Source organism: Hydra vulgaris, chromosome 01, assembly GCF_038396675.1.
Source record: "Hydra vulgaris chromosome 01, alternate assembly HydraT2T_AEP".
NCBI classification, from domain to species: domain Eukaryota; kingdom Metazoa; phylum Cnidaria; class Hydrozoa; order Anthoathecata; family Hydridae; genus Hydra; species Hydra vulgaris.
In genome coordinates, this window is record NC_088920.1 from 19149185 (window position 1) to 19221273 (window position 72089).

Below are 72089 nucleotides of genomic sequence, written 5' to 3' on the forward strand. Positions count from 1 at the left end.
AAATATTAAACAAAACCACAAAAAACATTATCATCCACGTTTTATACAGACCACCATCCGGCTCAATAAAACAATTCGAAAATCATGTTAAAAACCAATTAAATATTTAAAAATAAATAATTAAATATAAATTAAGCAAAAATAAAAGCATTTATTTTGCAGGTGATTTTAACCTTGACCTGAACATGAGTCATTTAAATACAAATATAAAGAATTTTTTTAACGTCATATATCAGAAATACTAACCATGGGCGAGACTAGGTTTTTTCAAACCGAGACGAGACCGAGACGAGAAGTTAGTACTTCTCGTGAGACCGAGAACGAGACGAGACGGGAAATTTAACAATTTTTGAAAACAAATTTATTAAAATCCAAGTAAAAAAAAAAATGTAAACATGGTTTTGACAAATAGACACAATTGACATTTGTCAAATGTAAACAACTTTTTCAAATATTAATTCAGAATTTTTTTGCCGAACTTTTTCAACAAGACAATGTTTTCTCTGATTAAGATGATTTGTTCTACTTTTTCTGGGTGTAAGTTGTGTCTGGATGATCGGACGACATTTCCACCTGAGCTAAAAACTCTCTCTGATTTAGTTGAACTTGCTGGAATAGCTTAAATTTGTCTAGCTAATGAAGAGAGTTCTGGCAATGTATTTGAATGCAATTTCCACCAATCAAGAATCGGAAAATCTTTTTTGGCATCAGGGAGATATTCATACTGGCACATTTCGCTCAAAATAGGATTCAGTTCAGATGTTGGCTCTTGTGTTTCAAGTCTGACGTTTAACTTGCGCTTCAGTTTTGAATTAGGGGACAAATCTGCTGAAAGGACTCTGGCAACAGGTTGGCACTCAACATTATCCTTAATCTGTGAGGCTAGCCATTCTTTTGTTGTTTGAAATTTTTTGAAGAGCTTCAAGTGAAGTCCCTTTAAAACAAGATTTAAGTAGTTTGCTGCAGCACTCAATAAGTTTCCAGTGTGACAAAGAGGAAATCTTTTCTCAATGCAGCTTTTCAAATTTTTTGCATACAAGACACCGTAGCCATTTTTTCCATCCGTCTCAAGAAATTGATCAATTTTGTCATAGATTAAATAAAGAGAATCGGCGATAGTGTTAATTGTTGGAATAGACTCAGCCGACCACGTTTCTGTAGCTTCTTTCAGTGGTGCCAAAATTTCTACTGATGGTTTTTAAAGAAAAAATATCTTCATTTGCACATAAGCTGATAATTGCACTCTTTAGATGTAGGACAGAAGCCATGCAACCCAGTTCACTCTTCCATTTTGTGTCAACAGATTGGCGTAACTGTCTAAAATTGATTCCTTGAGCGTCTGATTCTGATTCAAGCAACTCAGCTGCAAATGTTGACTCGTGAGTTAAAGAAGCCAAATCTTTGCATGTTTGCAACTCATCATCCATTCCAGCAGTCATTCCAAATGAGTCTCGAACTGCACATTGCAAAATATGATTGTTGCACAAGTATTGGTCAAGACACTTTGACAATTTGACTGCAAGTTTCATGTTTCTTGCCTGGTCATTCACTCAGTACATTGGCAAATCAGCAGGCAAATTTAGTTCTTCTAAGAAAGAATCCATCTTTCCTTCAATTAAGATACCTGTGTGTCTGCCTGGGAACTGTTGGACATGGGGTGTCCAGTGATGTAGTCTCCAATTTTTGTCAATAGCATGAAAAGTCCAAGAGATGTAGCTGTCCTGAGCTCTAGAAGTCCAAAGGTCAGAAGTAAATGCAGCACTTTTTAGATTTGGCGTAATCTCTGTTATTATGCTCTTCATTCCAGCTTGAACTTCTCTTGACCGAATTGAAAGCTTTCTTGAATGAAAGCTTTCAATTCGTTCTGTGATGAAGGCTCAGTTTAGGGTTTGCAATATCAAACAATTTCTTGAAACCTCTTCCTTCGACTGCTAAAAAGGATGCCAGATCAGTGCAAAAGTAATCCAGCATTGCAGAGTCAAACTGTTTTTGAATGGAATTGTCTTTGTCATATTTGGAGTTTGTTTTAAGCATTTCGACCATGGTTCGTTGTTTCTTCTTAGGAGGAGGAAGAAGAGAGTCGTCAGTTTTTTCAGAATACTCAACGTAATCTTGGCAGTGTTTTTTTTCGAGGTGACGATGAAGTCGTCACCTCGAAAAAAAAGCTTGTATTTCCATCTTTTGTTTTCAAAAACTTTTTGCACGCCTTGCATTCAGCACCGTCACTTGTTTTTTGAAAATATCTCCAGATTTTGTTTTTTCTTGGTGACATTTTTGATCGTTGAAATGAGGCAAGAATATTTCTTTTCAATATGAACAATATGTCTCCAGTTGAATTCCACTGGTAAACTAATGAATTTAAGTCGAAAGTGCACCATTTTATACAAAAAGTTTTTGTATTTGAAATCTAATTAAAAATATTTAAAATCTAATTGAAATTTTTTAATTAGATTTTTTTTTAAATCTAAATAAAAAATCTAATTAAAAATCTAATTAAAATCACGGAGTCAAAATATTAATTAATTAAAAAAACAAATTATTAAGCCTTTTGTAAATTATAATAAGTTTTAATTTGGAAAATAATATAATATTTAAGTCTCGTTCTACTTCTCGTGAGAATTTCCTATTTCTCGTTTCTCACGAGAAGTCCCATTTCTCTCGAGAAATGAGAACGAGACGAGATCTCGCGCATGGTTAAGAAATACCCTTCGACCATATAAACCATGGCGCTCTAAACTGAAGGCCTATTCATCGTGCAACCGTAAGCCGAGTCTGTAATTAAAAGTTAAAATTTTATAAAAAAAAAAAATTAAAACAAAGAAAATATTTGCATATATTTTAACAACAACAGATACAAAATCATTCTTTTCTAAACAAATTTATGATAACTTTAAAACTTTTAATGCAGATTCTTTATTGGATCTTGGTGTAATTTGTGCACAAAAATTGTTTAAAAATATATTAGCAAGTGTGTTGCAATGTTTTTGATTAATTTCAAAATAGTAAAATTCAGAAACAAGCAAAAAGATGTCACTTAAGGACTTACGACAAACTTTATTTATTATCGAATGGTATAAGACAAAGCAAAAAAAAACCCATTGGCAAACATTGTCTGGTGGAATTTTAAGACCACCACGATCTATAGACTTGAGGTACTCACCAAACTTATCATAATAAAGTAATGTTTGATTGAACAAAATGTTTTCATTACATTCATTTCTACATACATAACCAGCAATATAAATCAAAGACATTTTGGTAGTATCAGAAATTGATGACTCTAGTTTTTCTAAATTGTCAAATATTTCACTACCTGCTTCACATAAAACATATGTACAAAAAGCACACTCATGACCTGAACTAAAATCAAAAGAATCTATGTCAATATTTAAAAATAACAACAGTGATGTGTGATTTATATGCAATTTTTCTATAATTTGTTGAACATTTATAAAGTAGGCACCCCCGGAACCTTGTCTAAATTTCCCAAATTGTTTTTCTAAGTGGTCACTTAAACATACCAAGAAGAACATAATCATGACTTGTTGCTAATAAATATTTACATAGCTCGATAATACCATAGCAAGTATGGTGAATTGATTTTGCAGTATCATTAGATAACTGCTTCACTCTTTTGCCATTTATACAACACATTTCAAGAGCCATATCACCAAACTGAAGTAGAGAATTAAGACGGCAATCATCAGGACTACAAATAGGTGCTTCTAGTGGATCATTGTGTCTTACATCAGCTCCACGACCTTTCACATTCAAAATTTTCCACCAGATTATTAATTTATTTATGAATATTTCAGTACCCTTAGAATTTGAAATTATTTGGGAATAGGTCAGCAAGACATGATATGTCTTATCTGAAAAAACTTTAAGGCAAGTAGATACATTTTGCCTTAAAATTGGCTTGGGAGCTATTGTAATTTCATTCAAGTCTGACAATTTGACTAACTTTTCTGATTCAATTTGATATAAGCATCGAAGGTGCTCCCATTTAGCTGTTTTTTGAATACCATTATCACTGTACACTCGCTCCCCAGTTTTTTCTGTAAGCCATAGATTCCTAATGTTTTTCAAAAGCTGAACAAAGTCAAATAGTAAATACATCCTAACTTCCGTTTTTCAAGGTTTTTCTGGAATAGTATGATATAATTTAAAAAATGCTTGGTTTACACGATTACCATCGCAGATTACAACTTTTACATCGCCAGATGATGATTTTATAAGTTTTATGCTGGAGTTTATTTGTTCAAACAAAAAATTTGAATCTAATTTTGAAATTGGAATCATCTTGTACAGAAATTTAGGACCACCTTTAAAACATGCTATCATAATTCCCAACACAGTTTTAGCCACTAATGATGGATCATCTAAAGATTTACCAAACAATGTTCCACAATGGTAAAGCATCATTTTTTTAACATATACTGAAGTATATGTTAAAAAAATGATGCTTTACCATGAATGATTAATTATACTATATAATTATACCATATGATACCATGAATAATTATACAAATTTTTTGTTTTTCTTCAATGTTTTTGAATACTGAGTCTAAGAAACTAGCATCATCAATTTTGCAAACTTTTGATTGTAAATCGTTTTTTAGTTTATTGTATAAAGCAGGAGATGTTGAAAAATATTCAAAACTACGTATAAATGTATCTGATTCATATTTTTTTTTTCCAATAAGTTTTGCAGACATAACTAATATTTGTTGCTGAATAATGTTTTTCTTGTGATCTATTTCTATGACATTTAAAAAATGTTGTATTTCCTCAAACTTTGACCAAGAATCAACAATATTTATACGATTTTTACACAAACTTTTTATAAAACATTTTATTCCACAATGAAATGTTTCAAAATGTAAATTCTCAAAACTTCTAACAAGAAATAAGGAAATACCATCATAAAACGTAATAGATTGAACATTAATTGTTTTTTCAATTATATATGCTATTACTGAAACTGAAAAAACCCTGAGATTATTTAATAAAACATTTTTAAAATCAATATATGTTGCTGTATCAGCCAATAAAAAAGTGCTAAGTTCATCAGTCCTAACATTTCTAACAATGCTTAAAGATTTCCATGTTGTGCGGTGACGTGGTAATGAAGTAGGTATTTGACTTGAGGGTATTCCTGACCATACAGATGGTGGCATTTTCGGTCTTTATTTTCCTTGAACAGTAACTTTTTCAAAAACTGTTGGCCAATGTAATTGGTCAATGATAGTTTCATCTGAAACTAAAAGATTAGAATTCGGAACACTTTTTATCCAAATATTTCTTTGTTCTTTATCTTTAGGAAAACGATAAACTGGTATTTTTGCAAAGTTTTTATTATTTTTGGTACTTAGGTAATTAGTTTTGCAGCCATATACACAACACATTTTTGGCATCTATAAAGTGTAATTATTTAAAAGAATATAAAAATATGCAAACCATAACATAAGATTTTCAAACACTTTTTTGTCAAATATAATAGATCAATACCCATAATAAGAGAATAATCAGACATAATAAATGTAGGGGAAAGGGGGGTAATTATTACCGCTGTGCAATTCGTACCAGCGTCATTGTTCTTTTTCTGATTCGTTGAAATTGGCGAAAACATGATAAAATCAAGCCAGCAGATGAAATATGTATACTGACCAAAAAATGGCGTAATCGAAAGTTAAAAAAAGGAGGTAAGTCTGTTTCTCTTTTTTTACACTATTTGATGTAATAATTACACTGTCCTACTAGTCGTACCTTGCAGGCGTGGATATACGTAACTTATTTATATTTTTTCATGGTGTTAGCCCATCCATTCTTCTTCCTTAATAAATACGTTTTTTTCCGATTCACTTTGCTCATTAAAACACTGAAGTAGAAAACTATGCTTAGTCATAGTCGGGTAAATCGTACCTGTCATGGTGGGGTAAATCGCACCTGTGGTACTAATTACCCCAACCTCTAAAGATAAAAAGGGCAGCTTTGGTACTGCTTCATGTGTGATGAGGACATTGAGGAGGATATGATCCAGTGTTTAATTTGTGGAGCATGGGTACATGTTGCATGCTCATCATCTGAGTCTCATATAAATATATATATATATATTTATTTATATGACACTCAGATGATCAGAATATAAATAAATATATATATATATATATATATATATATATATATATATATATATATATATATATATATATATATTTATATTATATAACTCCTAACACTTAAAGGAGTTTACAAGTAAGTAAAAATACAGTGTTTTAAAATTATTTACAAAATTTTATAATTTAAAAAGCATTAATAATAAAAAGTTATTGGAAATATGAAAGAATAAACAAGATTAATTTGAAAAAGTTAAAAATTCTCTAGCAAGTTTTTTAATGTGAGCTTTTCACCTTCGCAATTTTTAAAACATCAAAAAAGGCCCCCAGTCACGGCTTACGGTTGCGCAATGAATAGGCCAACAGTATAGATCGTCTTGATATAAGCTGATAGACACGCCTTACCGTAAATTAATTTCACAAAGTTTTGAAGCCAACATCTCTTAGCACGTGACGTCACGTTTGGGCATTCAACAATTTATAATATCGGTTTAGGGCGAAAATAGCTTAATGTATTTAACACTTTTAAAGTTTTAATATCTCTTATGTATATTATTTTATTTAAATTTTAATTTTCAAATAGAATATAGGTATATAAAGATCATTATTTTATCTTGTTCTGCATATAATTGCTCTCAAAGATATACAAAATGGTTTTTTTTTGGGTAAGTAACAAAAAAAAAAAAAAAAAAAAAAAAAAAGTAGCTACTAATAAATATCTGAAATTTAGGAGAAAATGGATACAAGTTATGCGGAGGGATGGTTTTACTCCTAGTATACAATCTAAACTTTGTGGTAGACATTTCATAAGTGACTGTTATGAAGGAAGTCCGTGGAGTTCACAAAAGAAACTAAAAACTGATGCAATTTTTTCTATATTTGATTTCCCAACACATTTAAGAAAAAGTTCTTTTTCTAGAAAACCACCAAAAAACAGACAAAGTATTATTTCAAATAATATCACTAATGATTCAATACAGTAAGATTAGTTTAACTAATCCTTTTGCAATGGCATATATTGATTTAAAGTTTTTAAATATACTTTTTGTAACTTAATACCTATATATTTTTAGGAACAATAACGTTGACAGTTACATCATTGATGTTAACAATAATATAACCAATGATCAAATTCAGTATATTAAATTTAACTAATTTACAATAGCATACTTTACAATTAGTTTTACAATGGCATATATTGATTTAAATGTTTGAGTTTACTTTTTGTGACATATAACACCTTTATATTTTAGAAACATTGATGTTCAAAATTGTCAAATTAATCCTAAAACTAATGGTAAACGGTATATTGGTGATTTTGATGAAAATGATATGGTAACATTAGAAAACAGTAAAAGGTTTTTAAAATTAACTATAAGTAAACTTGCTGCTAAACAAAAGACAATTAAAATGCTTCAGCTATCCAAGCGTCGTCTAATAAAAAGGATCAAAGACTTACATTCATTCCTTAGTCATTTTAAATCAAAAAGTATGATTTCTGAAGAATTATTTGATTTATTTGATTTATTAAAATTAGTTAGATGATTAAAGAATTTGTTGCGTTGTTTTATTATTACGATTCTCAGATTCGTAAACTGTCTCGGGATATGACTGAAAAACTCCAGCAATAATAACTTCACTTACATCTTCGCAGTTTTTTATGACTGACGTAATAAGGTTTAATTGTTGTGTGTACTTTGAAAGAGATTCCTCGTTATTTCGACACGAGGTAAGATAGATACCGATAAACACTAGATTTTGACAATTGCGTTTCTTCCAAATGGTCTTCCATATGCCTTTTTTTCTGCCGCATGAAAAATTACTTTTTGTGTCAGCATTGCAATGTTTTTTAGCAAAAAGAGTTCAATATTCAAAAGCCAATGTTCCGATAAAAAGATAATATCAAATGATTTGACCAGTTCGGAAATATAAATTGAGTTTGATTAAAAACTTTGACAACTATATGCACAAAAAGTAATATTTTCAAAGGTTTTACTTTCTGTGCTTCCTTCCATTTTGAATTTAAATTTGGTATCCGAGTTTAGTAAGAATGTTGCCGTGCATAAGAAGGTTGTTCTTGAATTGTAGAAAATAATTTTTGAGATGGTTGTACAAAGTGTAGCGAATTAAATGCACTCTGCTGTGGTGTTTCGATTTTTGAGATATTACGATGAAGCCTGAATGGTTTAACAATAGTATTATTGTCCCAAACATCAGGGTTTAGGATCATGTCTCTTTCGAAAGAGACATGATCATGATTTCGAAAGAGACATGATAAAAATGAAATAGGTATCGAACCAATTAATGGAGCTTAACCGTTAAAATAAATACAATCGATCATTCAAAGTGAATATAAAAAGTACTGATCAGTACTTTTTATATTCACTTTGAATGATCGATTGTATTTATTTTAACGGTTAAGCTCCATTAATTGGTTCGATACCTATTTTATTTTTAATGTGGTTAGCCAGATCTTCTTCCGATATTGTGTTACAGACCCCTCCTACAAAAATATAAAATTCTCGCACCGTCCGTTCACCTGCTATGGAGTTTCTGTTTAATGCAACTTTATTTCCGAAAGTTGGCTTTATTTCAGGTTTTTCTGTTAGGGCTTTACTTGCAGCATTGTTTTTTTTTAACTACCGTAAAGGCACGATCATTTTTTTTCCAGTCCTCTCTTTTTTCAATAACTGGTGGTTGCACATTTGGACCTTTTTAGCATAGGTGACTCTATTTTGGTTTCCGTTTTCGTATCTTTTTAAACTAGACTCCATAATGGTAGTCTCATCATGAAGGAAACGTAAAGGTATATCATTTAAAGTATTTTCAGTATTTGCGGAATGACTTTCTATTGAACCAGAAACAAAAGATTTTTCAGTATTGAGCGGTTTTTGAGATGATTAATTACTGCAGCTGTTAGAAAGCAGCGTGTTTTGATTTTTTTCGATTTTTTTGCACGTTTGCTGTAATTCATCATAATTGACTTGTAATAAGTGTAATTCGTCTCTGATTTTCTTGTTTTCTAATTTGATTGTTTTAACGCACTCGACGAGCTTTTTTAAGGTCAATTACACCAATTACCAGATTTACATCTGAAATTGGTGTAATTGTTGACTACTTTATTTGATAACAATTTATTAAAATTTTGTAAAACTTTTTTTTTCTAATGTGATCATAATGGTCTAAATTTTATTTTTAGATTGTTGTGTATACTAGTTTTTTCATAAATGTTGAATTTTTTTTTTTTTTTTTTTTGCATAAATTATGCGAATTCTTTTTTATTTTAAACAAAAGTTATGAAAAAACCAGCATACATAAAAATCTTAAAAAATATATATACATATGGACCATTATGATCACATTAGAAAAAAAAATTTAATATTGAGATTTTAACTTGCGCTCAAAGCCAAATAATTAAGGAACAATTTGGGGCCTTTTTGGGGGTATTATAAACACAAGGTATGTCAATTTTTTTAATCGTATTTTTTAAACTATATTCGCGATTTGAAAAATTTATTTTTTTGAAAATGTTTTTTTATATATTTTTTTTATATTTTATTTATTATATTTTCAAAATATTTTATACTATTTTTTTATATTTCTTTTATACTTTTTTAAAAGCTCGAGAAAAGATTTACAACATTTAAAATTTTTTGAAATAATATTTTAAATGTTGTAAATCGTTTCTCGAGCCATTAGGCCGTTAAACAATTTACGCCATTTTACATTTGGTCCACAATCACAACTTTGGTCTCCCATCTTAAAGTATAAATGTTTTTTAAATCAAAGAGTGTCAAAATTCAAAATCAGTTACTTTAGGTAGATCGGGTACAATATATTTAAGACACCCAATGTTTACATAAGTTACATATAACTTAAGTGATTAACCTAATGGGTCGTTCACAAATTACCTCACGCGGTTTTTGATATTTTATAACCCCCTCCCTCTCCTCCTCCTTTTCGTAACGCATCGCAACACTTAACAATTTTGTACCCCCTCCCTCCCTTCTAAGAATTTTTTAGAGAGGGGGAGGGAGGTGAACAAAATTTTACAAAATACAAAACGATTTTAAATATAATAATGTCTGTAATTTTCTGAGCTTTTTGAATTAATTAATTAATACTTTTCAGCCTCTAATTTTATTTTTCAACCCCAATAGTTCCGTGTAAAATTGTATAAATTAACATCGCTATTCTAAACATGATACCAATTTTAAAAAGCTAATCTTTCGATATATAATAAATGTAAAATATTATATATATAATATATATTACATAATAAGACATATTTTTATTATTATTATTATTATTTGCCGTATATTAAAATTTACAATGAAATAAATCGTGTTAATAAATAAGAGAGCTGGAGGAAGCAGAAGACATAAACTGTCTTATCGTCAAGCCCTATCTACATTGACAAAGTCGTCAGTTTATATACAAAAATGATAAGTAGCAAAGTACATAATTAGAATTTTACACACGTTAGTTACAATATAAATATTAATATAACATAAATATTAGTGTTAAAATATAACCCAATATATTAAAGATTAACAACAACATAAAAGTATTAAAGTTTTTTAACAACAAAAAAAAAATTAAATAAAAACAAAACTGCAACAAAAGAGAAGTAGTGTCAATAACTATTTTTTTAGATAATTTATATTATTTATGTATTTATTTTAAAAGAGATATTTTAAATTATAGTCATTTTGTAATAAGAGAATCTTAGATTCTTTCCTGAATTGTTCCAAAGAGATGTTTTGAATATTATTTTTTTTGTAATAAATTTTATAAAGTATTTCCATAGAAACGGTCCACGGTATTGGATTTGGTAAGAACTTAGTTTTAAATTAATTTTTGGTACAATAAAGTTGTTAATTGAAAATTTAGTGGGATACTTGTGCGAGATTTCACTAAAGTAAGACTGAAATACAATAGGAGAAAGCCCATGTTTTATCTTAAACACGAATTGTAGAACTTGATGTATATTAAGTTTATAAATACTTAGGGCACTAAGTTTCCTTAAAAGAGGTTTGCAATGAAAAGTTCTGTGTGTACCAAATACAATCCTGCATGCGTGTTTTTGCTTACTATACGGTTTTTTTAATTTACTATAATTAGTACTACCTCATACAATATTAAAGTAAGAGATAAAACTATGAATAAATAAAAAGTATATTTATTTCAAGGAAGCAGTGTTAAGATATGGATTAGTTTTATATAATATAGAAATATTTATTGAGATTTTATTTTCTATGTATTTTATATGTGGTTTCCATGCCAAATTTTCATCTAGTATTACTCCTAAAAAATTAACGATATGTTCCCTTTTAAAAAATGTTTTATTGATTAAAAGATTGGTAATTTTAGAGGAACATCATCATCTTTACTAGGTTTTGTAGAATAAAGTAAATTTAGTTTTTTCTACATTTAACGAAAGCCTATTACTTGTAAACCACTCGTTTATTTTTAATAGTTCTTCATTAAATATATTAAAGAGAACTTTTATGTTTTTGTTGGAATAAAAAAGATTAGATTCGTCTGTAAACAATATAACATTTAAAATATTTGATGCTAAGTACAAGTCATTTATATAGAATAAAAATAATAATGGTCCTAAGATTGAACCTTGGGTTGCACCACATGTAATGTGTTTTTCTTTATCAATTTTTTTAAAAATAATACATTGTGACCTGTTCGCCAAGTAATCTTTAAACCAAAGTAAGTTTTCATTTCTTACTCCATAGAGTTCCAGTTTTTTTATTAGTATCTTATGAAATTATATTTCATATATGCAAAAATATTATGTTATAAATACAATTTTCCGTCACTTTGCAACGTAAGCGTGGCCGAGTGGAGTCTGCTTCGGGCTATTACACTAAGGTTCCCGGGTTCGCCTATCGACAAAGAAATTTTCTTTTTTTAGTTTTAAAAAAAGAAAATTTCTTTGTAAAAACAACTTTTGTTCGCAAAAGTTGTTTTTTTTTGTTACTGAACATTTTTGTACACGAACTAAATAAATTTCTGCATATGTAACAAAAGTGTACTGCATATAGACAGTTACAGCCGTAACAGTCCGTTAACAGGCTGTAACTACTCCGTTAACGGTGTGTATACATCGAGTAAGTAAGATTTAGGCGTAGTTGATTTTATAATCAACATGTAGATACATCAGCTGAGCTTTTTATTTGGGTCAGATACTCTTTTAATTAAAAGAAAGTCTTTTCTAGATTTAAAACTAAAGAAAAAAACAATAATTGCGTCACAAAATTGAGACCCCTCGTACCAAATCGTCACAAAATCGCCTCCCCCTTCACAACCCCGCCCCCTCCCCTAAAGCGTGAAATAATTTGTGGACGACCCCTAAGACACTGATTGAACAACATAGTTTAGCAAAGAGTTTTTAATTATTCTAAATATTATAATTAAGTCCAGTTTTTGAATTATTCTGTTGTTAAGACAAATTTCTTGACAAACACAAATATGTTCATATCAAAATATATACCATGATGGAATTTTTTTGTTTTTATTTATATTTGGGTCGCTTTTTAGTGAGAAGCCACTTTTTAGTTCAGCAGACGTAGTGAACCTCGGACCTCTGAGTTCTGAGTTCTGGCTCAGAACTCAGAACTCAGAGCACCTAAATAACTACAAAAAAAAACAAAAAAAAACAAGTGTAGAACTTTTAGACCAATTAAAAAACAAGGAATTTAACATTGTTTAAAAAAATGCGTTGATCTTTAATACACCAATTGTATGTATGTATGTATTTCGCCATAAAGAATTCTTTTACAAAATTAGATTTTTAAAAAATGTATATACACAGCTGGGGCAAGAATTCAGTCTTATCGCCAAGCCCCTTCAAAACAAGAATTTTAATAACAAAAAGAAGTATTACCGATATTACGTAATATATGTATAAAATACATATATAAATGCAAATATAAAAAATATATTTTACACATACATAATTTTATTTCTTTTCAAACTTTCATTTAATAAGATTTCGAATTTAAAAATGAATAAAAATGAGATAAAACATGAACATCAAAGAAAGGTAAAGATTCAGATTAAAATTAAAAAACAAATATGATCAAAAATAAAGTAAATAACAAATTAATAAAACGAGTGATTACTCCTATTCAAAAGTTTCAGAAGAAGTCTTGTTCGTTGTCAATTATCAAAAATTTATTTTTTATTTTATTTTTAAATTGATCAAGGAAAGGAATTTATTTTAACTCATTATCCAATAACGTGTTCCATAATTTAGGTCCTCTGATTGCAATCAAGAACATAGTAGCAGAATAATATGCTTTTGGTTAAATATATTTTTTATTTGAAAACCTTTTTTGGTATAAATGAATTATTTTTTTAAAAAAATGAGTTAAATAAAATGGGTGCCATTTTATTATCTACTTTGAACATGAATATAAGAACATGATATAAATTAAGTTGAAATACGTTGAGTATTTTGAATTTATTAAAAAGAAATTTAGTGTGCGAGAAGCGATCCACATTTCCAATAATTTTTACAGCGTGTTTTTGTTTAATTAAAAGCTTTTTATTTTTAGATACATTAGTGCTGCACTAAGCAACGTTAACGTAATTTAGATAGCAATGAATAAAAGAAAATTAAATAAATTTCAAACAAGTTTGGTTTAACAACTGTTTTGCTTTATATAAGAGGCCTATATTTTTTGAGATTTTATTATGGATTATACGTATGTGCTTTTTCATCTAAAACTACACCTAGAAACAACAAAGAACACTCTTTTTTGACATAAGAGTTATTAATAAAAGGCTCAGAAAGTTTTAAAGGAACGTTGTCTTTATCATGAAGACGATGGAAGAAAGTTTATTTTGTTTTTTTAATATTTATGGACAATTTATTCGATATAAACCATTCGCTCAGTTTCGTAAGCTCTTTGTTCATTGTTGCAAATAAAATATTAATATCTTTATTAGAATAAAATACATTAGTATCGTCAGCAAATAAAATTGAGTTTTAAGATATTGGAAAATTTACTCAAGTCATTTATATAAATGAGAAACAAAAGCGGTCCTAGAATTGATCCTTGGGGGACTCCGCAGTTAATTGTCATTAAATCTCCCTTATGATTTTTATGCTGGTTAAAAATGTTATTAATTACCCTTTGAAACATTTGTTCTGGTTTACTTTTCAGGATTTAATCATATTACTTTAATAAATCTAATTTGACAATAAACCTTCAAAAATCCTTTTTTTTTAATATTTATTTTTCATTAATAACGCTAACAGAGTTTAGACAAACAATAAAAAAAGTTTAAAAAAACAAAAAAAAGTCTTACTTATCATTTTTATACTTGAGGAAACGAGTTACAAGAAAATATGTTTTTACTCGATAAACATACAAAGTGGGTAATTATCATGTTAAGTGTGTAATGATGGTAATTCTTGCTTATATTTTAGTAATGTAATAAATTATATTAGAGGGGGAACTTGAAAAGGAAAGAAATAAAGATTTTTTTTTTACATAATTTTATATATTATAGATAATTTTCACATAATAAAACTTATTTTTTGACATTTTTTAGCTGAAGTTAAGTTTAAAATAATTAGTTCATCAAATTTTATCAAAATTTATTATTTTATTTAAGCTCTTTTACATTATTAATTATCTAACCTAACTATTCGACAACATTGTTTATTTTTAAAAAATACTGTCCTTTGTTTAGTTTTATATCTAAGCATTATTTACTTTATTTCATTCAATTTGCTGACACCGTCATAAAAAAATACTAACTTTCCGTAAAGCAAAGAAATAATTTAAAATCTTGTTTGCTCAACGTTTTCAAGTTTGAATAAGTTTTATATTATTTTGATTTTTACATTTGATAATAAAGATTTTTTGTTGTTGTTGTAAATGAACATTTTTACTTAACACTACACCTTTTCAAGATGTAATTGAGAACTTGAAAGTTGCAATTAAGAAACGTAAGATGTAATTTAGAACATAAATAATGTAATTAAGAAACGTAAGATGTAATTTAGAACATGAAAGTTGTAAATAAGAAATATTAAGATGTAATTGAGAAAATAAAAGTTGTAATTGAGAAAAGTATAAAGAATACAAAGTTCTTTGTATTTGTAGTCCTAATATACTTTGTAATTTAAGGCTGGAAATAATAATATAATATCAATAAAATATAAAAAGTCATGAAAAATTTGAGGTTTAGGTGGTAACTGGAAAAATCCCATTGGATGTCATTTAAAACTTTCATTTATTTTTGTTAGTGAAAAATTTAATTTAGATTTCAGATGAATAATAAAGAAAACACAAATAATTTATTTACATAAAAATTTAAATGTAAACAATGTCATTAAAAAGGTAGGGTCCTAATCGTAATAACTGAGTCGGTGAATTTTTAAACACTCTTTCCAAACGAGCGTGCCGTGGGGCATTTGAGGTTTTAGGTCTGTTACAACGACCAAATCCGATAAACGATTTCCGGATGTAACCCACTTGTTAAATAAAGCCAACATCGACAAGAATCTGCTTTAAATGGTCCTCTGCGAGTTTCCATCATGACGAGATTTGTTTTGAAGAAGGTATTTTCATTATTACTCCCATGTTTTACTCGTCCTTGCGTTTTCCTACATAAAAAAATTAAAATTTGTTTCATCCAACCAAACCTGATGACTATTTGTGATGTGTTCGTTAATGTTCCTAACATATTCAGCTCTTTTTTGTTTGTTTTCATTACTATTCATTGATATTATTAACTTATTTGATATTATTAACTTATTAAAATGCATGTTCAAGAAGATCTTTTATAATGACCTTTAAGCTTACATTGAATTCGCAATTACAAATAATGTATTTTCATTTACATATTACAATTTCTTAATTACAACTTTTGTTTTTCAAATTACATATTGCGACTTCTTATTTACATGTTGGGTTTCTCAATTATATTTTAAAATTTCTTAATTACACGTTTTGTTTCTTAATTACATAATTCGACTTCTAAATTTCATGTTGTATTTCTCAATTACTTACTTTCCTTAATTACAATTTTCAAGCTCTCAATTACATCTTGAAAAGGTGTAGAACATTTTTAGCATGCTAATGACGTGACATTTTCAACGATCATTTTTATTAGGCAATCAAGCCTCAACAAGCACAAGTTATACGTGGATTTTGTTAAGAGTAGGTTAACTTATTAAATATTGAAGCTAATTTAAGAAAAGGAAAATATAATAAAGAAATTGGAGAAATATAAAAAAGAGGTAGAAATATTTTTAAACTAACCGCAGTTCACTAGTGCTTTTTAAAGTCACTTATTCTTTTTCAATATAGTTTAACAATATAAAAATGTTCGAATGGTAATGTTCGAATACTCAGGTAACACATGAATGACTTATTACTTTCCTCTTTAAAAAGAACAAACAAACTTGTTTTTAATAATTTTTACATAATTTATTTATTTAACATACAATAACATAAACAAACATATAATGATAATAATATAAAAATGCTCTAAAAATTTTTTTTTAATAGTTTAATGAGTCAAAACTACGTATTGTTATGATAATATAAAATTTTGAAAAAATAAAATAAATCAGGGCTGACAAAACGGGGGGCCAAGGGGCACGTAGCCCCTCCCCTACCCCTCACCCCCACACACTTTTTTTCTGAAGGACCTTTTTTTTTTGAGAAAGTTCTAGATATAGACAACTTTTTTTAGAAATTGACGATTTTCCCTCTCCACTTCGAAACCCGTATCGTCGGCCATTAATATTTTAAGATTTACTGTAATTAAACATTCAAAGTTTTGTTTATTCAATTATTCAAACGTATTTTTTTTTTTACCAGAACTGATAGTCTCTTTTGATAATAAAGTACAACTGTCTATTGTTAAATAGAAATATCTACAACTTCCTTTAGCATATTCTCAACAAATACTTTCATTATTTCATTTGAACTATTTAATTTACCATAAAACTGGTGCTATGGTGTTATTAGGTCTTCTTAAGGTTTTTTTGATAAAACAATATAAAATCTTTAGTATAAATGTTTCAATATGAAAACTTTTTTGGAGATTTAGAGTAAGTCTTAGATTTTTTTAAGGAAATCAAAAAAGTAACTAATTACAAACTCTAAATTTTTTTAAATAAAGTCTCTTTTTTTTTTTTTTGTGAAAACTGTTGACAATATGACGTAAATGTTCAAAGAAATTATAATTTTTTCTTAAATAACATGATGAAATTTATAATGTTATATTATCATTGATAATATTGATAATGACTCTACGTTTAAAAATAAATCAACAAACAAAGTTGAAACATGAAATAAAAAAACGAAAAAAGTTTTGCATATTAAATAAATTAATCTAATATACTTAGTTCTATTTAATGTAAATAATCAAGATAAATTTTTATGTTAAAAATATCAAATGCATATAAAATAGAAAATGATCATAGTTATCAAAACACTAATTGAATAAAAATTATTTCTAACGTTATTTTTTGATAAATAATATTTTTTTCTTTGCAGATAAATAAAAAATGGCTAAAAGAAAAATAGCGCTTGGTGGCTCACTTTTTTGGGATATAGTTGACGAGGATGGTCGTGAAATTATAATAGAATGGTCTGAAAAACGAAAAGCTAAGATTATAAACAAACCTTTTTACTATCGCGACTTTTTATTATACACCTTCACTTTAAACACAATTAAAAGTTTTTTTCAAAATTTTAACTTTATGGTGTTTGTTCAAATGTCCATTGCTGCGGTTGCAGTGTTTGTATCAAAATACTTTGATTTAGAAATTGATGTAAATGTTAATTTGTTTGTCTCTCCTATAGTTTTTCCATTGGCATTTTCTATAAACACGGATTTTCTTAGACGTGAAAAAGTATTAGAAGACTTAGCAAACTTCAAAGCCGCAGGAATGTCTTGGTATTTTTGTATGCGTGATTGGAGAGTTGAGTCACAATTGGACACATTTTGGATAAAAGCAGTTCACAAAAAGCTAAAAAGTATGTTGTTTTATATGAGAGAATACCTATTAACAGAAAAATCTAGTCGTCGGCAGGTTATTTTGAAAGCTATGTATGAGGACTTTAGTGATGCTAATCAACTTATCGACTGCGTGCGAACAAGTAAGTTGCCATTAAACTCAGCACTTGTAACAAGAGCTTTGATTCTTTTAAATACGATGTGTTTGGCATTTGAACGTTTAAGAGTGATACGTGAATATCGTTCTCCACGATCTATTCGCGCTTTTAACAAGGTTCTTATTTTTTTTCTTCCAATAATTCTTTCGCCTTATTGTGTATATGTTGGAAAAAAAAAAAGTAACGAATGGTCTCCATATTATATATGCGTGTTAGTAGCTTTTGTCTTTTCTGCCCTTCAGGGTGTTCAAGACAAACTCGATAACCCATTTGACGGAATGAGTGAAGATGATATAAACCTTTCTTCAATTGACGATTGGACATGTCAGTCTTTAGAAGCTACGGCTAATCGATCATTTACCATTGGAAGATTCAAAGTTGAACCACAAAGAACTATTGAAGGAACAAAAGGCTCATATATGTCATCTACAAAGTTACCAACAGCAAACGATCAAAATCAAGGTTATGAAAAGCTATCTAAAAGTGTCTCGTTTAAACGTTCAAGTATAAAGCGTAGAAGTACTTTAAAGAAAATTTCAAATCAAGTCTCTCTACATTTTCAAGAAACAAGCACCGAACCGTTTCACCCTGAATTGCATCCTTATGCAGATGTTTTAGATAAAATACAAGGCGATACCACAATTTTGAGAGGAGGAGTTATCAAACCTTTAAGACAATCGACTGAGTTTTTAAACGAATTTAAATACGAATCTAATGAGTCAATAACAACAAAACTTTGATCCTTAAACGGACATTAAAATATAAAATGTATTTATAAAAAAAAGGTATACGTTAAAATTACGTTTCAAATACATTGCTGAAAATCATATATGAAAGCATTACTTAATAAAAGTTTACAAAAACAGCAGGAAGAAAATCAAAAGTTTATTTGGCTATCAAAATATTTGTTTAATTTTGCTAAAATCGTAATATATTTAATAGTAAACATAAATATATTCATTATTTAAAGTTATACTTTATGCATACATTTTTGAATATTATATATAAACATCTATTTATATATAGACGGCCATATGTACAGTGCCGACGACACGGGTTTTAAAGTGGAGGGGCACAATCGTCAACTTCTAAAAAAAGTCTTATACATCTTGTAATTTCTTAAGTAAAAAAAAAAAAGGTTCTTTAGAAAATAAGTGGCGGGCCTAGTACCCCTGCCCCCTCCCCACTTTTGTGTTGTCGTCTCTACTGTGTGTGTGTGTGTGTGTGTGTGTGTGTGTGTGTGTGTGTGTGTGTGTGTGTGTGTGTATGTGTATGTGTGTGTGTGTGTGTGTGTGTGTGTGTTTGTGTGTGTGGGTGTGTGTGTGTGTGTGTAAATATATATATATATATATATATATATATATATATATATATATATATATATATATATATATATATATATATATGTATATATAAATGTACATAAATATATATATATATGTACATAAATTTTATGACTAACAAATAAATAAAGTAGTATAAAATATAATTGCAACAGTTTTTCTCACATTATCAATTTAAAAAAAAATAATTACTGTTTATAACTAATTATTAGAATACGAGAACACTTTTAAGCCTGGCTTCGTGTTTTAGTTGCAACTACATATAAGTCGCTACTAAATATAAATAAGCCATATATTTTTAAGATTATTTGTTTCTGTCTAATGTCTAGTTTCACATTTTGTAACAAATTTATTTATAGAGATTTTTATACATAAAACATTTCTAGTCAGTTATTTTATCTCCTGTATTATCACACACACAAAAAACTGTTTAGGACAATCAATTTTGATCTGAAAATATTAGCTATATAAATGGATTTCCTTACCTTCTTCTCAATATAACTTTTTAAATCGTTTTAACAATTTTATTACATCAAGTTTTTACCATTGATGACAAAATAATAATAGAAAATAATACAAACAGTATACAACAACGGCCAAACTACTCTGAAAATACCCTAAAAGACATATTTTAGTTAAATCTTGAAGCGTATATTCTCGCTATAAGACATGTAATATGTGTTTAAAGTAAACTCAAGGTTTACTATTTAATTAGGACAAACTTATCTAAATTAAAACATAAAATGTAAAACTATTTTTTTTTTTTTTTGTTTACTAGAAATAATAGCCCTAATTATGGAAACCAAAAAAAACAACCCTTAATGGTGTCTACACCATTGCAAAACACAACCGAAAGATTACTTTGTTGGTCATTTTCCTGCTTGCTGCTAATTTTCAAGGTAAACTATTGTATATTTTTTAAATATTTAAGTTAATAATTATTGTGAATCATTTGATTGCGTTTTATGACGTAATTAAATAATAATCGAATTGAAGAGCTAATGTCCAGCTTGTGCAAATTAGTGCTAATTGTAACATATTCAAATGTTATATTACCTTCTCATTAGGTCATATCACATCATATATTCATATTACGTCTTATTCATGGCCAACGACTCGGGTTTCGAATAGAATTTTCTCATAAAAAAGGTCCTTTAGAAAAAAAGTGGAGGGCACGTATCCTCCTGGCTCCCCGGTGTCGTCGGCCCTTTTATTCCATTTATTATAAGAGGACCCATGTCATAAATACTAACCAAATAACAGAATAACGTTTAACTTGTTTTGCATGTCAAAACATGTCAAACACAGATTTTTGATTTCTTTGATTTGAATCGTATTAATTATTTCGTTTTTATTTTGACGGTAGAAAGACAAATTTATGCTTAAAGTAAATTTATTATAATTCATGTTTTACACTACGAAAACGATAAATAGTATTTATAAAAATGAATATTTATAGATTTAGAAGTCGAATATATTAGGGTGGTAGACCACTAATAAAAAAATATCCTTCAAAAGTTACATTTTAGAAATTATTTTTATATAAGTTGATTAAAATTTTCATTTTAATGACAATTTTATTTTTTTTTTTTTGATTATTAAAAATGGCTTAGGAAATTTGGTCCCGAAAACCCCAAAATAGGGTTATTTTGTTGCGGTGAATATCTCAAAAACTATGTATGATATCAACTTAAAATTTTTCAGACTTGCTTTCAATATAATGAAAAAGATCCTGTACCAAAACAAAAGAAAAACATTAAACTGTTTTTTTTTAAATAAAAAAAAACACTTCGAAAACAAAAAAAGGGCATTTTTGACCATATTTGAACTTTAATATCTTTTTATCGAGTTATCATAATGCAATAAAAGTGGTAGGGGACATCCATAATAACTAAAGGAACAACTCCTGAAAATTTTATGAAAATCAGTTTAGAGAATCAAGAGATAATTACCGCAAAGTCGTGAATTTTAAAGAACTGAGAAAAACACATTTAAAAAAAAACACATGAAAAAAAAAGTTTTTCTTTTGGTTTGCGATTTAGTTTCAATTTTAACTCTTATCAACTTAATTAAATATTTGTTTATAGTAAATAAATAGAAAGTGACAATTGACAGGATGACAATATCTTCATTTTTTTTTTTTGCAGAGCTACATTTGAATTGTAATTCTTCTAAATTAGATAGATTTTTTTCAGCTACAACGTTTGATGATTTATGTTGGTTTCCTCTGAAGAGTCTGCATTTTTTGCTATACCTTATTTTATTTCTTTTATCTTTATTTTCCATTATTTCAGTTATTATTTAACCAAAGTATAGAAGACAGAAAATTAGCCGAAGAATGTTGTGGTTGTTGTAAAGTAATTAGACATTTACTGAAGAAATCCGTTAAAAACCATGTAACACACTGCACCAAAAAGCATTTAATGATAAACAAAAAGTAGTTTTAGAGTAGCAGTCACCACAAATGAAGTTTTTTTGTCTTAATTTTAAGGTATTTTGTTGGATAAATTCCTTTTTTGCTACATAGCAACGGAATAAACAATCCGTTACTACTGACAAATTTATGAAAATGCCTAAACCGCATTATTAAAAACTGATTTTTAATAGGGTTAGCTTTATTTTTATATAAAACTAATATGAAATTCGTAATCTACGATAATTATATTACATAAAAACTTTAAAATTGAAAAAATGATTTTTTCGAATTTTAATAGTGGTCTACCACCTTAAAGTCAACAATAAACTTTTGTATTAAAATTTAATTACTATCTTGATGTTGCATTCATATTTTGATTTATTACACGCAAAAGAAATGCGTTGTTGATTTAACTACACGCGTGACATAAGATTTTCCAACAAACGCATTAAAAGGCGTTAATTAAATTTAAACTACATTTTAACATCTTTTATTTTTAGAATAGAAGAGCGTTTCCAAAACGCGCCTTCTTATGGACTTTAGTTTTTATATTCTCTTTAAAAGCAAAAAACTTTTAAAATGTTTATTCAACATTCCTGCAATAAATTAACATTTTTATCCGCATCACATCCTGACAGATTTTATTTCTTTTGTTTTCCAGTAGGTCAATAGTTCTATTCTTTTCTAAGCAATGTTGTTGGTTTACTATGCTCCGCCCTTTGTCATTATAAACAAATTTATCTTTGAGATTCGTTTTTTTAGCTCAATTATTTACCTTTAACAGAACATGTTTAAAAGAGTCGATGTCAGTACTTTTTTGCCAGAGCGAGGCATGGCTTATAAGAATGGAGACAGTAGGTGTGTTACGACTTCGGAAGATGACAATGTTGCAGATTTATAATTCTCAAACACTTTTTGTCATACTTAATAGTCCTAGTCCCTTCTATTGCCATAGGTTTAATAGTCCAAGACACCTTAGCTTCAGGTTTGTTATTTCTAGGCGTCATGGGCGTCGTTTTATCTTAGGCACCGTGACTGCAAAGAGTTCTAAAACTGAATTAGTGAGATTACATAAAACCGTAGCTTATGAATATATCACAAATGTAAGGTATACCTCGAGCCATCTCTGGGTCTTATGGGATGTATGTAGTAATGCTCCATCTTGCTGGAACACCAAGTTTTTGTCTCCATGATTCTCCAAGATTCAAATGTGCTCATTGGTATTGATTTTCTGACCAGATTTAACGAAAACCGGAAACATTTGTGATCATCAGAAGAAACAATACAATCGACTTAACTGAAGCTAGAAGTTTGGTCTTGAATGTATACCTTACATATTCTGGTCTTGGAATTGACTTGGAATGGTTGATAACTAATAAAGCAATTGGTTTTGCTGTTTAACACAGAATTAACAGTAAACAATTTCTTAAGAGAAGATGGTCGTTGGTCTCTTCTCTAGGAGGCTCAGAAATTTCTTTAATCACAGTGCAGACAGTATTTCGAGACTTGTTTTGCATTTTGGAAATGTCTTTGGGCGTGGTGCCATTCATGACCAGGACCGCAACAGGTTTATTTTTACTACTCATTTCCAATTTTTTTTTTTTCGAGATTTTAGGCATCAACAGTTACAAATTATGTGCATAAAAATACTAACAGAACATATATTTTGAAGTAACCAAACTTATTACGAGATTTGTGGTAAATAGTTACGCGTTTTATTGCCGGTGGTTGATTTGCAATTACCGATGATTTTAAAAACTTCAATTCCATGATCTTTTAAAAAGGAGGTGTCTTTTTTAAACAGTTTATTGGCTTGAATGTTTGTCTGAAAGTAGTATTTTTGTTTCGTTGCTGGCAAAGCAACGTTGACAAAATGCTGAAGCCACATTAAAAAACGTCCCAAATAGTTTAACCCTTTTTGATAGCAAAGTCTAATGTTTAAAAGTAGTCCTTTTAATAACTAAGTATTTCTTATAACGGTATGTTGAGTTGATTATTGCTGGTGGTATATAACTTGCATTAACCAAATGCATTGACTACATTTATAGATGTCGCCGTTTTTTCTTCGCTCTTCGCTTGTTAATCTTGCCGGCTTGCTTTATGCCCACTTCTTTGTTAAAATACTAAGTTGACAGATGTCAATCCACTTTCATCGATTCGTTTCATTCACATCGTCATTCGTAAACTATCTAAGTTTACATCTTAGACAGTATTGTAAGAACAAGAGTTTTATTTTCGCCAACTGCGAGGCCAGTTTTAGAACGTTGCTTTGTGTGATTTTTTTGATTGTGTGTTGTGCCACTACAATCAAGGAAGCTACTATAATTGGGGTTACAACCCTCTTACAATTCTATAACTCCAAAAAATGAAACTTGACGAATTAATTTGAGCGTGGTACTACCAAGGACGTAGTGGGGATTGAAATTATAACTTCTTGGTTATGAGGCAAGCGCTCTACCACTACACCATTACCACATTTTACATCCAAGTTATCTAAAACTTTCTTTTATTTGTCTTTCAAGTGTTCAACATGGTATGGTATGTTGTACTTTCTAAAAACACTGTAATATAATTGACAATCAAGCTAATCCTCCAATGCACATTTTGCGCATTTTTTAACATAATTAGATTCCATCTGTAAATCATTAGGTTAACAATTTATTTTTACATAACTTATAAAATCAGTCTATTTTTGTCGATTGGTTAAACAGTCTTGCCCCTATGCACATTCACGAAAATTTATTATTGACCCAGACATGGTTATCGATGAGTTTTTCTTAGGCAGACGTAAATTGGATTTTGTGTTATAATAAATTGTCTTGTGTTTTCAAGCCTGCAGTCAACTGGAGTTTATATGCTTTTTAATGAACTAACTGTAGTAAACTGGTGTTAATAAACTTGTAGCCTATAGTCTACAGGTGTTAATAAACTTTTAAACAGGTTTTAAACAAGTTTTATTAATTTATAATCAACTGGTATTAATAAACCTGTTTTATAACTTATATGCCTGTCTCACATAATATAACCCTGGTCTCACAGTTTTCATATGATCAAAGCAAATGGATGTTGCAAGTCGTTCTGCTTGACAAGGCATACCCCATAGTTCCATATATAATCTCATGCTATAAGATATTTTTATAAAGACATATTGTTTTATAGGAAATATTGCCACGAAAATGATAATCTTTACCAACATTTACAAAAATTTCTCTGAGGGCAAATCTTCAAGCATTACTCTCCACCACTTAATTTTGAATCCACCCCTGACTGTAATTTTAGTAAATAGTGGAATCAATGTTGCTAATAGCCCAATTTATTTGAAATATGTAATTTACATGGGTAATGTAACTTACATAGATGTTTTTATCTTCAGAGCAGTTTGGATGTATCTCTATCTTTTGGGACAACTGTTTATTTTTCGTTTGAATTAAATTATATTATATGATGTTAGAATAACTATATTATATTACATTGATTTTACATTATTTTAGTGTTTTTACTAATAAAAATTTAGTAATTTACTATAAAAATACATTTGTATTTGTAAACACTGTTTACAATAATATAGATTTCTGATAAATTCATTTTAGGAAAACAGTCAAGGAAAAGTTAACAAATATGATTAAATTGAACCCAATGCAACAAAAAAGAGCTAATATTAAAGGTAAAAAAAAGACTCAAGGAACCACACCTTTAAAAGATATAGTAATTGAAAAAGGACGAGAACCAATTCACATATGGTCACACAAAAGAAAAACAAAGTTACTAAATAAAGGAAGTTACCGGTACTTTTTTTATACGATTACTTTAAATACGTTGAAAAGTTTTTTTCAAAGCTTCAATATTATGGTGGTGGTTCAGATGGCGTTAGCCGCAGGAGCGGTTTACTTATCAACGCACTTCAAACTAAGTTTTGATTTTAATGTCAATTTGTTTGTTTCTCCAATTGTATTTCCGCTAGCTTTCTCTATTAATGCTGATTTCCAGAGAAGAGAAAAGGTTTTGGATGATCTAGCAAACTTTAAAGCAGCCGTTATGACTTGGTTTTTTTGTATGCGCGACTGGAAGGAGGCGTCTAGTCTAGACAAAGTATGGATGAAAGCCGTTCATCTGAAACTCAAGAGCATTCTTTTTCATACACGCGAATATCTCATTACAAAAAAACTATTACGGCGAAAAGTAATTCTTAAAGCAATTTACGAAGATTTTAGCGATATTAATCAGCTAGTTGAAATAGTTCGAAAAAGCGCTTTGCCTGCAAACACATCACTTGTAGCAAGAGTGCATTTGATATTCAACTCATTATTTCTTGCATTTGAGCGTCTTAGAGTTGTTCGTGAATATCGCTCACCACGTTCAATACGTTCTTTTAACAAAATTTTAATTTTTTTTTTCCCAACATTGATATCGCCATACTGCGTACTTTTAGGTAAAACATCAGTAAACAAGTGGTCTCCCTATTACATATCTGTACTAGTAGCGTTTGTCTTTTCAGCATTGCAAGGGGTTCAGGACAGACTTGATGATCCATTTGACGGAATGAGCGAAGATGACATAAATCTATCATCGATAGACGAATGGACGTTTAATTTTTTAGAAGCCACTAAAGATAGAATATTAACGATTGATAATTTTTAAAGAAATGGCTTAAAGCTAAAAACGATTTTTTAGCTTGAATTAATTTGGGTTTAAAAAGGAGAAAGGAAATTTATTAATCTGATCTGAGTTTCAACCGCACTTTAAAAAAGATTGCATCCAAAATGTACGTACAAGTAGATTTTTTGAAATTAGGAACAATAAAACATATTTTTGGATAACTTACTTCTTTATAACTATTATTCTTTATAACTATTATTATTCTTTATAACTATTATTATTCTTTATAACTATTAAGCATTAATTAAGAAAGAAGAAGTAGTTCAAATGAGTCATATGTAAATCAGAAAATGTTTACATATATTCTATTCACAAGAGAAGTAATAAAGGACAATATTATGGTTATATTTCAATCATAATTGAATGGTATATGATATTTATGGATGTATTTAGATAAAATATGTTTCTAAAAATAAGATGACTGTTGATTGGATAAAAGAATATCATTTTAGTCTTTTTATATATTTATGTATGTATGTATGCATGCATATGTGCAGCGGCTTTTTTTGTAAAGTTTTATCTTTTGGAGTTATAGGGATAACTTTTTATGTGTGTTTGTGCAGGGGAGGGGCGGTAGAGTTGAGGAGGGGTAATTACTACTAAAATAACAAAATGTCTTCTCGATGGCCATGATTTGTTCAGCTTTAAAAAGTGAACACAATAAAAATAAACATCTATATATATTTATTTATACTTATATGTTATATATATATATATATATATATATATATATATATATATATATATATATTTATATATATATATATATATATATATATATATATATATATATATATATATATATATATATATATATATATTATATATATGTATATATATGTATATATATGTATATATATATATATATTTTTATATATGTATATATATATATATATATATATATATATATATATATATATATATATATATATAATATATATATATATATATATATATATATATATATATATATATATATATATATATATATATATATATATATATATATATATATATATATATATATATATATATATAGGGGAGACCGAGGCAAGTTGGCTCGGTTTTTACTCTATGAGCTCTGTAGCCCTAACAGTACATTTTTTTGAAAATATTAAGGTGTAGTCTTAAAGAGTATGAATTAGGGTAACTTATAAAGTTTGAGTTCATTTACAAAATAAATTCTTGGAGCCTTTCCGGGCCCTCGAAAAAAAAAAAAATTTGCGCTAACTTACCCCACAACGGGGTAAGTTAGCGCAAACTATAAAAATGATTATTAATGCACTATTAAGTCCAAAATTAATAAAAAATTTTTTACGATTAATTTTTGCAGCAATTTTATCCCAGAAATTTAATATTACTTTTAGCTGATACAAAATATTAGTCCGTATAAAAGCCAAAACAGTAGCCCACTTTTTATCTGTGAAAAAAAAAACTAAAAAATTTTTTTTTTTAATTTTACAGTAAGAATAAACTTTTTCAATATTATTAAAAATTTTTAAAAATACATATATTTTTATAAGAATATATATTTTTTTCCATAGTAAATGCTATGAGCTAACTTACCGCGTGAAAATTTTACCAACTTACCCCGAAAGCTTTTATTTCAACAAACAGTCTATAGATCCTGAAAAACGGCAACTTTGAAAAAAAAGTCTGACTGGTTATAGTAAACCAATTGTGAACTTTTACAATAACTTTTTTTTTATACGACTTTCTTTGTAAAGTATTTTCTTTGTAAAGTAAAAAAGAAGTAATGTTCTAAAAGTTACGTTTTTGTCCAAAAAACGCATATCTCAATATCTCCCATGCGCAAGCGCGAATCCTGACAATACTACAGTGAACGATAAAATGGTCAATAAGGAAGTTTCTGCGTAATTTTTGTCACTTTCTGATGAAAGGCTCTGAAGATAAGCGCAGTTCGTCAACTTACCCCTGCGGCCAACTAGCCCCGGTCTCCCCTATATATTATATATATATATATATATATATATATATATATATATATATATATATATATATATATATATATATATATATATATATATTATATTATGGGTTTCTTAGAATATAAGAACAATTCTAAAAAACAAAAACTTTGCCAATGCGGTTTGTTTTTGATTTGTTTAAAATATGTTTTAAATAAAAATTAAAAAAAAAAATTTTAAATCAACTAAAATAAATACTGAACTAATTTAAACGATTTCAATTTTCAAATTTTAGAAATATTTTAATTTTTATAAATGTTTTTAATAAAAACTTTAATTTTAATGCTGCAATTTCATTTTTAAGCTGCTGAAAAAAACTTAGAAATAGGCTGATAATAAAGAAATGTTAAGCGACGAAAAAAATTCATAGTACTATCATTTAAACTTTGTTGGAGCCTCGAATCGGTAAGAAGACAAATGGAAACTTATTCATTTTTGTGTTTTTCTAAAGATTTACAAAATTATCAAATAAAAAATAAAAACACACCCTTCTCATTAACAAACACCATGATTGAAATGGGCGAAAACTCGCTCTTCCCCATAAATTCTATTTGTAAATTTTTACGAAAAATTAAAACAAATATTAAAAGAAATTTGTTAAAAACACAAAATTAAATATTTTAACAAAATTTAACATAATTTTTGCAAAATTATTCAAACCTAATTTAAGTTTTTGGATAATACTGTCTCATAATATAGAACGGCATGTTGCAAATGAACTAAGAAACCATTGAATGTTTTAATTAAGAAAGTAAATATTTAGAAAGAGATATTTAGTTGTGAGGGTACAATTTGGTAAGCTATATTCTAAAAAGTACCCCTGGTTCTAGAAATTCCCAAAATTTTGAGAAGCTATATTAAAAGTATCCTCATAAACCTTTTTTTAACAAGAACTACTCGGTGTAGTTAAGGCAATTTTAAAATACTATAGTGCCTGTATGATATTTAGTTGACTACGACATTTTTCCGTTAAATGATCAGGTCTGGGAATTATGGAAAAACGAAAAAAATTAAAATGATAAATTTTGCAGTATCATAAAATATCAATGTTTATAGCGAAAAAACTCAGACCGAAGATTCTTTTTTTTAAATAAAAATCTTTTAAAAATCACAATCGCTTGTCCAAATTTTATAGCTAATAAACGTCAGAACTGATTAGAACTAAGCTCAAAAGTAAATTAAGGAACTTTTTCAAAAAATTTTAACTAAATTCATGTTAACGCCGATGAGCGGAATTGATCTAAAGACTATAAAATTCTTAGATTCACTATTTCGGGTAGTAAAAAGATTTTGAAAATTATATAAAAAAAAGAAAAGTTTTTTAAATATTAAAAAAACCTGAAGTAAAAAAAATTATACCATTTAAAGCTCTTGTTTGGACATAATACGCTGGTAAAACCATGCTAATTTCAAATAACAGAATTCGAATAATTTGTATATCTCCTTAACGACACCGAGAAATTGCTGAAAATTGTTGAAAAACATTTGTTGTTTTTTTGTTAATAATTTTTGAAAAACTTTGTTAATAATTGTTGTTATTTGTTAATTGTTGTGAAAAAATGTTGTTAATAATTGTTGAAAAACATTTGTTGTTTTTTTGTTAGTTTGTTAAGCAATATTTTTAAATTAAGTAAGTAAAACCATTATAATGTATAAATTTTATTATAATGTATAATTTAACATATATAATTTTTATTTACAAAAAATATGCCTTTAAGATGAATTTTTTTTAATTTTTTGTTTAAAACACATTTCGACTTTGGGATAACAATGACAGAAATTTTAAAATTTCTCCGATAAAATATCTTACGTGTTATGAGTCTGTCAACTTTTACTTGCTATATGTGATTATTGTCAGACGTTTTGAATGTATAAAACAGAAAATAAAACTGATTTTTTATTTCTTGGAAAGTATGTTTTTAGCACGTAAAACCGTAATTAAACAATTGACTATTTTTTAGTAGGTTTTATAATCACATACCACGTCTTGCAAGTTCTTTATCAATCAAGTTCATCATACGGATCCATTGATCGGGAAGCCAATTTATTTTTTCTATAGTGTTCAACAATTTGTGTTTTTAGATAGCAAGAAGTTTTGCTAACATAACGAAATTTACATCTTGCACAAACGAGTTTGCACACAACAAATGATTCTAAATCTTAAAAAAGAGAGCCTTTGAGAAAGTTTTTGTAAATTGATCACGAATCTAATGGTAATAAACTTGCAATAACTGTTAATAACTGCGTGCAATCTCGGCTTTGTTAGCTCAGTTATTTTCCCAAGAGGATTTCCCAATATGAACTTTAAAAATGAAGAGTGTTTCTGAGATGTTCACACGATAAAGAAACAGCACAATTATTTTTATGTATGTAAGAATTGTGGGGGTTTTGGGACAGTTTGTTCTGGGCGGCAGATATCCAAGGGGCGCCAAAAGAAGGTACATAAAAAAATCCTTTCTCTATAATATAGCGAAAATTTTAATAAATAAGGGAGCCAACCAGGTTTGCTGTACCAGGCGGCGTGACGGCTCTCGACAGCCCTGAGTCTAAGTACAAGTATGTGTTGCTTTCCGAGGAAAAAGTCGCAAAAATGCCGTTTACCTAACGTTCGTAAAACACTGGTTTTTCTAGATAATAAACTTTGATACTCTTCATTTTTTTAAAAAAACCTATGAAAAAATTGGCAAGTAAAGGTTGGAACCCCAAATGTTTTACTATAAAAATAATGGGTACTAATAGTAACCAATAGTAACCAGTTTGATACTTTTAATAATTTTGATACTATTAATCGCAAATTTAATTTTTAAAGTTAGAATATCTAGAAATGTATTAATGTTTTAATAAATGTATTAAAATTATCTAAATAATCAAAAGGAATTTATTTATTAAAAATAAATGAAAGTAAATATTATATGTGGAGTTTTTCAAGAATCCGTATTAGGGCCGCTTCTAGTTCTAATTTATATTAAAGATCTGTTTAAAACTTCCTTATGACACTATTTAGCAAGAAGACCATTGATCTAGTCAAAGTTTTCGAAAGATCAAACAAACTATCATTAAACATCTTTATGTTTAAAAAGAATGGTCAAACAAACTATCATTAAACATCTTTATGCTAAAAATACCTGCTTCATACCTGCCTTTGCATTTTTTTTTTAATGATATGCTAATTATAAGAGTTTTATTAAAAATATTTTTGGTGTTTAAATTGACGAAAATCTTACTTGGAAAAACCACATTCCAAATTTGTGCAGTAAAATTTCAAAAAGTATAGGTATTTTATACAAAATGAGAAATATTCTATATTCATATTAAAAAATACATTTATATTAAAATTTATTATATATATATATATATATATTACATTTTGATTTTTTAAAAACTATGTACTAACATCGTCGAAGACACTGTCCTCCATGTCAGAGTTTGACTTGCTATCTTTTAAGCTGTCAATCACAACAAAATTTTCACTATAAATACTGTTTTTATCATCTGGTTTTAAAAAACGGATTTTCTCATTTGAACTTTGCGATGATTTTTTTAATTTGAAATAGCGTTTTTTTCTCTTTGGTAGACTTAAATTTAGACGCAGAGAACTATTTGGCGACTCACTAGAATCAAAATAATGGCTCTTAAAGTTTTTTTCATCAACTTTTATACTATCCACAGGAACTAATTGCATTTGATCTGCCTGGGTCTCATTATCTTCTCCTATTGAATTTAAATTATGAGCTGTGTAATTATCTGCAGGCCTGGTGATTCCACCAGGGTATATTTTTGTGTTACCTTGTATTTTTTCTAAAATATTTGCATATGGATGAGACTCTAAGTTAATTGAATCCATTCCTACTTCATTTCTAGAAAACTGTTTTTGAAATGTGCTTCTTCGTGAACCTGATCGTATTAATAATGGATGTTCAAAGAAACTGTTTTTGTGTTTTTGTTCACCAGAAAATGAAGTATATCTTGTTGAAATTTTTCTGTTTATTGTTATGGATTTATCTACTTGATCAGCAGAAGCATTAAAAGAACTTCTTGAAATCCTTTTTGGAGTTGCATCGTCAATTTGGGTATGCACTCGAAATCTTCCAATCACAAAGCTTCTATTTGCAACAGCTTCTAAAGATTCAAAAGTCCAATCATCAATTGTTGATAAGTTAATGTCATCCTCGCTCATTCCGTCAAATGGATCATCAAGTTTGTCTTGAACCCCTTGAAGAGCAGAAAAGACAAATGCCACTAGTACAGAAACATAATAAGGTGACCACTCATTTTTTGACTTATTACCTTCAAAAACGAAGTACGGAGATAGGACAATAGGTAAAAAAAAAATGAGTACTTTGTTAAAAGAACGAATAGATCTCGGAGATCGGTACTCGCGAATCACTCGTAGGCGCTCGAATGCTAAACATAATGAACTAAGTAGAGTAAGAGATCTAGACACAAGTGCTCCATTGGTTGGTAACTGACTTTTTCGTAAACTTTCAATCAATTGGTTGGCGTCACTGAAATCTTCATACAATGCTTTCAATATGACTTTTCGACGAGAACTTTTATTCGTTAGAAGATATTCTCTCAAGTAAAAAAGCATACTTTTCATTTTTTGATGGACAGCATGCATCCAATTTATATCTAAAAACGCTGCTTCTCTCCAATCACGCATGCAAAAAAACCATGACAACCCTGCGGCTTTAAAATTTGCTAAGTCGTCTAAAACTTTTTCGCGTCGTTGAAAATCAGCATTAATTGCAAATGCTAAAGGAAAAACAATAGGAGATACAAATAATCCAACATTAACATTGAAAGTTAAATTAAAATACTTAGAAAAATAGATAGAAACAGCCGCCATTGCCATCTGGATTAGTACCATGAAATTAAAATTTTGAAAAAAACTTTTTATTGTTTCGGGAGTGAATGTATAAATAAGAAAATCACGGTAGTATAACATTTTTGTAGACGATTTAAGCCTTCTTTCTTGAGACCAATCGTATATTATTTCTCTTCCTTCTTCATCTTTAATGTCCCAAAAATGGCTACCAGCCAAATTCGCTCTTTTGTGTTGTTTTCTCATTTTCTTAAAAAACAAATAGAAATTTACCTATTATTTTGAAGAATTCAGATTTTCAGAATTAAACCTAAATGTTTAAGATGGTATCTCATCAAGTATATGTTTTCTTAATATAAAGTGTTATACTATATGGTAGTTTTATGTATAATCATATATAAAGCTACCATATAGTATAACACTTTATGTTCAGCACACATCTAGTTGATAAGATACCCAGAGGGAGTATACCCTTTTATATAAAAGGGTATACTCCCATTAAGTATATACTTTAAGACTCAAGCACACATCTTCTTGGTATGATACCCAAAGGGAGTATACCCTTTTATATAAAAGGGTATATTTCCTCTAGGTATCTCATCAAGTAGATGTGTGCTTAACATGTGAAGATATTTATAGTGATATACTTTATTTAACATATCACTTAAAGTTTAAGTGATGTGTTGATAAAGTATATCACTATAAATATCTTTAAATAGAAAAAAGTTAAAAATTATGTTTACTTATTACTGTATTTAATTTTTTAGTCTTGATTTTATTTTTTCATTATTTTTTTCAATAAATTTTTTTAGATAAGTTATCTTAACCGCAACTGTAAAAGTAAATTTTTCTACCTATATAGTTAATTGACCTTAGGGGTTGACTATAAATTACGTCAGAAAATTTTTGACCGTTTTTGACCCCTACTTTCTTTACAACATTGTAATTCTTTAGAAACAAATCTCGTACGAGTCGCTCTCCCTCCAGAGCGTGATGTAATTTATAAACTTCCTCTTAAGTATTTCTCAAAACCTTTTTCTTTGACTTGCTAATTCTTAATTACGCTGAAGCATTTAAGCTTCTCAACTTTTTGAATAAAAATATAAAAATAAATGCCAAATATTATACATCTGTTATAAATTTATACATTTATATCAAATTATTATAAATTTAATATAAACTATTACTATAAATTAATGTATATTGTTATATTATAAAGATATAATATTGAACCTTTGTGTGTCCTTATTATTGTCACCCTGCGTGGAAAATACCAGTCTCCCTACTCTAAACTTTATTAAATACCGCGTTACTCCTTTTTTGAGTTTCTAGTTTATTCAAATTTTGGAAGTTAAACGAACTAACCAGTGGACACAAGACGTGTTAAAAACGTATAAAATACATACTAATACGTGTTAAAACGCATTTTATACGTTTAAAACTTGTCTTGTGCCCACAGGGTAACTACCCGACGAGAAAATTTTAATAGAATAATGTAAATGCGAATGTTTGCTGGAAAACATATTAAATGCCGTACGCATACATGGCCGACATCTACGCTATCCCGTAAATCGTGTGACCTACGGCGCGCATCAAATTTTATTGTTGGATACTAGGATTAGTGGTGGCTAAAAAATACTCTATTTTTGAAATTGTTATTATTTTTTGTAAATGTTGTATATTATATATTACTTAGATAATATTAAATTATATTAGTAACCATAAGATACTTATAAAAAAACTGGAACTCTATGGAGTAAGAAATAAAAACTTAAACAGGTCACAATGTATTATTTATAAAAAAATGGAAAAAGAAAAACACATTACATGTGCTGTGCCCCAAGGTTCAATCTTAGGACCGTTATTATTTTTATTGTATATAAATGATTTGAACTTAAATATTTGTAATTAAATAAAATTGTAATTGTAATGAAATAAAATTGTAATTGTAATAAAAATTTGTACTCAAATATTTTAAATGTTATATTGTTTGCAGACGACTCCAATTTTTTTTATTCCAACAAAAACATAAAAGTTCTTTTTAATATATTTAATGAAGAACTATTAAAAATAAACGAGTAGTTTACAAGTAATAGGCTTTCGTTAAATGAAGAGAAAACTAAATTTATTTTGTTCTCCAAACCTAGTAAACGTGATGATGTTCCTCTAAAATTACCTAATCTTATAATCAATAAAACATTTATTAAAAGGGACCAATCGTTAATTTTTTAGGAGCAATACATGATGAAAATTTGTCATGGAAACCACATATAAAATACATAGAAAATAAAATCTCAAAAAATATTTCCATATTATATAAAACTTAACAATATCTTAACACTGTTTCCTTGAAAAAAAAATACTTTTTATTTATTCATAGTTTTATCTCTTACTGTAATATTGTATGGGGTAGTACTAATTGAAGTAAATTAAAAAAACCGTATAGTAAGCAAAAACACGCATGCAGGATTGTATTTGGTGCACACAGAACTTTTCATTGCGAACCTCTTTTAAGGAAGCTTGGTGCCCTAAGTATCTATAAACTTAATATACACCAAGTTCTACAATTCATGTTTAAAATAAAACATGGGCTTTCTCCTATTGTATTTCAGTCTTACTTTAGTGAAATCTCGCACAAGTATCCTACTAAACTTTCAATTAACAACTTTATTGTACCAAAAACTAATTTAAAACTAAGTTCTTACCAAATCCAATAATGTGGACCGTTTCTATGGAAACACTTTTCAAAATTTATCACAAAAAAAAGAATATTCAAAACATCTCTTTGGAACAATTCAGGAAAGAATCTCTTATTACAAAATGACATTTTGTTTAAAATATCTCTTTTAAAATAACTTCATAAATAATATAAATTATCTTAAAAAGTTATTGACACTACCTCTCTTTTGTTGCAGTTACATTTTTATTTAATTTTTTTTTTTTGTTAAACTTTTTTAAAATACTTTTATATTGTTTTTAATCTTTGATATATTGAGTTATATTTCAACACTAATATTTATGTTATATTAGTATTTATATTGTAACTAACATGTGTAAAATTCTTACTATGCTCTTAGCTATTTTCTTTTTTGTATACTGACGTTTTTTTTCAATGTAATTGGGGCTCGATGATAAGACAGTTTATGTCTTCTGCTTGCTCCAGCTCTCTTATTTATTAACACGATTTATTTCATTGTAAATTTTAATATACGGCAAATAATAATAGTAATAATAATAATAATAATAATAATAATAATAATAATAATAATAACAACAACATTGAAAAGATAGCCATACCCTCCTAAAAAAGTCTCCTAAAAAGTATTTTTATCTCATATTTTCTAAATATGCTATTTGAAAATATTTATTAAAATTGCTGTCAAACCAAGAACGGATTAAACACAGGTAGCAACAAAACTATCAATAAAACATGAACTGAATGAAACTGTTATTAACATTACGTTATATTTTATTTAACTTTTACATATATTTATACCAATAAGTTTACGTAACAAGCAATCATTAATACTTTTCAAAATACATTTACGAGAATTTGCTGCAACATGTCAAAATGTTTATTCTATTTACTTTAGTGTAGATGTTATTTCCACCGCTAATTTTGGCGAGTTTTTGAGCACTTTAATGCTTTAAATATACGGTGAGTCTATTTGCATGCACGTGCAAATAATCACATTGCACGTGAAAATATTACAAATGCAAGTATTTGCATACACGTACAAATAGACTTATTATAGTCTACTTATATGTTAGAAAAAAACTTATAGTTAAATTTTTTTATAATGAAAATTAACAAAAAATAATAATTTATAATTTAAGTTATTTTGAAAGCAATTTAATAAGGTAGTAATATGAGATTAAAATAACTTTAATATTATGAAATTTTTATTCTCAAAAAAAAAATAATAATAAAGTGCTAATAGATCAAATAAACTTTTTGAAATTCTTTTGAAGTGCCATAAAGACTGCAATAGACTGGGAATCTTTTATTTAAAAAACGTTTTATAACTAAAAGATTGCCTGCCAAAGCCAAAATCCTCGTTGATGTATTTACACTCAAATTTGCCAATCCTTAGATAGTCAGTGTAAATATATACACTACACTGTTATGCGCTATCCCTAATTAGTCAGTCGACGAATGAACACTCTGCTTCGTTAAATTATTTTTAAATTTAAAAATCAAATTAAAAAAATCTTAGTTTTTTCAGTTTTTATTAAATTTTTTCTCTTTTTTTATTAAAGGTGAGAATAAATTTAAATTAAATATAGTCTATTCCCACATGAAAAACGTACAAATATAGATGTTCCGCTGAATATAAATTAATAAACGAAGTTCAAGTGATTTTTAATTATGAGGATTCATTTTGCCGGGAATGTGTTTAACACGCTTTTATTACAGCTAGCTTACAATATTTTAAAATAAATCAAATGCAAAAGAAATAAGAAAATTAATAAACTTAAAAAACAGCAACACTAACAACATTTATATATATATATATATATATATATATATATATATATATATATATATATATATATATATATATATATATATATATATATATATATATATATATAAATAAATAAATATATATATATATATATATATATAAACTCACACCCACCCACACCCACACACACACACACACACCCACACACACACACACACACACACACACACACACACACACACACACACACACACACACACACACACACACACACAAAGACAAGCAAAATCTAATACTTCCAGTAATGTCTTCGACGCCAGTAATTTATTTTTTATACAATTAATAACGTTGGAAATCCTTTTTAAAAACTGTAATAAAAATAAGCTCAAAAAAATTTACCACATAAGTATTTATTTAAAGTTAAAACGTTTTACCTCGCTCCACCACGCACTTAATTTCATAGCTGGATGATTTTCAATTGTCATACTGAAAATTCTTTTCATCCATTTGCTTCAAAATAGAAAAATAAATCATGCTGAATAAATAACTGATAACATTTATTGAAGATTGGCTCGAAAATTAAACGGCTTTTGTTGTTTGGTATTTCATGTTACTAAATTAGAGTTTAGATACAAAAGCTCGTAAAGTAGTACTTTGATATAAAGTTACTATAGTAACATTATCACTTAAATAACAGCGCAACTTTTTTTAATAATAAATTACGGAAGTATAAATATTACAACCGATGCAATAAATATGTAATGTGCAAAACAATAAAGCACATTTTCAACTCAACCTAATTGGTTGTTTTGTTTAAATATATTGTATTTAGTACTTAAGAATTTTTGTTAATAAACGCGCTATTTTTACCATAGATCATTCCGTAGATAAACTTTTTTAAAGTTGATTTTAAAGACGAGCGTTAAAAGTTCATATTAATGATGAACGTTGAACAAGTAAAATTATTACCAACAACAAACAACGTTTTTGTCTAAGCATTGCGCAGAATGTTTTCTTTTTTTATTATTATTATTATTAATTTTTTGTTCTTTCTTTAAATTTTTTACAATATTAGTCGTTTTACAATTATAATAATTTCAATAATATAATAGAATGATTACAAGATCACAATAAGTTTGTAAGAGGAAGAACGTGAGATCTCGTAGAAGACCTTAAGGTCTTGTCGTAAAGAACCGCTTCGTTTTTCAACTACATCGTTACATTTATTGTTAAATATATTCTCGTCGAAAGTAAAAATAAATAAACGTAAAATATATATATAACATTCATATATGTAAATACTAAGAATTGAATTTTAAAAATTTTACTTTTAAAAATTAAAAATATAAGAATATATTCGATATCGATAGGAAAAATTATATGTTTAATTTTTTTTTGAATGTGATGTAATTTCACTCTTGAGTAAAATCAAAATATTTCAAAACTATTTTGTTCCATTAAAAAGCTCCTCGATAAGAGATACAAGATCTACCAAAATTTGTATGCAAAAAAGGTTGTTGGATAAAGTTTTCATTTCGAAGATAGTGTTTGTTTTTGTTTTTTTATGTGAGTTGAAATTATAAAAAGGATAAGATTTTTTTATTGTATAAAAAATTAAACAGACACGAGCTCAAAGAAATTAAAGATGTAAATATAAAGTTTTAATAAAATATTGTAATTTTATTAAAAACTCTAATAAACGCAAAAGTACGACGCTGATAAATAAATCTAATAAAGACAAAAAAAAATTTAACCAGACACTAAAGCACTGTAACTTTAGGCATGCCTTCAGACAGCTACTTTATGCACAAATATTTCCCAAGTTTTTTAAAATTTTTTTCTTATTTAAAAATTAAATAAACTTAACAACTTAACCAAACATTTTAATTTTTTTTTGCGTTCGTGCGTTTTTTCTAATATATAACTTTTGGTTCACAATCAGTTGCCGTTTTTAAATTTTTGACTTTTATGAATATTGGAAAGTAGTTGCTTAAATCTCAACTATCCCGGTTTCAAATGTTGTTTCCAGGTAGTTATTTGTAATAATTTAACAATGTATTTTCCAGGTAATTGTTAATGAGAATATTGCTTTTGCCGAGTTTTTCGTTCGGATCGATTTATTAATAGCTGACATGTCGTTAAGGTATTTCTTTACTAATAAATAAGTGAAAAAGGTAATTATAAAAACGTTTTTGATTTTAGTGAAATATTGACAGAATTTTTACGAGGAATCCAAAATTTTATAATATTTAAAAATTAGATTTTTTTTATTTTTATCTTTATTTGAATTTTTTGAAAAATTAAAAGTTAAAATATTTTGCATTTTTTGAAAAATTAAAAATAGTTTTTTTTATTTTTATCTTTACTTGCATTTAAAAGTTAAAATATTTATTTTTTGCAAAAAGTAAATAATTTAATTTTTCAAAAAATGCAAATAAAGATAAAAATAAAAAAAACTAATTTTTAAAAATTAGAAAACTTTTTTTTTTTATAGTTAGATATACTATATGTTATTTATTAACTGAACTACTAAACTTTGTATTAACCCCCATGTCTTTTATTGTAATAATATTTATTATTTTTAGTATAATAGCATCAACTAGTTAATTAATAAAAAAGGAGCAAACTGTCCTACGTTGGAGTAAACTGTCCTACTTTTTTGCGGATTATTTACTTCGGACCACTCGAGCGGATTATTTACTTCGGACCACTGTTTTAGCGTTTGTTTAAACGATGGTTTGAGAACTCGGGCATTATTCTGCGGCAAAAAGAAAACTTTAACACTTTATATACTAAGTATAATATTATTATAATTAACATAGTAATATTATGCGTCATGTAACTCATACAAATAAACCTGAAGCTTGATAGTAAAACAGTAAAAAATAAAAACATAATTTTTATTTTTTACTGTTTTTAACTTGAACCTTAAACGAAATATAATAAATTATATTTCGTTTAAGGTTCAAGTTAAAAACAGTAAAAAATAAAAATTATGTTTTTTATGTTATCTTATTTGAAATTTATTCTAGATTCAGAATCAGAGCCGTTACCACAAATTTGATATTAGGGGGCCCTAGGGCTCTTTAAAAGAAGGAAGGGGATAAAAAATTTGTTAAAATTATTTTATGTATATGTTTTTCCCTTAAAATTATAATTTAAAAATTTTTTGGAGGGACCAAGGCTCCCCCGGTGGTTACGGCTCTGAGAATATATATACATTTATATTATGTAATTATTCGTAAAAAAAATCAATTATTCTTATATAATTGAATGTAAATGTTCAATATTATAAGAATAATTGATTTTTTTTAAAGTGAAGTTTTTTCAGCTCCTATAGCAACGCCCATAGCAACGGCAATTTCCTGACTTTTAGTAAACTAAATTTTTTAATTTAGTACCTAATTGTTTTTGCAACCTTTACTTCAATTTATTTAGTACCTAATTAACTTTTGTCACATATATTACTAATATATACTTTTTAAATGTGTTTTAAAAAGAATCCTTTTTTTTGACCTAGTACAAAACATAAAATTAAAAACTTGAAATTTTCATGTTGTACTCTTCTACAATTACTTGAGGAACTGCAGCAGAATCACAGTAAACTCATGATAATATTTTAAGTTTTGAACAATTATCTTAAATAAAAAATGGATTTTTTATTTTTGCTTTAACTGCTTAGATCTGCCATTGTGATAGAAAAATTGTTAAGGAAAATTTCCAGGCCAGTAAAAACGTTCTGAAACCTTGTAGTGCTTGTTCTTCTAAGGTGATAAGTAAGATGTTTACTATGACAAAAACAAATAATTTACTTTCTCTGCTCCTTGCTAAAAATAGTCTCAACCCATAAACCCTTCTTTGCCATATTTTTTTATTGATTACCTTCCATTCTAAACCTGGAAAACTTATATTCTCTTTTCATTAGGAGTACACCTAATGGGATAGACCCCTTTAGCTAAGTAAATATTAACATCGAGAAAGTCTTGTTCTTCTTTTTCATCATTCACTTAATCCATTTTATTTAAGAAACTAAAGTAAGTTTTTTTTTAAAATTGCATCTACCAAACTGGTTGACTTTGTCAACCAAATTATATATATTTGACAAAAAAAACTGTAGGTTATTTAAGAAAATGTAGGTTATTGTAGAAAATGTAGGCTATTGTAATGTAGGTTACCAGCTAATAATATTAATGATACAAATAGCAATGATAAAAATAAAGCAACCAACTGAAACAATTACAAGAATGATAAGATAATTTTATAATTAAAAAAAAAATTACTATTTATTTTTAAACAACAATAATAAGCTAAAGCAGTAGGAAACTGCTTTAGTTTGTCACTATTCTATTAAATAAACCGTTCCATTAATGATACACAACTGTATAAACAATGATGATATGTTTGTTTGATTAGATAAGGTATACTTTGTGGGGTTTAAGAAATAGTACAACATACATATTATAGTAGAGTAAATAAATGTAAATAAATGTAAAATAAATGTAAATAAATAATGGTACAAAACAGCAATAAGATATTATCTAACTACAGTTAAATCATATTTTGCAATGTTACCTGAAAATAAAACTAATCCTACTTTTATTGAGTTGAATTCAATTTTTCTTTAACTGTTGGTGAATGATTAATAAAGTAAACTTAAATTCATGGAAGTTTACTAAATTAAAACCATATTTCAACAGTAGGCAAACTAAAATAAAATAATGGCAAAGTTAAAATCAATGAAATAATGGAAAAAATAATCATTTTTTTAAAAATAACTAATAATAAAAATAAATCAAAAACTACAAGTCTTTGAAACCTTATAACAAAAAACTTCTTCAAACTCCAATCATAAGTAAAAATAAATAATAAATCCAAATAAACAAATAAAGCTCCAGCATAAATAAAATTATAGACAAAATAAGGACAGTTATAAGACAAAATAAATATAAAGAAGAAGAGCAATAACGCTTTAAACTAACGTTACTTTTTAAGCTAGAACTACTTTTTAAGCTAATGCTACATTTGAAGTTAATACTACTCTTAATCTTTCTTACTATAATGAAATGTCTTCATAATTACTTTTATTTATGCTATTATTTATATTTTTTATATCCAGAAGTTAATTGCAAGAATCGCACAAAAAATCATCAAAGCTGCTTTCCGAAATGTTGATCAAACAGTTCAAGTGATATAACTCATTGCATTTCAAACATTTAATCATTTTGCCTTCAGCAGGCATCCGACAAGAACAGAAAATTTCTATGACCTCAATACGGCTAACACAGCCCCTTCCTACATTTACACTAACAGTTGGGAACATGGGAAGAACCTGTTCTTGAAGGCTTTTTAATAAATGATCCCGCATTATACTTTGCTTAAACAAACAATGTTCTGGTTGTATCTGCTTAGTTAAAGCTGTAGCAAAAGCAACAGCAAATAAGCCACAATCATTCCCTCCTTTCTGCTGTTGAACATCCATTATTTTAATGGCAATGTTTTTTTCAAGACATGTTAAAAGAGCAGCCACCAGTTTTTTTCCTTGATAACTCAATGAGTGCAACAAGCTGTCATAAACATGAACTTCATTTAATTTTCGTGTCCCTATATTGCTAATTGCAAACCAGTGCCCATATCCATTGTGAAGTATCTGAATGAAAGGACTTCTCATAGTAACAAATGACATATTTAATTCTAAGATTGGATCTTGAAAACCAGAAATTTATGATTGTGCCTTTAAAATATTTTGTGAGGCAAAAATTATGTTATCTGTTAGCCACTTGTTCTCACTCCAAAGAATTTTTTTTTTCACTAACGTCAACTCAAATAAACTATTTTTTATCCAAAATACTTTGTTCTCTCTTTCTTTGGATGCAATTTTGAAGGATTCTACTTCAATTGAATTTATCTCAATTTTGTGATCATTATTGGATTCATTTGTTTCATAACATTTTTGCTTTGCTGGTTTACAATAATCATGCTCATCATAGTAGCATTTTGAGGGTTGCATTGACATTGTAATTGGAATAGATTTAATACTAGGTGTTAAAAATGCATGAGATGTTTTATTCTGGTTGTTGTTGTTGCTTGTAGAAGAGCTTATGGTTGAAACTGAATAAGTATTTGATGGAACATTAACAGAAGATGTATGTCTACTATCAACCGTACTACTTATCTTACTACAAGTAAGTAGATATTCTTGAAGAGAATCAGCCTCTGGTGTTAAGGTTTTGCTTCCACTAATATATGGTTTGATCTGGGAACCATTAACTTTCTTCTCCTTCAAGGTGGCTATCTCTTGTAAGAGATATGATCTTTTCCCTAAATTTTTCATGATACAGAAAGGTCCAAGCCATCTGAAATCTAATTTGCCTTCTTTCCTTTTTTTCTGCGTAAAATCCTTGATAAGGACTTTGGACCCGATGGCATAAACAAATGGATTTGCATGCTTCTTGTTATAATTTTCTTTCTGCTTTTCTTGAGCCGTTTCAATGTTTTGTTTAGCTTTTTCCAGCAGATTTGATCTAAAGTATAAACAATTATTGTGAAACTTCAAAGTATATTTATAATGAAACAAAAAAGAACATTTTGCATATCAAAACTCTATTAAACATGCCGGAAATAAATAAAAAAGAAAGAAAAAACCTTGAAAAAAATCAAATTGTTACAGTAATGTTCTGCAATCATATTTTAACAAACCAGTAAATGCTTTATACCTTTCCTCAATTATTTTATTCATAAAATGTTGGTTGCTTTTAGGTCTTGTGTTAAAATCAATTAACAATGATTGAGGAGATTCTCCTGCAACTTCTAATTCTATAGAAAGTATGGGCTTCCTTCCGAACATTAACTCAAAGGGAGCGTATTTTGTAGACTCTTGCCTTGATGTATGGTATGCAAAAGTACAGGCATCCAAATGAGTATCCCACGTAATGTGGCGATCATTGCAAAATTTTACAATCATTAACTGGATGGTTTGATTGAACAGCTCATCTAAACTATTAGCCTAAAACACAAGATGATTAAATCCAAGATTTAAAAACTAAACAGCTCTTATATACAAACTTTTTAACCTATGTTATGTGTAACTTGCAAATTACAAATTCTAGCATATGGTATATATTATTATTCTGATGTCACAGGTCTTAAATTCAGTAAAAACGTTTTGACACCTTGTAAAAAGTTTGTGTTCTACCAAGGTGACCAGCAGTAGGTTCTCTATGACAAAAATTAACAATTTTTTTTCTTTGCTCTACTAAAAACCACTTCCAGTTTATCATCCTCCATCCTAAACCTGTAAAGTATAAATAATTATTTATGTATTATTGGAACTGCTTCCAATAATACATAAATAAACTTTTTGTGCTATAATTTTTTTTGAATATCCTTGTAAGTATTATTAAATGGGAGCAAAGTATTTACTTTGTGTAAAAATAATCTACTATGTTTAGTTTGAAAGTACTGTGTGTATACTAGGTATATACTTGTGTGAAACCTAGTATACCTAGATATACCTAATACAAACATTCAATGGACATACTTTGTCGATTGTTAGTATACTAGGGACATACATACTCTAATACATAACAAAACATGTAATGTAAAATGGTAGCAATAATGCCATCATATATTACAAAATCTTATATGTACACTGCAAAATAGATCACTAACATATATTATATTATATACTTTAGTGATCTGTAACACTGACACTGTATATAATATAATAACAAATATAGTCGATATGTCAAATAGAATATATGATAATTATATATTCTATTTGTCATATCGACTATATTTGTAATCTACTTTACAGTGTCATAAATGTTACAAATAATTTGTCATAATGACTATATTTGTAACTTTCTTAACAGTGTATAAAAGTATATATTATATTGTAACTATGTTACTAGTAACATAGATACAAAATGATATAATCTATGTATGTTTATAATCTATACCTGCTTGCTCTTCGTCGAATAGCCCGCTTTTCATTCGGTGTGCAGTCATAACGATAAACAGATGTAGATATATAGTTACTAACATCAGCAAGCATTCTTTCTTCAGCATTATTCTGTTCATCCATTTTTAAAATTAATTTTTAAAATGATGGTACAAAATCAGCCGCAATTCATAAAATTACACTATTCTCTAGGTCGGACAACTTACTCCAAACTAGGACATTCTACTTCCCATGCACAGTGGGCCAGAATGCAATTTTACTGGACAAAATTCATAACTAATTTAATATTAGAGCTATATTCACTAAAGTTAGTATGAGTATTAATATGATGTCTGCGCTTTTTATGAAGGTAATATTTTTTTATTTCGTTGCTATGGATACCTTTATTTTGCTTAGCAACAACCTACTTTTGTTATCTGCAGATATTATATAAGTGCTATATTCACTAAATTTGGCATGAGTACCAATATGAGATCACACTTCTTACAAAAGTGATAATTTTTTAAATTTAGTTGTTATGGATACTTATATTGCTTAGTTATCGGATACTTTCCTTAGTTACAAAGTGGTAAATTGATATTTGAATATCTTATCGGATTTTTGACCCACCTATATTGAATAAAAATTGAGTATTTAGGTAAATAATGTTTTAGGAATAATAAAAGCAAAAAATAGTGCTAGAAAACGTTATCAATTTTAAATTACATCAAAAAATTATAAAACAATAATATCGTTTGAAGATTGTTTAAGTAATTGTAAAACATCTGAAGGAAATGCTTTATGATTTGTTTGGTGTGATGTTGATTTACGCAATGATGAAATAACAGGATCACTGGAAACTAGGAGTCTATTGATAAGATCAGTATTTGTTGCTTTTCTGGATGTTTTTCGGCTGAAATTTTCGCGATAAGATTTAAAGTCTTTATTTCTAGCCTCTTGAGCTTCCTCTGACATAAGTCCGATGGGTAATGTAAGGCTTTTAATTATGTCATGTCCATGTATCAATACTTTGTGAACTGATTGAGCCATGTAATACTTTAAGCAGTCTATTTCATATCCTGAAGAGAGCGTTACCAAGATAATGTAAAATCTGAATATAAGGTTTTGGTCAATACCCAGAATTTCAGCTGTTTGTTCATATGCTGCAAAAGCACGCCTTGAGGTATTGCCATCATTACTTGTTCCAGAACCACCACTTTTAGGGAAATCAACAACAAGTTCCATTTTGTTCATAAAATCAGTCTGAATCTTTTGTTTAGCTACAGATGCCTTTTCTTTGTGTTCTTTAGATCTTGCTTGCCACTTTCTTGCTTCTTTTTTATATGCAATGTGCAATAACATCTCAAAAAATCGAATCCATGCATGAAGACTGGAAAGACCATATTTGAACTCTCTGTTAGTATAATCTATATTAAGGATATCAAGACTATTCATATTTTTTGGAGAGACACCACACACTGAACAGCATTGGTATGAGTTATTTTTTTCAGATAATATTGTTTGAACCTTCCCATCAATCATTGTAAGTTCAATAATACAATTCACTTCAATAGAAGATCCGCAAACCTCTAATAAAATCATAGCCAAGCTTTCTATCTCACTTTTAATGTACTGATCTTCTTCAATCACAGATTCCTTGGATTCCATTTTGTATGCAAATCTTATGGGTCTACAATAGGCTGTGGAGGACGACTTTTGATTTCTCCAAATAGGCACCTTTTCGTTGCTGTTGTTAAATCCAGTCAAATCCAATGGGACAAGACAAGTAATAAATAATGATTCTTCACGCTTTAAATCTCTGTTAATGTCGGGTTCTGATAAAACTTGTTTATAAATGCTTTTGCCAGTAGCACCATCAAAACCAGCCTTACACGTTAGTGTCATTGTTTTTATTGCTTTGTCGTTCAATATCAAGTGCCTTAGCACAGGTTCCTGAACTGCACAGATTCTTTGCAAAGTATGAGTCATTAAATCTTTTAAAGGAACTGAAGCTGAATAGTCCTCCACTGTTATGTTTGCAGGATAACATTTCAATTTTGCATCTCTGACATCATTGTAAGCGGGGTAGATGTTATATTCTTTCTCCAAGGCTCCGCTTCTAATCAATTGATAGGAAGCTTTTGTCAGACTTGCATTAATTATTAAAGCCAGTGCTTCGTCTGCTGAATATTTAGTTGCTTTATCTGTATTTGATATATTTAAAACATTCTTGGCAGCAATAACAACAGATTCATCTCTAAATTTTTTATTAGCAGCAAAAAATAATTCATTGGATGAATGAGATTCAATTAAACAAGATACACGCCGTTTTTTAGTTTTATTAGAACTATTATCAAATGCAACTGGTTTTCGACCACGTCTACTTGCAGTTGGTTCATTGTTATTTTTTCTGACAATTAAATATTCATTAAGCCAGTTCACAAACTTCTTTTCAAAATTTTTCACAGTATAGTTTGCAGATTTCAACTTTTTTTTATACAAGTAAACAAATCGTTGAACAGCATGTCTAAAATCAACGTCTTTAAAATCAGCAAATTTTGGCTGAATAAATTATAATATATCTTCAGTAATATTTTGTTTTGAAATACTAAGGTTGTTTTCTTGGAGAAAATTATGAATGTCTAAGTTTAACAAAACCATATCTAAATAATTATTGTAACAAGTATTTTGTATTTAAAAGTAAAATGTTATAATATATATGCCGCCTGGACTACTAATACTTGTTAGTAATTAAGTTACTACAAGTGTTAGTAATTAAAATTAAAAGTAATTAAATTACTGTCAGTGTTAGTAATTAAATTACTAACAACTACCGAAAATATGTTGTTGCTATGTTATGCAAAGTAAGGTATCCATAGTAACCAAAAAAAGTTAACCTTATAAGAATTCTGAATCTCATTTTAATTCATACCCCCAATATTGTGTATTTAGCGCAAGTAAAATACTGTTAAAACAACGTTAATGAAAAAATGAGTTGTTGCTATGCAAAATTTAGTACCATAGCAATTAAGTTAAAACATACATAAAATCTGAACGGGGATTTAAGGGGACGAGCAATCAATTAAAACTCGATTGAAGCATTATATAGCTCAAATAAATATAAGACAACACATGGCAAATTGTGGTAATTATTAGTTATTGTGCGGCAAAAAATAAGTTTCTTAATAAATTTTTTTTTTTAATCTGTGATTTTCAAAGTATAACTGAGATAACATGCTATAACAAATTTACTTCACACATTGGTTTTTCTTATCTCTAAATACTCTAGAATAACATGTACTAATTTTTTGTTTCAAAAACGTAGATGTAATTGAAATATTACACAACGTTGATGTCACCGTTAATTACTTATTTATAATTTTTTTTTTTTTTTTTTATCTCAATATTCAAATGCTTAGAGTCCTGGTAACTAAGGGATTTAATATAAATAAATTATCAATAGATTTCTCCTAATATATGTAGATACTAAAATTAAATAGGTTTTCAAGATTAGACAACTAAAATTTTTCCCATTTTGTCCACCTACTGGCCCACTGTGCCATGGAGTAAAATGTCCGATCGGACAGTTTACTTCAGCGGACAGTTTTCTCCGTGGCAGACCGTTAAATAAGTAGACAAATTGAACAGTCGAGGCATTTTTTGTTAACCCAGACAAACAAATCTAAAAAAACATACGTTATACGACGAACTTTAAGTCAAGCGAATTGTTATTTCCCAGCATTTTTATAGTGATAGTTTACTACTTTTAATATTTAACTCACGAAGTATATATCTACTAGAAGATACTTAAAAATATAAAAGATATAAATTAAAATATAAAAGATATAAATTAAATAAAGATATAAATTAAAAATATAAAAGATATTAATTTCGACTAGAATTTTTAGTCGAAATTTATATCTTTTTAGTATAGTATGGCAAGACATATATTTTTAAGAAAAGCTTTTTTCTTTTCTTAGGTCACTGGATAACTGAATACTGGATAAGTATACTAAAATAAAAGACATACTTTAATGATATCAAATAAAATAGTCATCTCACGAGCAAATTAACTGTAATTACTAAATAATTTAACTGCGCATTTTAGCAAAATGTTTCACGTTAAATTATCTATCTAACAACTGTATTTATTTTAAATTTAATGTTTAATTTAAGAAAAGTTCACACTAACTATTAAATTTTTCGATTAAAAGTAATTGTTACTTGATCGCACGCACATAAATAGTAAGAAAAGTATTCTGATATTTTCACAGAAGAAAAGAAGAGGATTTATTAATTAGTGTCTAGTTTTTTTTGTGTGTTAATTTACCTTTCCAAGGCCGAGAAAGCCACTACAGTCGAGGAGGCAACTTAAGTTGAGGTTACAACCCTCTCTGAACTCTATAACACCGAAACACAAACCATGACGGACAAGGCTGTTTTGCGGAGAAACAAGTTGAGCGTGGTACTACGTGGAACTTGGAACTTCTCGATTAAGAGGCGAGCGTTCTACCACTACACCACTATTGCACTACTGTTGAATAATGATTTTAGCGGTGTTATGTTATATTAAAAAGACATTAAAGAAACGACACACTTCATGCTAAACTAAAGCTTTATTTTGTAAATAAGATCAAAAAATTCTTACACAATATAAATAACAAAATAAAATAATATGGTTTCTGAGTCCTTTTGAAAAAATTTAACTTGGTTGAAACTTGGACATTTTCGGAAGAAATTCGATTTTCCACATAGAATTACAAGCCTATATAATATAGAAATATAGTATAACATAAATTGTATAATAAAAATGCAGTGAAAAAAATTTAAATAATAAATACCTACTTTTGTGCCAGAAAAGTATTTAACAACTGCATTGATCAATATATGTTAATGAATTTATTTATAAAATGAACTCTAAATTTGTACCAGAAAAATTTGAATCTTTGAAATGTATGAATGTTAAAAATGCTAAAACAGTCACGCCATTTACAAGCCAGAATAGTCTAAACTATTACAATATTCTATAATAAATTGATCAAATATCTCATTAAAATTAAAAATAAAATACCCATATTTTTAAATATTACTCTTGTCGTAGTAGAAGAACTTATAGGTTACTGCTACAAAAACAAACCCTTGTAAGTAAAGAGTTTAATAACAATAGCTATTAACTATATATCAATAATCCTAATTGATATAATAAATAACTGATAAGATTAAAAAATAAACTACAAAGTAAGGAAAACAAATCATCATGCCAATAACGAAATAAAGAAGAAGCAATAGTTGACCTAAATTAACCAATTATATAACTTTAAACGACTATAAGACATATACAAACATAAAATAAATAACTAACTTATTAACTGAAATTTTAAATATATTAAATAACTAAATTAAACTAAATTATTAACTAAAACATAAGATACATAAACAAACCGACGATAGAAAACAAAAAAACTTTTTTATGTGTATTATGTCACAAAAACTAAAAAAACCGCAGGAACAACAAGATACATAAACACTAATGATGTAACAGGAATTATAATCCATATCCAGAAAAACTTGAATGACGATCAATTATTATCATTTTGTCTGCACTTACAAAAACGATTGCAATCAATAGAAAAGGCAGACCTTTTATGACCACAATCATTTCCATTTGGTTGCGTTTGACCAATCCATTACTTCGATAATTAAAGGACTGCTTGTTTAACAATTCAAGGATGAACGTGCAACTCTATGCACTATCAATGGTATATCATCTTTATGTGAACAAATAAAAAGTGAATTTGTAGAACTGAACACACTTCAAATGGGAAACAACATCAGAGGACGCATTACTTAAAAGCACCTAATGTTAGAAAATCTAACATTGATTATCTGTATAAAACTGTAATTTTCTGAAAAACCACCTGAATTAAAGCATTCTAACATTGATTATCTGTATAAAACTGTAATTTTCTGAAAAACCACCTGAATTAAAGCAACTAAAAATACACGAACTTCGAAACCCAGATATTTTAGGAAACTGATATGAAAGCAAACATTGTGCTATATCAATCAAGGTGAAAACTTACTCAAGCCAGCCAGATGGATTTCTTAAAATATCTAAGGCTTTTTCTTTAGACTGTGTTGACAATTTTGAATAAAAATTACTGGCAATAGTAACTGCACAAAAACTTAAGAAAACTTTGAACTTCTACATTCACTTTTTTAAATTATATTATCAGATTTAACACTTTCTACAACACTATTAACTGGCTTCTCTTCTTTAAGTGCAAAAATTTTGTTACTATAAATATAGTTACTATTACTATAGTTATTGTTAGTTTTATAATTGCTAGGAGACGTAGGAAAAGCTATCACTTCACTAACTTTTATTTTCTTTCTTTCTAAATCATACATTAATGTGGATGTAATCTTTAATGCTGTGGAAGTAGAATTTGTATTTTATCACATGGTTTTTGGTTTATATGCATTTGGTCAGTGATTTCCAAACAATAATTATGTACTTTTAAAATATTTGAAGAGATAAAACTTAGATTTTCTTCCAAGTAAGGCTTCATATTGGGGATAGCTACAGCTGATTTCCAAACTTTACCATTAAGGGACACAACAGCTCCAGTTGGCTTAAAGTCGGTAGTTATAGCAGGTCTGAGCCAATCATGCTCCATACAGTTACCTTTGCAACCTATCTTTTTGTAATTTTTCACTATATCCTTGCCACCTATTTTAAAGTTAAATGACTTGAAACCGTTTAAATGTTATTTATCATGGTACTTTTGTATTTTTTTTTTGTGCAATACAAATATTATTATTCACTACGACATGAACTGCAAAACGGGAATCCATTTTTTCTTGAATCTGTGATTCAGTTGCATTACTTTTTGCAATGTCAGTATTATCATCATTAAAATCAGGATTATTACCATTGAGAGCTAAAGATGGAAAAAGTGTTGCCTCCCTGCCAAACATTAAAAATGGAGTGAACTTAGTTGAAGATTGTACACATGTATGGAGACCAAATAATACTGGTTATAATAAAGTATCCCAATTATCTTGGGATTCTTTAGCTACTTTTGAAAGATCTTGCTTAATAATTTGATTTGTTCTCTCATCTTGTCCATTTGTTTGTGGATGATAAGCAGATGTTATTAAATGCCTAATATTGAAAAAATAAAATAAAAATTCATTCAAGCTATTTAAAAATTCTCTACCTCAGTCTGATAGTACTTTTTTTGGAGGGCCAAATTGATAAAAAAAGTAACAAGACACTTAGAAACAAAAAAAGCAGATTTTTCTGGTATTGAAAATACTTCGACATGCTTACTCCAAAGGTCAGTAACAGTTAAAATGTATTTATTACTTTGTGTTGTAAGTGGAAAGGGACCAATGAGGTCTATACCTAAAAACTCTTACAATTAGATGACCTTAATAGGTTTCAGTACTGGAGCACAAGTTTTAATCTTCTCCATGCTCTGGCACTTGTCGCATTCTTTCACCCATTTAGTAATATCACTAACCATACCTAGATAACATTATGCAAACAATATGATAAGCATTTTGTGCTGGAAAAAAATATTACTATAATTACAATTACATTTAGTTAGAAAATGAACCATGTTGAAAATCATTTTTAATGCAAAGAAGACAATTATTATATAAGAAAATTTGATAAAAAATATATCCAATTGAAATATTTAACCCTGTCACCTAGCTAATAAAATACACTTTTTAGCTTAATTCTTGTGTTATTAAGGCCAAAATGAGCTCCATGATTAGAGTCGTGCAGACCTCTAAAAGCATGTTTTTTTTCTTCATCTGTTAAAAGAGCTTGCAGCTTATTAAAAACAGTTACATAGTACAGCCTTCCACCTAAGAGAAAAAAATAAAAACAACTGTTTCCACACTTTCATCAAACTATTTCAAAATAAATGTTCATTCGAAGACTAGTTTGCAGAATTTTGTTTGCAATGTTTACATTTGTATGACAAAGGTGTATGCAATGGTTACTTTTGAGTACTTGTATAAGTTTATGCAATATTATTCATTGCAGAACTATTTCTGTAATGTTTAGAATGGTATATAAATTATATGCAATCGTTTACAACACATGTAAACATTGGTAAACACATGTGACATGTGTATGCAAAACGTGTATGCAACGGTTACTCTTGTATATGTTCATTTGAAGATTATTCATTTGCAGAATTATAACTGCAATTTTTACAATCGTATATAAATGATCCGCAAATGTTTACATTTGTTTACAATGTTTACATTTTATCACAGATTAAATTCTAAATCTTTAAAACTCTTACTCTTAATATTAATTCATACCAGTAAACTGAAATTTTTCAGAATATTTTAGAAATGATTTACGCTGTTTTAAATTCATACATTTCTTAATTGTTTCATCATAAAGATATTTTTAACATCTTCAACAGAGTAATCGTGGTCAGCCATCTTTTTTGTTTATAAGCAATGTTACTTATTTAACGCTGGGTTTTAGGATCCCAATTTTACGTGTTTCAGTATTTTTACGCAAGCGCAGAACTGTTTGTCTACTTATTTAACGAGCTACTTATTTAACGCGACAACGGTTAATCACAATTGTGATTAACCATTTTTCCAAAATTTTTTGTTGACAATACGCTTTGAAAATTTTGTAATAGTTTTAGTATGACTATGATTAGAATTTAAACCATAACCAAACATTGCAATAGAACCTTTTTATTTTTTGGAGCAATTTGGGGGGAACATTTGGGGCATTATAACTAAGTGTAAAAGTAATATCCAACTTTGGTTTGAGGCTCAAATTGTTATTTGTCTTTATACTCTTAAAATTTTAGTTCGAAAGTATTTTAGGAAACAGATCCGATCCTTTTTTGCCTTTTATCTCATAAATTCGGCGCATGTGTAATGAACTCGATAGTTTTTTTAAATTGACCCAATTATTTTAATGACTATGTACAAAATAACTTACTTATTAAATGAAATGAGTTAATTAAATTTTTAATTTTAATGGTGGAGAAGTGTGCAGTAATTTAAAAAACATATTAAAAAAGGTTTTATTTTTAGAAATTTCGAATAAGTTTAGAATCATGTGACCACTATCGTATAAAGTTTTACTTTCTTCACACACAAACACACACACACACACTATATATATATATATATATATATATATATATATATATATATATATATATATATATATATATATATATATATATATATATATATATATATATATATATATATATATATATATATATATATATATATATATATACATATATATATATATATATATATATATATATATACAGTGGTGTGAAAATTATTAAGACCATTGTTGAAAAAGTAAATTTTTTGAATATTTCCTTTAAAGACACGCACACAATGTCATAAAATGGGCATAGTTCAGTATTTTGTGGATGCTCCTCTAGCTGCAATAAGTTTTTCAACCCTCTTAGGCATTCCATCAATCAGTCTTGGACACATGTCTTGTATTTCTGGATCATGTGTCCAAACCTCTATGAGCGCCTCAATCAATGCGACTTTTGTTGTTGGTTTTCTGTCGGCAATTCTCTTTTTGACTATCATCCACAAGTTTTCTATCGGGTTCATATCAGGTGAATTACCAGTCCATGGTAGGATAGGAACATTATTACGATTCAAAAAGTTTGTAACAGAGAGTGCCCGATGACACGGTGCACCGTCTTGTTGGAAGATGAAATCACCATCAGGAAAATGAATTGGAAGTTGAGGTAGAAGGCTTTTCTCTAATATGTTGATGTATTGATGTTGATTCATTCTGCCTTCAACAATTCTAAGGGCTCCTACACCATGGGAACTTATCATTGACCATATCATTACTGAGGTAGGATGCTTGACGGTCTTTACCAGACATTGCGGATGAAATTCTTCCCCAGAACGACGGCGCACGTACTGACATTTATCATCGAGTATCTCGAACATAGACTCGTCACTAAAGCAAACCTAAAAATACAAACACACTGTAAAAGCCTTGAGCTTACATTAGATTAACATCCTGTAATCACTGGTTACATGTTCAATTCATTTTGAATTCATGCAATAAACATAGCCATTGCTACAATGTTCGATACATAAAACAATTGCACTAGTGGGTAATGATATTAAACATCATTATTATATGAAAAAATATGTTACATTTTGCTTCAACTTAAAGTACATGATTGTAAGCTCTTATATAAAAAATGGTAAAGGGTAAAATACCTTTCTCCATTGTTCTGTGGTCCAATCTTTGTGATCCATGGCCCATTGCAGCCGTCGCATTTGTTGAGCATTGGTCAAGAGCGGTTTTTTGCGCGGTCGACGTGCTACAAATCCATCTTGTATCAGCCATCTCCGAACACAACTTGTTGAGACATTGATCTGGTGCTCCTGCAGCACACCCTGGAGCTGCTTGCTGGTCATTCTTCTGTTTTTTCGAACGTTTGCAAGCAGAACCCTTCTTGCACGTGGCGTCATGACTGGTTTTCGTCCTGAAGTGGAACGTCTTGGAGAGGATGTAAAACCAAAGTCCAATCGTTTCTTGATGGTAAAAACTGCTGTTTTACTTAGTCCACATCTCTTGGCAATTTCCCGTTGTGAAAATGTTTCCAACTTTAATAATGCTTCAACTTTGCCTCGCTTTCTGGGACTAGGGTCAGCAACTTTACCCATATTTTGAAAATATAATATAATCTGACAAAAAAAAAAGCTTAAATAATCAAAATCACATATTTAAAATCAGAAAAATATTAAACTGTATCACTAACAACAGCAATAATCTAACAAAAATCACTTATAGTTCGTTTAAACCATACATATTCACTTGTCTGCAACTTACATTTCACAAGGCAAAATATACCAAATGTTTACTAAAACACATAACTCTACAATAAAAGTTAATAAATTAAAATTAAAATTAATAATTTCAATACTCAGCCACACCCACAGCACGTTTATAATAAAATAAAGTAGTGCTGCAACTTTTTTAGAATCTAAAAAGTGGTATAAACTAAAAAAAAAGCTTTTTTTCTTTGTGGTCTTAATATTTTTCACACCACTGTATATATATATATATATATATATATATATATATATATATATATATATATATATATATATATATATATATATATATATATATATATATATATATATATATATATATATATATATATATATATATATATATATATATATATGGGTGATTCCACCGTTACTTACGGGACATTTTGATTTTTGTAATGTCACATTTTTAGATATATAACTTTTATTTTAACAGATTATATTTATTTATACTTTTATTTTTTTTAGGTGCCCCAAGAAGACCTAACGGTCTTTTCACAGAGTACCGCGGAAATGCATTTAACCAGGAAGTTCACGCCTCCTTCCTTACCGTGACGCGAAAACATGTCCAAAGCTCATTTCGAACCTGGATCTCCTGCTTCTTAAGCAAGCGCTCTAACCACTGCGCCACGGGCGCAAATATGTTTATAAATTTAGGCATCTTCCCAAAAACATTTGTTTGTTTTCCTGTATATTTGTATTTCGTTTAATTATTATAAGTTTAGGAATTATAGTTAACTATTTGCTGTGTTACGGGACGCAAAAAAACATTGCATTAAACCTTTTGTTTTCAGTTGAATATTTCAAGTCAAATATTTAACCTTTACAAACTGGCTTCTTAAATTAAAATAAGTAGTTATTATTCTGCGTAAAATTATTCAATAGATTGTTTTAGCCATTTATTTATATATCTTAAATCAAATTATATGTTATCGTTACTTCCGGGGACAATTCTACTACAAAATGCCGTGTATATATATATATATATATATATATATATATATATATATATATATATATATATAAATATGGCATTTTGTTACTATTTTGTACTTGTTTCTATGTTAAACCTACGTTAAACCTACTTTAAACCTACGTTAAACCTACGTTAAAAGTAGTAACAAGTACAAAATAAGCAAAAAATTATTTCAACTTTTAAGTCATGTTTCTGCGAATGGGTATTGTGAATCGAAAACTTTTAATATGATGAAGCTTCAAAAAAAAAAGAAAAGATCATTTCAAAAAAAAAAAAAAGATGTTTCATTCGAAGTGATCTACTTAGGAAAATAAACGTATTATTTTGACTTATATATATTCAGTTTACGTTACATCAATTAGGTTACCGCGCGATTGTTAAAGAAGATACCCACCTTAATTAGCTCAAATCTTTGCAACGAAAAATATTGGTAAGCTGATAATTTACAGAAAACTATTTTGTTGTTTGTGGCAGATGAAAAAGTAGCTTAACCTATATTAAGGCATTAGTATGTTCCGTAAAATTAATTGTGTAAATAAACATTTCACTAATTTTTCTTAAGTTTTTAACCACGCAAAACCGACCAATTAATAAGTAAAAGCAACTGCTTTTTTTTAATTCACTCTGCCTAATAGCTTTATTTATTTAAACTCAAATATAACCATTTATTTTTTATTTATAATTTTTATTAACAATTGTTAGAAATCGTTGTTTAAAAGCAATATCAGTATTGGTAGGTTAAGTATTTAATTTTTAAGTTACGAAACGAATTAATTGCAACTGAAAATCCATTCATTCAAAGTTTATACAAATAACTTCGAGATTTTCATCAAAGTTAATGAAAGTTATAATTAACAATTTTTTCTCTAACTTTTTCTCTAAAACTTTAAATATAATTTTTCGGTCGTGTAAATAATAAAAATATTAATAAAAATGCGCCAAAACGTTTGAGTTAACTCGGTAGGTTTTAACTAAGCGTCTACATTCAATACTTTACATGTAAAAACATAAAATTTAATAACACACATTTTTTATTAAAAAGTTTCACTCTTTGACAAAACTTGTGGAAAAACATAACTTTATCGAGGAACTTTTTCGTGAAACTTACGTTTCATGAAAATTGCCAAAGTTCTTCTCGTTAAATTCCTAAAATTTTTATTTATAATAAAAAAAAATTTGACCAAAGATAAATTGAAGATGCCAGCTCCGTTTCCAGAGTAAATTAAATCAGATTTTGGAATCAAGTTTTCACGTTGAAAATTTTATTTTAAAATTTTGCATTTTTTAAACCATTACTTTTACAACCAGTGGGCCAGGCGAATAAAAATGAGCAAGTGCTTTTACTCAGTAATTGGTCAGCTTTACGCGAATAAAAAACTCAGGAGTTTTGCTCAAATTTTTGTTCACGTAAAGTTAAGCAATTTACTCAGTAATTGCTAAGAACGTAAACAAAAACTTTAGCGAAATTCCTGAAGTTTTTTTTTCACGTAAAATTACCAATTTTTTTCACTAATTACTGAGTCAAAGCAATTGCCAATTTTTATTCACCCGGCCTATTAAAACAACATAAAGAAACTTTATTATGAAAATATAATTTTAATATATTTTCACGTGCATTTAGTTAAATACTCATCTGTTAAAGATTGACAAAAAAGGGATGGAAAATTGACCACTTTACCTTTTTCCGCTGCGTAACACGCATGTGCCGCAGCAAAAAATGTTAAAGAACTCAAAGATAGCTAGTGAGGTCGTATCATTAAAAACCACCAAAACTTAACTTAAAATACCAAATTAAGCAATGTTCGATAAAAAATTAGGCAATGTTCGATAAAAAATGTTCGATAAAAGATTTTTAAGTTAAGTATTTGTGTACGAAAGTAGAATACTTTAAAGTGTACATGTACACTTAATGTAAAAATTATTAACTAAACTTGTTTAAAAACATTGTAATTAAGATAACAATGGCCTTCTTAAAATTCTCATAAAAGAATAAAGTTTTAAAGGGTTTATAAGTAATTAAAAGTATTTTCAGTTGATTGCTGGGCATCGCTACAAAATATTTGAAACCGCTTCCGCTACCTTGCGCATCTATAAGAAACCGCTATTGCTCTTACCGGGGGAAACCGGCTATTCAAGATTCGAATTTAAATCGAAGATGAATTTAGACTACATACGTACACCGAATCTAACTGGAAGACGAATTTGGATTTTAAAAACACGTTTGTTTTTAAAACTCATTCAAAAGACATTTTTGTTTTAAAAACACATTTAAATGAAAGAGAAATTCGGACTTTTATATCGAATTTTAACTAACTTATCATGCATAATAAATATTTTTGATTCTGTAATCTATTTTAAAAGTTTGTTTTTGTTATGCTAATCGTATATCTGAGATATGATAACCAATTTATATATATATATATATATATATATATATATATATATATATATATATATATATATATATATATATATATATATATATATATATATATATATATATATATATATATATATATATATATATAATATATATATATATATATATATATATATATATATATATATATATATATATATATATATATATATATATATATATATATATATATATATATATAATTAAACAAGATTCACCTGGCGGAAGTTAACAACATTGAATGTTGTATATTATATATGTATATTATTAGCTTTCATTTCATACAATAAAAGTTTTATATAAGTAAATCGTTTTGTGCTACATGCTTTATTTGCCCATATAGAGGTTCAAATAGATGAATTTTAGAAAAAATTTAATTAAATTTATTAGGTATTTTATGCAAAATATTAAACGTTTTTTATATTTTTGTTTAAAACACCTAATGTTTTTAATAACGTGTTTTATATATGTTAATATATAAAGTAAATATACTCTATGAAGCTCTATGAAGTTTTACCGCACAAGTTAACAATGCGGTTTTTTCGTTTAAGTTCTTTTTAACAAGCATATGAGCAATAAGACAGTTGAGCGGGCCGTTTTGGCAGAAAAGCGGGCAGAAAAATTATATTTTTAAAAGTTGCATTTCAATATCTTCAAATGCATTCTATATAATAAAAAAACACTGAAAATAATTTATTTTTTTTAGCGTTGCCCCCAAGACTACTAAACAATTATTAGATCATTAAACATCAATTAGACCATTAAACATTTACCTAAATATTTTGAAAAAAAAGTTCTTCAAAAGTAGGTCTCCCTGGCGCAAAATTTCATAAAAAACTTGAAATTAATATTTGTTTTATAAAGAAAGTATTGAAATAATTATAAAATACTATAAATATTTGAACTTTTACATAAGAAAAAAAAAATTTATATATAATTTTATTAAATATACTTTTTCAAAATATTGGGGATAATTACAAAATATTACCTTGTAAATGTTTAAAAGCCTAGCTATCGATATATCGTAATAATATCTTTATGTTCTTGGTTGTAGCGCGTTCGACTTGTTTCTCCGCGCAACAACTCGAATTCCAAAGAGCTGATGTTCGAGGAAAAAAACTAGACGAATAAGCGTTTTGGAGCACTAAAGTGCAGTCACAGAAAAAGGATGAGACTTAATTGAATGACGAGTAACACGAGAATGAATTTTAGTAATGGCACAAGAGACGCTAGCCCTTTAGAGCAGTGCCCATTATCGTATTTGTAGAAAAGAGAAAGAGAAGCAACATTACGACGATGTGATAATGGTTGGAGGTTGGCTGCAACAGCAGGTCCAACTATGTTTACAATACGTTTTTGTACCTTGTCTAAAAGAGAAAGGGCATCGTTAGAAGATCCGCCCCAGATATGGCAACAGTATTCCATACAAGACCGGATTTGAGATTTATAGAATAGAGAATAAAATCCGAAGTAAGAAAGTGACAAGCTCGATAAAGAGATGCAACGTTAGCAGATGCTATTTTTGCAACTGATTTGATATATGGTTTCCAAGAAAGATTGGAAGTAAGAGTTAATTCAAGATGAAGAGTAGATGACTCATCGAGTACATCACCGTTCATAAATATAGGAAGATCTAAATTATTGCGATAACGATTGGCTGATAAAAATTGAGTTTATCTGTATTGAAATTCACCAGCCACTGTGAGCCCCATGCTGCAGCAGAAGTGAGATCCTTTTCAAGCTCAAATGCCCTCTCCAAGCAATCAGAGAGTGTTGGTTTCTTATCATGACAAGAATAAATTGTAGTATCATCAGCAAACAATGCCACCTTAGATGTGAGAATATCTGGAAGATTGTTGATGTAAATTAAAAAGAGTATAGGACCAAGGATAGAACCTTGAGAAACCCCTGAAGTTACAGAATAAAAAGAAGAGTGCTGTCCATCGAGGACAACTTTTATGCTACGATTGGAAAAGAAGGATTCAATAATCTTAAAGATGTTGTCAGATACACCATAAGAAGAAAGCTTATGGAAAAGACCAGCATGCCAAACTTTCTCAAAAGCTTTAGAAATGTCAAGAGCGATAGCCTTAACCTCTCCACCTTTATCTAATGCACGATAAAACCTATCAGTTATTACTGTTAGCAAATTAGCGGTAGAAGATTGAAATCCATATTGATGGTCAGAAAGTAAGTTATTAGAATCAAGAGGAGAAGTTGAGTGTTTGTTAATTAAAGATTCAAAAACCTTGCTTATGATAGGAAGAAGACTTATGGGACGGTAGTTAGACGAATCAGATCGCTCTACAGAATTTTTGAAGATAGGGATAACGGATGCCGCTTTCTTGAAGGCTGTAAACAAGACTCTGATAAGCACTTGTTAAATAGTTTTGAGAGTATAGACGACAGCTCCAGAAAACACTTCTGCAAGACAATAACAGGTATGTTGTCCGGGCCACAAGCTGTAGAAGAGTCTAGGCAGGAAATCACTTTAGATACAGAAGCTGGAGTGATACGAATAACTAGCAATGGATCAACCTGTTTGTTGGCAATATCAGGTAGAACGCAACTAGTTGAATCAAGAGATGATATTGATGAAAAGTTTTTAGCAAAAAATTTAGCTTTGTCTTTAGGTGAGATGACAAAGTCTGAACCATACAAGAGAGGTGGAATTAAAGATTTGCCCTTATTATTGATACTATTAAAGATTCTCCAAAAGTCACAAGAGCCTAATTTTTGTAATGAAATACGAGATTTAATGACATGAGAATAGCGGGCTTTGGCATTAGACGAAACCTTTTTACAACGGTTTCTAGTAGTAATAAGCAGACGTCTGTTTTCTGGAGAATTATTTTGCTGATAGATATGGAAGTAATGGTTTCGATTGGCAATCGCAGCAGTACAGTGTGAGGAAAACCATGGAGGAGAGTGAGGATTGACCTGAAATTGTTGAGAGGGAACAAAAGGTTCCATGCCAGACTGAATCCACAAAGTTATGTAAGATGCGCATTTGTCGACAGGAAGACAAAAGATTTCTACCCAAGGGCCATAACGAAGAAAATAACGGAAAGAATCCCAGTCAGCTTTATTGTAGTTGTAAGAAGTACGATAATAGGGGGATTCAGGTGATGAAAAAGAATGAGATATTAGTTTTAGAGAGATCAAACTGTGATCAGAAGCACCTAAGGGTGAATGTGGAGAAACTGAGCACTGACTAGGATAAGAAGAATAAGATAGAGTTGAATAGATAGGATAAGAATAGATAGGATAGATATAGATAGGATAATATTGATAGATAATAGATAGGATAGGAATAGATAGGATAGATAGGATAGAATAGATAGGATAAGAATAATAAGACTAGGATAGAATAGATATAAACTCCACATCAATACTTTAATAGGAAGTTCTAAATTATTGGCAACCTATAACCCATGCAATCTATAACCCATATTCTAAAGGTTTGTAAATATTTTAAAAAATGGCTTATAGTCAGAGCAACAAAGAATAACACGCTCATATTCAGAAAAGATTTTATCATTGGTTATTATTCGTTATTACTACTTGCATCATTACAATATTTAAATAGAATTCGAATCTAGACCATATCTTGAACAATCTACTTTTAAAACTGTTTTATGACAAGAAATGATATCAACATTTATACCAGTTATACTAGGATAAATTTTTCATAGATTTTTCATCATTAACCTACCTCTGAGATGTCAAATTCCATAAAAATTGGTAACTTTAACAAATAAGAAAGTATTTGGTTGCAACTTTTGGTTGCTTTTTTTGGTTGCAACTTTTCAAACTCAAAATTAATTTTTATGTGCAGTTATTTTATTTTATTTTTTTTAACTAATTTTATTGCTGCTTTTATCCAAGGCCAACAGGAAACGTTGCCAAGGGGCCAAATCGTTTTTTAGTACCACCAGCAGTTGCAAAAACAAGATAACCATGACAGAGTGCGAATAAATAGAGATTAAAGGAGGCAAAATGCAAATGTTTCAAAAAGTGTTAAACAACTAGGATAACACTTCTTCTTTATTGTTAATAATTTAAAAAATAATAATAAAAAAGGGTCAGATAGGTATTTGGCTATTTCTGATTAATTGATATTATTTATCAAAAAAATTTTTAAATTGAGAGCATCTTCAACATTCATTTTAACATTATAAACATGCCTCTTCTAATATCCTTTATATATTCGTTGTCTTAAGTCTTTTCTACTGTAGTGATAAAATCTCTTGCATCGATTTGAAAATTGTTGCTTTTTTTAAAAGAAGTTAAAACCAAAGCTTTAAATTCTCGCAATATTTAAACCTTCTAGCTCTTGTTACTTGATAATTTTTTATCAAGTACTTTATTTTCAAGTACTAGGTTACTTGATAATTTTTTAACTGCTACCTTTAACAAATATTTTATTGTTGAATAGGGCTTAAAGGCACGGATTTTATTGCCACATTAACCTGCAGATTTTACGAAGACAAAACAAAAGTGAGTTCTTGGTATGACGAGAAAGCATAAAAAACAAGAAATTATACTGAATTGTGTCTTTGCTGAATCATTCTTTTCACACTTTTAATCGCTGTGTGAAATTTTTTGTTCTTTATAACTTTAATAAATTTTAATTAGATATATGACTTAGACAGGACAAGAATATCTTATTATAGTTAGTCTGCAACCTGACCATGTTTGTCTGCAACCAAGACCATCTCCAACTGAAACTGTATTTGTTATATGTATATAATGCTGGTAAATTTAGATATTTAAATAAGAATTAACATGTAGGGTAGATTAGGGTAATATGAGCACCTTAAGCTAAAATTGAAATATTTTCAAAAAAAATAATGTTAGATTCAAAATTTTTGCGAATTAACCCTTTTTAGGGATAATCCACTTAGATATTTGGGCAGCCAAAATTTTTTCTTAAAAACACAGAGGTTTTAAAAAAGTAGCAAAAGTGCTCATATTACCCAGACCACTTGGTAATATGAGCACTTTATATTACCCAGACCACTTGGTAATATGAGCACTTTATATTACCCAGACCACTTGGTAATATGAGCACTTTATATTAGCTCGGAAAAATAACATTAAGTAAAAAAATACCTGACAATTAAAACTAATTTTTGGAATATAATGATTTGTTACTAACTAAATTTATCATTTAAGGATCAAATTTTAAGCCACTTTTTGTTGAAACAATACTATAATGTTTTCCGCAACTACAAAAAATTAGTTTGTTATTTTTTCAATTTTATTATCTCAAATCTTTGGATTTTGAATCTTTATTGAATTTTATTATCTCAAATCTCTTAATTCAATCTCTGAATTCAAAATCAAGCTTTTTAATTATTTGTTAAAAAAATACAATTAAGTATTTGTACAAATTAATATTGGAATTCTTTATTATGTATATCAATTCAAGATCCTTCAGTTTTTTATTTGATATTTTTAACATTTTGAAATTTTTTTCTATCTGTCATTTCTAAACTTTTTTCATTCTAATATTATTAATATTAGTACCAATATTTTGGCATTCTTTATTTATCTATCTATTTATTTATCTCTCTTCATTCAACCATTCTCTACTTTGTTCTAATTGTTTGCTGTCGCTGTCATTATTCACTAAATTTTTGTTGCTGTTATTATCTTTATTTATGAAATTCTCCTTTTGTTATAATTGTTATCATTTTGTTACTATTATTATTATTATTGTTATTGTTGCTATTATTATCATTATTATTATAATTAGTATTATTGTTATCAGTTATTATTACTATTTTCATCATTGACTTTAAGGTTATGTTGTATATTCAGGTATTTACTTTATATTTAAATTTCCTTGAAATGTTATAACTATTTCGAAATATATTTGGTTTGATTTGATTTTGATTTGAACGATAAAAACTCAAATTTTTAGAACTTAAGTTAGAGAAAAAAATTTTGTATTTTTAAAATATAAGCATTTTTTACTATGTTTTACTTTTATTCAAAATGCAATTAAAACCACTGCTATTTTAGGACTCTAAACTAGGTAATTTCAATGAAAAACACTGGGTAATTTGAGCATGCTCATATTACACAAAAATGGCATCTTTAAAAAAAGTCAAAACTAAATGTTTCTATGTATTGTTTTTCAAACAAAAATGGATTCGATTTTAGCTAACATATTTTCCTTCATGAAAAAATAATTTCATTATTTTAGCACCAAATGTTCGCGCCACAGATTTATTTATGGGTGATGACATTATTTTAACGACGCAAAAAATTTAACAGCGTTTTATTTAGATGATAACCGCTAATTACTGCATATAGATTTGCGCTAATTATACTGAGTCATGTTATCACTACATAAAGTCGATTCAAAAAATAAAAATCAACTTTAACTTCATTGCTTACATCGAAGAAATCTTTAAGTTTGCTCACATTACCAATGTGCTCATATACCCTAATCTACCTTAACTTTAAGCCAACTTTACAATTAGAGGAATCCATCATAAAGCAGATGTAAAACAACCTTCAATTTTTTACTGATATAAAAGAAATAAATGATTCAAAACAATGATTCCCATTAATTTATGATGAAGCAATCACGATTGGAGGAAACAATGTTAACAACATTCGTATAGAGAAATTTGGGAAATTATTTTTATAAAAAGACAGCTTCGGAATCTGAAACAGTAAATATTCTCATAAAGGAAAGTGTTCTCTTTACAATGGAATCAATTAACTAGTTATTAGATCTTCTAGAAACTTTACTAATAAAAGATATTGTACAGACAAGACCATAGATTATAATGAACAAAGCTTGATTTTTGAGTTTTGCCATTAGTTGAACACAAAATATTAAAGCTGTAAATTCTTATAATTTGAATGAATTTCAAAACTAAAGGAATGTTGCTCAAAAAAAGTGTTTAAAGATTTAAGTTACCAACTTCTGCAAAAACGTTGTTTTTTAGATCCAGTCACAAAAATTTTATATAAAAGAGATGAATAAAAGAAAGTTTGATGAAAAATGCTTTATTCATAATATTGACCGTGCAATGGGTTTAGTGCAACGTATGACGTTTATACAAAAATAGCATAATAGAAGTTTTTTATTTGGCGACAGTTATTAAAACACAAAAAAATTTCCATAGAATTTTTTTATTTAATTTCGGAACTTGACATATTTTTAATTTGAGCTATTGTTATCTAGCATATTATTAAGTATTATTTTGTTAACTGTCGCTATTATTAATTGTTTTAGTAAATACATCGATCGAATTTTAGTTATGAAAGAATCAGACAATGATCAAAATTCAAAATCAGGTTCTAGTGTTACTAATCAAAGGTTCGAATCGGAAATAGAGCTTACACACCTAACACATATGAAGAACAGGATTATTTATTATTTTAGCGAAACTATCACACCTAAGAAAACGAAACCATTACATATTCAGAGTTGGCAGTGCTAGGAAGGAATATCTTAGCAATACCAACCTTTTAGTGCATCAGCGGAGTCAATGTTTTCAACAACAGTATAAATTCTGAACTCAAAAAAAAGCAATTGGTGCTCCTAAAAAAATCTTTGTTCATGGCATTCATGAAATTAGTCTTATTTGATTTGAAATTAATTTAAGAAAGTTTAAGAAAGTATAATTTTGACTTTTGAATTTAAAACTAATTTTTTTGTTATGTAGAAAACACCCTTATTTCAAGTAATTTCCGTAGCTAGAAACTTTGTTAGTCAGCCAGTATCACCTAGATGACGAAGTTACTCACCATATAGCTATTACCTATAACTATCAGCCAGCAAATAGCATGTTCTTATCACGACTTTAACCTCTATGTAGTTTCTAATAACTTAGTCAAATAAATAAAACGTAAAGAACAATAATTAAATAAATAAAACATTTTATATAATTTAAATATTTTTTTTTGTAACTATTTCACTAAAATTTTGTTAAATAATAAAAAATAAACAAAACTTTTTGGTTTTATTAACCCACATATTAAAAGAATGTAGTCCTGGACAAATCGCGTAAAAAAAATTGGTAATAATATTATGATAATATCATAAAAGTTTGTTTTGTAGTAATAAAAATAACATTTCAAATATTTATGGGTTAAATAAATATCGGTTTTACCGATCTTAACAACAGAGGGGAACATCTTAACGATCTTAACAGAGGGGAACATTTTAAAAATCACAAATAACGTGCTGCTTGTTTGTTTGAATAAAAAAAAAATTTATGAATTTAATTTACAATTAAACTATTTTATTCCTTTACGCAACTTTATTAATTAATATTAAAACTGTAGAAGAAAAAAAACGATGCTAACAGTTGACCAGATGACGTCCGTCGAATGCATTTAGGCGCCAAAACCAAATGAACGTAATAATTTAAATTATAAAATTTATAAAAAAAAGTTAAGCAAACGGTTTATATAAAAATTTCTTTGTCAGCGAGATGAGCATTAGATATAACGGTATAGTCTTTAGTGGACAAAGATGATGAAACGGTCTCTATTGCATCTTTCTCTACTATATTTTTAAAACTTTGGCTATAATTTTCGACTATTGTGTCAGGAACTGTACTGGCGCTATTAGTTTTCAATACATCCTTTTCACTAATTTCGGAAACGTCTATATTAACTTGTTCATTCTTAACAACCCCTTTATTTACTTTAAACCGCGAATTCGTGGGCTGAATAGTTTTCGGTTTTGTGTTTTCTAAACTAACGTCTTTTTCCTTCGGCGAAAGATCATTTTTGTTCATGGTAACATCATTTTTTATTTCAGAAGCTTTCAAAAGTACGTACTCCATTTCAAATGCATGCTTGTTACAAAAGCTTTCGTTAAGGTCTTCGGTCAAATTGTTAACACAAAATCTTACGGAATTTTTGTTCTCTTTGACCGAAGTAATATCAGATAATAGATCGTTTGATTGAGCGTTTACATTAGGAAGACTTTTATCGATTGGTGAATCACTTATGTCTGATTCCGAGGCCACAGTAGGTAACTGGGAGGCCGTTATTACATTCATAGAAGGACAGGTAGAAAATACATGACTTACTTGAGGAATTCCAGTTGAAACTGATACGCTATTTTGAAGATAGTTTTTTTCTGTAGATTTTGAATGTTCGCCACGCTTTATCGTTGTATTACCTTGAATATTATTAAGCACATCAGCGTAAGGATGTTGAGATTTTAAATCATCGATTGGATTAGATTCATTAGATAGTGCAGAACGAGGTTGTGAGCGGTCTCGTTTGGAATATTTTGCACCAAATCTGTTAAAAAGACTTATTTTTTTACGTTTCAGATTGTGATCTTCTAAATTTATTGCCAAAGCAACGTGATTAGCTCTAGGTGATTCTTTGGAAACTTGGAATCTACCGACTTGATACGTTCTATGCACTGTAGCTTCTAAAGACTGAGATGTCCATTCGTCTAGCGTATCTAAATTAATATCATCCTCACTCATTCCGTCGAAAGGGTCATCGAGCTTGTCTTGAACACCTTGCAAAACTCCAAAGACAAAGGCAACCATTAACGATATGTAGTAAGGAGACCAATTGTTTACATCTTTTTGTTCAACGTTGACACCTATATGAACGTAATACGGAGAGAGAATCAATGGTATTACAAATATAAGGACTTTAGTAAATGATCGAATTGATCGAGGTGAACGATACTCGCGAATTACTCGCAACTTTTCGAAAGATAAACACATTATGTTAAGAAGAGCTACCATATTTGAAACAAGAGGAGAATTAGCAGGCATCGGACTAGCGCGAACCTTTTCATTTAATTGGTTCGCATCACTTAAATCTTCATATATAACACGTAAAATAAACTGACGGCGGTCCAATTTTTCTGTTAAAAGATATTCACGCAAATGAAATAAAAGACATTTTAATTTATTGCGCACAGTTTTCATGAATGCATCATCAAGCTCGCATGCTTCCCTCCAATCGCGTAAACAGAAAAACCACATCATCGAAGAAGATTTAAAAAGCGCCAAATCTTCTAAAACTTTTTCCCGCCTCTGAAAGTCCGTGTTAATAGAAAAAGCTAACGGAAATACAATGGGCGATACAAACAATGTCACGTTAATGTCATACTCTATATCAAACGATTTACAAGCATAAGTTATTAGTCCGGCAAGTGCCATTTGAAGAAGTACCATAATATTAAAGTTTGAGAAAAAGCTCTGTATGAGATTTAGATCAAAGGCAAATACACGGAATTGGTTGAAGGATTTCCATAATCCCTTGCGCTTTTTTTGCCTTCGCTCACTCCAGCTGTATATGTCATGTCTACTATCTTCGTCCTCGAAATCAAATTTATCAAAAGTTTGTTTAACGTTGGTTTTCATTTTCGTAGAAAATAATTTCGAACTATTTCTTTTTTATAAGAAGAACATTAAGAGCATGTTGTAACGCTGAAAAAAAAAGGAAGCAATTTTGTGAACTTTTTATTTAATTTATCAAAATTGCAAAGTGTTTAAAATATTTTTAAAAAGTAACAAACAGACAGCTTGTCTATATAGTACAATAAAACAGTAAAAATGACAAATAAAAACAGTATAACTACCCAGTTTATTTAGACTAAAACTTATCTGAAATAAACTTTATTTATATTTTTGTCAAAACTTAATATCTATAAAATGTTACGATACGTATAAAATAATGCATTAAAACCTCATTAAATAGACAAATAAATAAAATTTAAAATAACTATATTAAAACAAATTATGAAATAAAAACTACTCAAAACGATGTAGTACTCAAAGGAAACATAATTTGACACTGTCAAAATACCAAAATTACTGTTCGTAACAACAGGAAGAAAAAAATCACAGCTGTTTTTGGGTTGTAAAAAAAACAAAAATAATTCCGTGTTTTATTGTTTCAACGCTGAACTAAAATAAGAATTAATGATGTCATTTAAAATTATTGTTCAAAAGTTCTTGATTTTTATTTCAAATTTAATGCTTAACGTAGAAAGAAAATAAACAAAAAATAAAATCAATCAAATATGAAAATGCTATAATTAGAAACAAAGACTGGAACTGGAAACAATGAAATTTCAATCATTCTTAATTAGATGTTTTTTGGCGACGTGTCTCGCAAATATTATTTACATACTGAATACGATGCAAATCAAAATTAGCAAGTAAAATAGTTTTAAGCAACAATAAATAAATAAAAATTTTATTCGAAAATCCGAACGTATGTAAAATACAGAACGATTGGAAAATACAGAAAAAACGGAAATAAGAACACAAACAAATCTTAAAATCAAATGAGACGGCATTACCAAATATCGCGTTAATTCAAATAATAATAATAAAAAGAAGCAAATAATGCAACTTTAAAACATCATAAGCAAATAAATATACATCGCCAACCATATTGAATATAAATATTGAAAATATCAAACTCATAAATACTTGATTCAATAAATATTTGATTCATAATCGATTAATTTTTTATTTTATACAAATTTTTAAAATTTCATCACATTCCTATAATACAATTGTTAATTTCTTTTTTGAAACACCAAAATAAACGCGTATACAACTCAAATTAATACTAACGCACATGTAAATTACTATAAGTAAAAGCTACAATTAACAATATATATATATATATATATATATATATATATATATATATATATATATATATATATATATATATGAGTTTTTATCTACAATTATTTTTAAATAAGTTAACAATAAATATTTTTAACTAATAATACTAAGTTCCTATTAAATGAACATCGTCACAAAAAATATATATATATAATTTATGAAAATTGCTGAAAATCTCATGTCTGGTATAAATATTTGAAAAAATAAATAAAAATTTTAACTTAATTTTTTTAA

At 28.2% G+C, this 72089-nt stretch overlaps 5 protein-coding genes and 1 long non-coding RNA gene across 8 annotated transcripts in view; 2 read left to right on the forward strand and 4 right to left on the reverse strand.

Annotated features, from left to right (window-relative positions):
* The first annotated feature begins 17649 nt into the window (after positions 1-17649).
* Positions 17650-19107, forward strand: LOC124810364 (uncharacterized). The gene has a single exon (XM_065787571.1). The coding sequence runs from the start codon at positions 17671-17673 to the stop codon at positions 19018-19020; it is 1350 nt and encodes a 449-aa protein (XP_065643643.1). The 5' UTR covers positions 17650-17670; the 3' UTR covers positions 19021-19107.
* A 1070-nt stretch (positions 19108-20177) lies between these two features.
* On the forward strand, positions 20178-27108 carry LOC105847310 (uncharacterized). The gene is made up of 2 exons (XM_065787572.1): positions 20178-20522; positions 25630-27108. The coding sequence occupies exon 2, from the start codon at positions 25658-25660 to the stop codon at positions 26675-26677; it is 1020 nt and encodes a 339-aa protein (XP_065643644.1). The 5' UTR covers positions 20178-20522; positions 25630-25657; the 3' UTR covers positions 26678-27108.
* A 4940-nt stretch (positions 27109-32048) lies between these two features.
* LOC100200428 (uncharacterized) lies at positions 32049-38651 on the reverse strand. Of its 2 annotated transcripts, none has more exons than XM_065787573.1 (2): positions 38412-38651; positions 32049-33757 (listed from the first exon to the last, which is right to left on the reverse strand). In XM_065787573.1, exons 1-2 carry the CDS (start codon positions 38478-38480, stop codon positions 32066-32068), a joined length of 1761 nt encoding a protein of 586 aa, XP_065643645.1. In that variant the 5' UTR covers positions 38481-38651; the 3' UTR covers positions 32049-32065. The 2 variants fall into 2 exon arrangements, with proteins under 2 accessions (XP_065643645.1, XP_065643646.1); XM_065787574.1 differs by lacking the exon at positions 38412-38651 and adding an exon at positions 37056-37169.
* Positions 38652-50517: 11866 nt separating this feature from the next.
* Positions 50518-54419, reverse strand: LOC136075171 (uncharacterized). Its single transcript, XR_010635723.1, has 2 exons — positions 54263-54419; positions 50518-53797 (listed from the first exon to the last, which is right to left on the reverse strand). It is a non-coding gene; the product is annotated as an uncharacterized LOC136075171 (long non-coding RNA).
* Positions 54420-68411: 13992 nt separating this feature from the next.
* The window catches only part of LOC136075172 (uncharacterized), a 14382-nt gene continuing 10704 nt past the window's right edge, over positions 68412-72089 (reverse strand). Inside the window, exon 2 of the mRNA XM_065787577.1 lies at positions 68412-70640. Within this exon, the coding sequence (XP_065643649.1) occupies positions 68637-70574 (1938 nt within the window). The 5' untranslated portion in view covers positions 70575-70640 and the 3' untranslated portion in view covers positions 68412-68636. The remainder of the gene's footprint in view (positions 70641-72089) is intronic.
* The window catches only part of LOC100203174 (uncharacterized), a 2906-nt gene continuing 2725 nt past the window's right edge, over positions 71909-72089 (reverse strand). Inside the window, exon 2 of one of the 2 annotated variants that reach the window (XM_065787575.1) lies at positions 71909-72089. This exon is cut by the window's right edge and continues 1852 nt beyond it. The gene's annotated coding sequence lies outside the window, so the exon portion shown is untranslated. The other variant, XM_065787576.1, reaches the window with a different exon arrangement.

Coding starts and splice junctions, on each gene's coding strand:
- LOC100200428 (XM_065787573.1), bottom strand. CDS start 38,480: ATGAAAAGAATTTTCAGTATGACAATTGAAAATCATCCAGCTATGAAA. Junction 33,758..38,411: donor TAAGTGCGTGGTGGAGCGAG/GTAAAACGTTTT, acceptor TTGTTTTTTAAG/AAAATGAGAAAACAACACAA.
- LOC105847310 (XM_065787572.1), top strand. CDS start 25,658: ATGATTAAATTGAACCCAATGCAACAAAAAAGAGCTAATATTAAAGGT.
- LOC124810364 (XM_065787571.1), top strand. CDS start 17,671: ATGGCTAAAAGAAAAATAGCGCTTGGTGGCTCACTTTTTTGGGATATA.